Here is a 72,089-nt window from a genome sequence, read left to right on the forward strand (position 1 = left end):
CCCCATTGCGTTCCCATTCTTTTCCCGAGGGTTTGTGCTGCCTGGGATAGGTCGGCATTTCCCGAAAAATGCATTCAACATTGCATCATGTCCGGCCCTTTTCCCACAGCCCCTGACACCACCACCACAGCCCATCACATCATAGCTCATCATTTAACATCGCCATCACAGCCCATCACATCATAACTAGACCCTGAAGTTTTCGGGTTTTATATTTTTCCAAATTCGGGGGGTAGAAATCGGGTCAATAAATTGATGTCGAAAATTCACGCAAATTCGGGCAGAAAAATTACCATCAGACTGAGTTCGGGAAGAAATCTGGCATTATTGTAGAATAAACGTTCACCGTACCGTTTATTCAGAGTGCCAGAAGTAAGAGGCAGTCGCATATTTTGTGAGAAACTAGTACGTCGATGCCTTGAGGTGCCTAGCCTAGGTGCAGTTTTGCAGGTAGAAATCGGGTTTAACCCTAGATAGGTGAACCTCAATTCGGGGTGCAAATTCGGGGAAAAATCGGGTTTAACCCTAAAACATCAGGGTCTAATCATAACCCATCGATCAAAATTAGCGCCACAGCTCAACATGCGACAATTGATTGACAATTTCGTCACAGCTGATCACCTCATTACCCCTCATTCAACATCATAGCCCATCATTCAACATCACAGTCCAACACATCATTACCCATCATTTGTCATCATAGCCCATAACATCATTACTCATGATTTGAAACCACAACCCATCATATCATAGCTCAGGATTACACCTCACAACTCCGTCTGAATCCAACTTCATTTTGAAGAAGGACCTCGAAGCTGAACACCAGGGACCGATTATGAGAGTGAAGGATTTGTATACTGAACAACATGCCTGCGACCGGCAACGACTTGGCTTCGGCGACCGTGCTTGCCTGGCACCTGGGTAGATTTCATCTTTGAAACTTTGCGTGGCAGCCATCAACGGTTCCTAAATTGAACGCGTGTTGTGTTGTGGTGGTGTCGCAATGGTGGGCGGGGCGCCCGCCCACTGCTTCGAGTAAGCCTTGACGGGGTACGGGGGTGGCGATAGACTTCGCCTTCAGGAGAGGAAAATGAGTTGCGCTGCGCATGTGCCAGCAAAGATGTCACGTGTCGCTCTTTGCCACCGCCTTGTCGTCTGCTCGCTTCTGTGCGCATGCGCTAGGAGACAGCGGTCTTGCTTGAGGATGAATTTGCGGTAGGGACGTGAAGCCAGTGAAGCAGTTTTACTGAATATTCCGTTCAAGCTCCTCGGACGTCCGTCGATGTTCACCAAGTGAGGGAACGTTTCAGTAACGCCTGCGAGTGGCATCTTCGGTTCAAAAGGTGAGGACATCTGTGCAAAATTGTTCCGCCCTGTCACTGCAGATTGCAACAAATGCAAGTCCACTTTTTCTCACCCAGGCAACAGCAGCACCAGGAAAATGTACACAACTTCCAAGCGAATTAAGGGTCGATTCATACGATGCAACTTTTTGCTGCAACTCTGTTCCCGCTACAGTTGCGCGCAACCGAAGTTGCACCAAACAAGTCCCTTTCATACGGCGAGCAACTCGGAATGCCGTAGTTGTCACCGAGCTCCCCAGATGGTGCGAAAAAGCATCATTGTCATAATTTTCGTCCAATCGCACCGCGACTTCTGCTCGTTACGACTTCAATCCGTTGCGAGTTTGATGATTTTGCATAATTTCCACTGGGCGCTTGCAAGGCGAAGCTGTGTGACTGACAGGTTGCAGCTAGAGTTGCAGGAGAAATCGCTCGTGAAGCGATCGGCTGTGCAACTCCTGCAACTCGAGTTGCGCAACCAGAGCTTCGCGTTCACACGGTACAACTTGGTGGCGCAACCTGGTTGCGCGCAACTAAAGTTGCATCGTGTGAATCGACCCTAAGACGCGCGAGTGCAATTCTGAAGCAGGTATAAGCCCAATAAACCATAAAAAGTCCATGGACGTCCACATCTGGTCCAGACGTCCTCGTCCAATTTAAACATCATTAGGACATCCATAGGTAGTGTCGCAAAGGCTGTCAATTGCATGACATCCTGAGGACTGTATTTTGACATTCTGCTGTGGACGTAATGTGGGGTGAGTGTCACTTCAGTGGAATTAGATATGCATGACACCAGGCAAGTGCCCGATACAATATTTTTTCAGTTTAAATTGACGAAAAATATTGTGTACAATTTCCTATTTTTGCTTCTTGGGCCGCGATGGCTGCATTGGCTGCATGCCAACACGAACTCCCGCGTCCTTGTCTGTTCACCATGCCACCAGCCAGCGCTGTCAGTCGCGCATGCGCAGTTTTGTTCGCTTGACGCTGGTTCGTTTTGCTTTGGCTCTAACGGACGTTTCTCATCGTGGCGAGTGCTACGCACGATCTCAAGCGTATTATTGTTCCGCTAAGTCTGCAGCTATGAGAGGGTTTGTACTGTCGTTCCCAGTTTATGCTCTCGTTCTAGCAACCCGTCTGAGAAACAGCCCGTAGGGGAAATGTTTCTGCCAACCCACAGCAGACCAGTCAGGCTCGTTTGAAATGTCAAGTGAGGACGCGGCCCTGTATCTGAAGCCAAAATCGCTCTTCGCCATGAGGATTTTCGCCGTGTAAGGTGTGTAATCAATATAACTGTGAAATAATGTGTTCGGCTGTGCCATGCATTGTCATTGTAGATTTCACTCCATTTGCAGGCGACCAACGACAGGGAGATGGAACGCAAGATGAAACTGCATGTGAGCGACTTTGTGCAGACGGTGTGTATATGTCTTGACACCTACTGCACGTGGCTATGCTGTCCTCGTGTTTTTTAAAAAGATATTTCTTGCAGATTAGGCGTGTATGGCGCAATGTGCACCAGGAAGAAAGACGCAAGCATTGTGTTTAATGTGGCGGAGGCTCATGTACGTCATTACAAGATTTCCAAATGCTTTGAGAAAGACAAGTTAGACCGGAAGTGAGAATCTATGTGCTTTTTTTTATCGTTGTTCATCGTCCGGTCATTGCGCATTTTGTGCCTGCGTGAGACGAATGCTCAGGTGTGTTGATGATGAATGGGGATGCTTTCAGAGGTACGTACTCGTGAGTGGTGAATAAAGTGATTTCTTGCTGCTATATCTACTGTTTCGCGTGGGTTTTTGCGGATTCTCATCTCCTCCAGACATGAGCGGCTTACTTCGCAGAACATTTCAGAAAGCATGTAGAGAGCGACGGGGAGGGGCGGTGAATAGCTTGCCGTTGCTGACCACACAGCAGCATTTTCAAGATTGCCATAACCAGCATCAATGCAACTCAGCCACATGCTGCCTTAATGCCACATCAGCATTAAGGCAGCCCTCATGTTAGCATCAGCGTCAGAGAGGTTCTAGTGTTAACATGAGCCTGAACAGCTCTGTTAATATTAATATCAGAGCAGCTCCACGTGTTAACATGAGCGTCAAGACAGTGTCCCCAATCACATCAAACCTGATATCACTCGTCAATAGGGAACACACCCATAAACGTGTGTTACCACGGCTGTGCCTCTGCTACTCTGGTTATATGGTATGTAGTACAATGTGGCTTAACCTTGTTCTCTACACATCCTGCATATTCTTGTCTGCATTCTGCTAAAAATGCTTATAAGCCCAGCATATGTATAAGCTCCTCGCTGCTGTGGTACAATTGTAGTTTCCTATCTTACTTTTGATTCATTCTAGTCGAGAGTATTTTTATGTCTCTAAGCTGTCTCACTGTACTCAGTCAGTGCACCAATAAACGTTGAAGACGAACCACATATTTGCATCGTGGTATTGCTCAAAGTATATACACCTAGCATAACATAAAAAACGTCCCAACAACGTACCAAATCATGTCTCTGAAAGACATCCCAGTGACATGATATGGATGCTTGCTTTAACATCCATGGGATGTCCACTCTGACATCATCGGGATGATTGTGGACGTCCACAGGTAGTCCACATATCCTGGTAAGGATGTCTTGCAGTCATCCCAGGGACATTTATGGTTTACTGGGAGTACGTCTTCTGCTCTGTTTCCCTAATACACACATACCATTCGCGTTCAACGCACTTATTTTGCAGGTGTTGCAATAAATGATGCAGTAGCATAAACCAGCAGTCTGGCGTGTTCGAGTTCGAGTTCGTGTGGCGTGTTCGGACTATCTAATTGGATCACCTGGTCCATCTCAACACCGAAATCGGAAAGAGATATCCTGGTTCCGACAATTAATTATCAGTAATCTTTAGTTGTGCTTAATTCCAATTACTTTGCACTAGCGTTTTTACTCAGAGCTCTCATGCTGAATTTTTAACTGGGCCAACGAAATTACAGAACACGCATGCCAATTGTATTAAAGCTGAGGACATTGCATTATTTTTGCTGATTTCGTATTTCAGGCATGGAGAGAAGAAATGCAGAAGGCAGCCAAGAGTCATTTTACTAAAGGCACAGGGGCAAAAAGATTGAAAGGTGGAGGTTTAAAGTGTTATTATATTTGTGACTGATCAGGTGCTTTTACAAAGAGGACACATCAAAGGAAATGTTCCATAAAATCACAAGGTTCTGTCAGGCATGGAGACACCTGCCTTGCTGATAAGTCTGCAACGTTCCAAAGTGGCAAGGTCTCATTTGTCTTCCAAGCTTGCTATTATGCACGTGACTTTGGGCTGTGCCGCACCCCACTGACAAAAACAGAGGAACATGCAATAGAGACAGCCCGTGCATGCCCCTATAAAACACTATGTTGTACTGGAATGTCTTTTTTCCTCTTACGCCTTCAAGAAAGTATTTGTTTATATTAGGGAAACTACATGACTGTGTAGCACTTGGCTTTCTATGCCGCTCAGTATTCGAGGTGTGCTGGATGGCACATTGCAAAGGATTCAGTTCACCTCACTACAAGGCAGTACTTGTACACCACCATGAGGGACTATAATATATATTACAATGAGAGGAAAGACGATGACAATCAAAGCAGTGTTGCCCCGTTGGTCAGAGCTCAAACGAGCAGTTCAGTGTTTTCCCTCACACACAAAGGCAAGAAGGATGACGCTATCCTATTTCAATGAGGAAATACTGACTTGTTGCAAGGTCTTGTTGAGGATTTCTTGCCAGTTCTGATGACAGGCAAAAACAGCGGTTAAAACAATACCATCAGTCAGGGGCAGTTGTCTCTTTACATTGCAGGAGAGTACTCAGTACTGGAGAGACATATAAACACACAGAATAAAGCATAAACTGATTAGAATGGCAGAGTGAGCCTGTTGGTACATAGCTAATATGAAAAAATTGGAGATGTAAGGACAAGGGACATAAAGAACACACATACACAGGACTGGTCCCTTGTCCTTACAGCTCCAACTTCTTCGTATAGCTATATACCAACATGCTCACTCAGCCATTCTAATCCTTTCCCTTCTCTTTTTTTACTTTGCATTAAACATACCCCCCCCCCCCATTCTAATCGGTTAATGCTTTATTCTGTGTGCTTATATCTCTCCAGTACTGAGTACTCTCCTACAATATAACGAGACAACTTCCCGCGTGACTGCGCCCCTGACTGATGGTATTGTTTTCTTAAGCTGCAACAGGTACTTTCTACCATGAAAGTATAACATCAGTTGGCATTGCACGCATAAAGCCTTGGTGAGCTGAAAGCCGTTGTGTGTAGTCTTGTGAATGATTTATCTTAGGAAATGTACACCCTTACAACAAGCATTAGCAAACTTTTTATGGCTATACATAATGCATAATCATTTAATTAGATTTAAGGAAAAATATGTTGCCATCACACCAGCTCAATTGTCTTCTTTTGTTATTTTTAGATTTGTCATGCACATTAGTACACCTTGTCCATTCAAGTTGGCTTCTATCTTGTCTCGTGCTAGTGCTGGCCATAAGTGTGGGGGTTCTATGGGGACTGTACATGCGGAAGGAGGATTCTGCCTTTGTTTCTCTCTCCCAAATACACTACCAAACGTACGACTCCTGGGGGGTCAAACCCGTTAACCCCCCGTGGCTACATCCCTGTTGACTATACTATGCTATGCTATACCTGCTGTGACACCAGTGAACAAAGATGCCAAACAACTCTGCTTTGTCTCAAGAAAGATGCAGGGAGTTAAGACAGGTGCAGCCATGTCAGAGCCAACCACTGCAGAAATGCAAATAAGAGCAACATTTCTGGAACCTGATGTTTGAACAGCTACTGGGAATTCAGAAGATCATACTGTGCGTGAAAGTAACTGGCACAATCACAAATGTTTGGACGTTCGTGTGCCTTGCCTCAGCAACTTAGTTCCAATGTATGTTTGATTACACTTATTTAGCATTTGTGACATCAAAGGCAAAAGTCCTGAAGATACTGCAAATCTATATTGTAGATCTACTCAGTATACGCTAGTTAGGTCACACAACTTGATTGATTCATTTTATAAAGCTTTGTTTCATACCTCAAGGAAGCATAGCTCTTCAGTAACCTCACTGAGCCAAAAATGCAGTTCAGGTCCAGTTTTGGATATTTTTACTGGTCTTGTTGATCGTTAGCAATACATTGTTCCAAAATACAACATAAATTCCAGCTGGACACCATATCAATGAGCCTATTGGCTTGCACTTCATCGGAGCAGCCCTCTGCTGGCTAGCAGGAAGATACTGAACAAGAAACGGGTGACTGGCTGTTCTATGCACCTCTCAATGTGCGTGCCTGCTTCTGTTTGCTGCTAGGGTGTCGCACCAATGAAGAAATGCGACACCCTGGTGTTTCGTAGACTTTTGTCCCAAGCTGTACAAATACTGATGCACAGATAGTGTGAAGAAAACAATAACAGCAGGGCAGTTTTCAGAAGCAGCTTTGCAACCAGGTTCCAAGAGCCTGCAAGGGAGCAGGAAGTACACCCAGACAGAGTATTTCTATTGAATTCATATTAAAGACACCTACATCATTTACTCATGAATGCAGCATTGTCATGTGACAACACATGACAGTCCATTAATGCTTTGAACATGCATTGAGCTTGATGCCTCTGGTTGGGCGTGAAACAATGAATCTTTCAGCGAACATACCGTTTTCCAAATTGCAAAACATCAGAAACAGTTTATTAACGTGGCTCATGTCTTGTGCCATCTCGAACTGATAGGAGAGTATTACCAGGCTTGTATCCATGAATCAGTCTTAACAATAACACTATTTTCACGATATCCCAAAAAACTCTTAACCTCGCTAACAATGTTCTTAGGCTAGGGCCACATGAACTCACTCGGTTATGATCCGTATGGGTTGTGCGCATTGTGCTCCATGAAAATATCGAGTAGCAACACCATATTCACTTTGTTAAAAGGTGAACTACGTCTGGTGTCTTCACAATTGCTAAGCTCAGATGCTGTTAACGTTCTGTGTGCTGTCGTTTATCCAGAATCACAAGCACGGTTGAAAAAAAAAAGGGCGGTATCCTATCACGGACTTTCCCACAGGGCGAAGTAACTGTTTTTATTGTTTCCAAGACAGATGGCGACATGTTCTGTAATCTTTACCAATTTATGCTTTGTCGAGTAAACTTGCAGTATTCAATTTTCAACAAAGGCAATCGAATGGTACACTTTATGGGAAGGGCAGGGGGTACGAGACCGTCCGTTTAATAGGTAACGGCTCCATGTTTCTGCGTTGAGGTATTCCAGGAGCCATTTTTTCCGATACCAGTACTTTGATTGTGCTCCGTTTTGAACCGCGGCTTTGGAATTTGCGTAGTGCAAGCATATAATAGTTAGGCTGTGAATTTTCATGCAAATGCATGTTTTTGCTGAAAACCGTGCACTTTTCGAGCTTTATCGTGCTTAAAGGTCAGCTACGCCGATTTCCCGATGTGTTAAGACGGATGTGATATTCAGAACGAGCACATCCAACTGCCCCCGAAACGCACCTTCGTTTCGCAATCTTGTCTTCCTATTACGAAAATTAATTAATCAAAGAAACCAAAACAAGCCATGGGCGCAGCAAATTTTGTGACGTAGATGGGGAAAACCTCCTCCATCCACGTAGATAGAGAATCGTGCTTCTGATTGGATGAAAGCTGAGGCTTTCTCCGACTTTCCTGGCGTCTTCTCCCGTTTGCGAGGAAATCCAGTTATGACCGCCGTCTACGATGAGCGTTTCGTCTGAGGTAATCCCGAGAACTATTGAACGATGAAAACAACAACTGCGAACTCACCTCAACAACATTTTCGGCGTGAAATTGTGATTATGTGCTCGAGAACTTCACAGTTCAACTGTTCAGCTGCCATTCACGTCAACCCGTTTGCTGCTTTTACTACAAGTTCAGGAATGGGAGCGATTGAGCAACAACGTGAGCCTTGGTGGTCGTTTGAGCATATACCTGCAGAGGACTGGTCTTCAAAGAAAGAAGACCGTATTTCTGCCCATGCACATCGTGCGATTGCCAGGCTTGTTACACGAGATACATATATTGTGCAGCATCATAGCGTGACCGCAATGAACGGCGTAGGAATGTATCGTGACCATTCGAACTGCATTCGTTCAACCATTCGTCGGTTATATGAAAGTGGTCATTAGAGTTGCCCCGCACAAAAAGTGTTGGATGCAGTTTTGTAGTGTGTTGTTTATCTCGTAGAGCGCATCGCGGCATGTCGATCGAGAGCCCTTATACGTACTTTTTGCATGTTTACTTGAGTGTGCGCATTGTTCTATACCACACGGGCCATATTTCATTCATAATAGTTTCGCAAATAAACACGTACGGGTCGATCTCATACTGCTTTTGAGTTAGGCATAGTGTCTTCAGATCAGGGTATATGTATCCTGTTTGCTAGGCCCAGCAGATGTTATTAGGGGTAGTGCAGCATTTCCCACTTCTTGAACCATGCTAACATTGCCAGAATAAGGAACATTACAGTGTGCTGTGTATTCCACACTCAGTTGTCTCGTGACATAAACACCCAATTATTGTATTGTGTACTACACATGTTAAACCAAGCAGCACTTCCCATACCCTAATTTTTTTTTGAACATGTGCTTAAAATTGCACAACTGCCACTCAAATAACTTTACCACCAAATTAGTCAGTGACAAAAGGTATATGTACTTTATCACAAATTTAATAACCTTGGTGGAAATGGTTGATGCTGTCCTCTGCCTTGTACGGTGCACTTCGTAGCAAAATACACAGAGTACAAATGTTTTCATTGTCCACAAATGCCCTGTCAAAGCTGAAAGACCCTTATCAAAATGGGGAAGCCCGGGCTTGCTTGTCCAGAGAAACAAATATGAAACTGCAGCGCTCAACGTAAATAACTGCATGCTCAGCTAACTAAGGCTGGTGATGCCGAAAACCTAATATTTCTAGGTTAAAAGGAACAAAGGAGAAGCGACCACTGCGGCGTATTAATGTTGTTTCAAAAGTATGACACCACAAAATTTGTGAGAGTCAGTTGGTGTATTTATTTATTTATTTATTGTCAATACCTCAAATGCCCTCCTGGGGCGATACATGAGGGGGGAATTTAGTTATGTTGCTCACCTCCTGCAGCAATTTTTAATAAGGTTCAGTTGCGTTGCCGCCTACCAGGATCTAAGCCTGACCTATGATGATATAATAATAATGGTATCCCTCTATGACCTATATGGACCTTCAACACTAGTTTGGTCTAGGTTTCACATGTAGCTTCTAGTGAAATTTGAAGCTGCTCTGTAGAGCTGACAGGAGACTTGCAGAGTAGAGAATTTTTTATATTTTTTTGCAAAGAACATGTAAAAAACAATGTGCTGTACCAACTGTATTCAAAGAAATACAAATATACTTTGTTTTAGCTATGTGCATGTTTGCAGATTACAGGAGACCGATGACACACAATGGGCGTCAAGGGTGAGAACACAATAATACTACCAATGCAAGCACTGTCCTGAAATTCTAAGTCAGCATTTGTCAGAAAGCAATGACCATGCAGAGCCTAAGGATCATATTGAGCTTCTTCCATTATCCTTTTTATTGACAGCATGTTGGCTGCCATCCAGTTCATGAAAGTGACCTTTATCGTTGAAAGAACGGTTCAACAGTAAGCGAGCTGGTGATGTGTCCATGATGGCGAGACCTGAAGAGGGTACAAAAAGGGACATACACACACTATGTTGAGACATTGTGATGTCCCTTTCTATCCCTCGTCTCAAGGTTTTTCGCAATGGACCTTCATGATGTTTCCTTCCGGATACTTTACGTATTTTTATGTAGAATTGTGAAGGTACAGCTAGGCGCTGTTACGAAAAGAAGCAGAGTTCAGGGTTGCGACCGTCTTTACTAGCCCGTATCTCAGATGTAACTGACCCGAGCGTGACCCGTTCTCCCCGTCCCGTGCCCCCATGCTCTCTTCGTCGTCGCTTCCGCTCAATCCCTAACACCATCCCCGGCGGGGGTTGGCTGGACGTCGACTTCCAGTCGGGAAAGACGCTAGACGGGGCGTGCCACGGATGATCCATTCGGTAGGCGCACAAAGCATGCGCGTACGACACCGTCTCTCCCACGTATGACTCGTGTCACTCGGCCGACCTTCTAAAAAGGCGGACGGACCCTATCATCTTGAACTAGAACCACGTCTCCTTCGCTGAGGAGGGTTTCTTGCGCCGTAGCTCTGTGGTGTGCGGAGCGTAGAAATAGCAAATACTCTCGCTTCCACTGTGCCCAAAACTTCCGCTTGGCCTTGCGGACGCTATCGAGGCTCTGGTACAGCTCGTGACGGCCGCCCGATGATGGGACAGCTTCCCAGGCTTGATCGTTGGGAAGGGAAGTGGCACGCTTACCCAGCAAAAAGTGTGAGGGCGTGAGAGGCTCCGGGTCCCCGGCGTCGGTGCCCACGTGCGTAAGTGGCCGGGAATTAACGACAGCTTCTACTTCGCACAAGGTTGTGGTCAGCTCTTCAAAGGTTAAACTGCCTCACCCCAGACATCGCCTCAGAGGCTCCTTCACCGTTCTTATCAGGCGCTCCCACCATCCGCCCCACCAAGGAGCACGCTCGATGATGAAGCGCCGACGTTGGGCGGCGAAGTCCTGAACGTCGGCGTCAGCGACCAACGAGAGAACGGCGGAGCATTTGTGGAAGGTCCGTGCGTTGTCGGAGTAGACGCACGAGGGCATGCCTCGTCGAGATATGTACCGCCGAAAGGCGAGTAGAAAGTCTGGCACGTTCATGGACGAGGAGAGTTCCAAATGAACCGCTCTGGTCACGCCACACGAAAAAATTACGATGTAGGCCTTAGAGCTTGAAGATGAGCCTCTCAGGTACAGGGGTCCCGCGAAGTCCACACCAACAGCGAACGGCTCCGACTCCGTGACTCTCTCGAGTGGTAGCGGAGCGGTGGGGGCGGTTGTAGATCATGTTTGCGGCAGGTGAGGCAGGTGTGAAGCACACGTCATGTTGATTGACGGCCGCGCAGTATCCAAAACTTGCTTCTGACTTGGCTTAGCGTGTCCTGCACGCCAGCGTGAAGAACGCGATGGTGGGCGTCCACTACGACGAGGCCCGTAAAACGATGCGTCGCTGGTAGCAGGACCGGGTGCTTCACTTGTTCGCAGTCGGGGAGTTGATGGAGACGTCCGCCGACGCGCATGATGCCGAAATCATCGAGGAAGGGCCTGAGATCCCGTACGGAGGGGGATCTCAGGCATCAAGAAATCTCGCTCGGTAAGGCTTCCTGCTGTGTGCGATGCAACCAATCCCGCTCGGCACGAGTGATTTCTGCACCCGTTAGTGGCCCTGACGTGGACGCCAGGGAGCGGCGGCAAGTGTCACAAAATCCAATGATCCAAGCAGTCACACGCAGCAGCGTGGTGAGAGTGCTGTAGCTGCAGAGGCTCATCCTTTTCGTTGTGCCTACTACTGGATGGGCCGACGAAGGCTGTGTGGCCGCATCAGATTCAGCTGTCTGAGTACTGCCGGACTCGAGAAGTTTAGCGTCACGGCAGGCCTCGCTGGCGTCGAAATCTGACGACGACAGGCGTTCTGGCCCTGCCCACCACAGGGAACTGTTTTCCTGGGCAGTGACTGATATTCCTCGCGTCAGGAGATCAGCCGGATTATCCTTTCCACTGCAATGCAGCCATTGCTCTGCTCGTGTGCTAGAAGTGATCCCGACTACCCTGGATCGGACGAAAGTTGGCCACTGAAGAGCGACGCACGAATCCGTCCAGAAATACGCTGGTGCCATCGCGAGAACATTCACTGACGAGATATGCCGGTAAAGGCGTGTTGCCAACAAATAGGCAAGCAATTCAAGGCGAGGCAGCGTCACTTGCTTCAGCGGTGCAAGACGAGCCCTGGCTAGAAGAAAGTGAGCAAAGGGATGCCCGTTCCTGGGACTCATGCGCACGTACACGGCTGTGCCGTACGCCTTCGGACTAGCGTTGGCGAAGCAATGAACCTCCAAACGGTGGTCTTCTTGGTGAGATTAAAGGACACAACGTCGAAGCTGCAGTTGAGTTATGTGGGGCTAATCGGCCTTCCAGGCCGGGCCTCATCCTCGCTGAGAGGGGCGTCCCAAGGGCAGGCCTTGCGCCATAGGTCTTGGAATAACAACCTCGCTGTGACGACAAGGGGCGAGAGGTAACCTAGCGGGTCGTAAGTTATGGAAAACGTCTTCAGCAATACGCGCTTAGTGGGGCACCTCGGGCCCGCAAAGCTTCGAGCGTGGTCAACGTTGAACTGGATATGGTCAGTGCTTCTATTCCAACGGATGCCCAAAACCTTGACCTCCGGGTCGCCGCTCGACGCATCGTCATAAGAAATACCGTCTTCAAGGAAAGCTTCGCGAAGTGTTTCGGAGTTCGACGTCCACTTGCGAATTTCCATACCGGCCTCCTTGAGTATTTGGCAGGCGTCATCGTAGACCTTCATAGCATCTCTTTGGGACATGCATCCCACCACCATGTCGTCGACGTAGAAGCAAGTCTTCAGTCGGGGGACTGTGGACCGGTACACAGAGCTGAGGGAATCGAAGTGGTGCTGCAACGTTGCGGCCAGGAGAAAGGGGTTGAAAGTCGCCCCGAACGGAACCCGTGTCATTCGCCATTCCTCTATGCGCAGTTCTTCACTAGCCGCAGGCGTGGCGCTCACCCACAGAAACCGCAGAAGGTCCCTATCTTGCGGGCGGATCAGGATCTGTAAGTACGCCTTGCGAATGTCAGCGGTTAACACGACGGGGTAGCATCGAAAAGTGAGAAGAAGGTGAAGCAAATCGGCGTTGATCTTGGGCCCTTTCATTAAAGGACAACGGAAGCGAAATTTGTCCATTGCAAAAGAAGGTCCGAACAAGGTGGAAATATTACGTAGAATTATGGTGCCACTAGCATTTTGCGAGTACGCTGTACGGATGGGCACATTTTTGACGATTACGAGCGCGTTGGGCCGCCCACCCGACACGATCGCCCATGGAGTGCGCCCGCTGCCGTAAAGCATTGCGGGAAAAGCTGAGGAGCGCGTGACGTCAACTATCTCTCGTGCTCCATGTGCGGCTGCCCGGTGAACGGGATAAACACGTCACAATTCCGAATAACGCCTGAAGATGTTCGATTCAGGGATCTCGTGGAAGTCTTATGGCGATATGTCCTATGAGAGATGGGTTCGTACCTATGGTTCTTCGTCTCCGTTTTTTCCCCGTAGAATCAGACGTACGCCGAGATGACAAGTGGAGGTAAAGATTTGTGCCTTCCGTTTTCGTGAAAACGCAGAAGGGGCCGCTCCTTCGTTCAGCCTTATGTACTTCGTTGACAAGCCAATGCTAATGAGCACCTCTGGATTTGTTTTGAACCATTCGTCAACAATATGTCTGCGCAGTGCTTGTCTTGTTTCACCTGTTTGCAAAGAGGCATAGACGAATTCGCGGCGAGAACAAGATTCCTGTCTTTCGGAAACAATTGAAATATGACAGTCATCAAAAAAGTCAGACATCGGCGGAATTTGAACTTCGCATCTCTCGATTGCCAGTCGAGCGCCTGACGCCAATACGGCGACGGAAACAACCACAGACAGGTAGAGCGTGTTTGTTCTGAAACATATCCTGGCCGAACGCAAGGTAGGACAGCCAGCAATGTAAGCAGCAAGACTCTCACCCCTAGAGAGTATGAGATCACCTTCCGTAGGATGGATTTTGGGGGCCAGCCTCGGTAGTGTTGTCTTTGTAATAAACGTCAGTAGATGTTTGACGCTATGTTTCTGCTGTTTTTCCGTATGTCGTTCGTGCAAGGAATACTATGTCCTCTCGTTGCTGAAAGGAAGTCGGCAACATGCTGTAGCACAGCCAGAAAAGACTTCACGAGCATATACAAATTTTCTTGTCGCGAAAATCAATCTCCGATCGCAAAATAACCGCGAAATCAAAGTCAGGAGCTCCAACAGAAGAGACAACGTGCGTCACTTCCGTGGTCTGCTACCGTGGCGCGGCGACGCTCACCAGGGGCTCAGAGCGCCCTGCGGCCGAATTTTATATCGCGATTGTGGCGGCATTTCAACTATTATACGTTAATCTAAGTCAAATTCTGGATTGTTTTGGTACACATCGCAATATGAGGCAAACAGCTTTGCAGCTTATTTTCGCTTCCGTCGTCCTTTAAGATGCTATTGAGGGATGGTTGACCGGCACAGTGCGACGATGCATCAAAAACGACACGCAGCTTGGTGGTGACAGCGTCTTGACGGATGACCGCATGGTGCGGCATATAATAGACATTCTTCTCCTGGTCGCTCGCTTGCTCCACCCGCTCTGCATGATGTTCGGAAAAGTACTCCCGGATGACGGTATCGTATTCTCGTAATAGATGCGGGGCAGAACGAAAACGCCGAAGTAGAGAAAGGAGCCGGTGCTTCGCAGTCTCGTGGTTGTTGGCCTCTGGGGGCAGTCCTTCGCCGTTCTTATCAGGCGCTCCCACCATCCGTCGCAACCCTGTGCTCAAAGTGTTACGAAAAGAAGCAGACTTCAGGGTTGCGACCGTCTTTACTAGCCCGTATCTAACATGTAACTGCCCCGAGCGTGACCCGTTCTCCCCCGTCCCATGCCCCCATGCTCTCTTAGTCGTCGCTTCCGCTCAATCCCTAACACCATCCCCGGTGGGGGCTGTCTGGACGTCGACTTCCAGCCGGGAAAGACGCTGGACGGGGCGTGTCATGGATGATCCATTCGGTAGGCGCATAAAGCATGCGCGTATGACTCTCTCTCCCACGTAGCTTACGAAGGAGCCCACGGAAATCGTGCAGGCGGTTACGTCTTGGGACTGCCGCTCTACCCCCTGCGCGACCCACCCGAAGACAGTCTCCACTGCTGTCAGGGTGTCGGACAGACGCTCCACTCGACCGGTGGCAGCTTTCCAATAGTGGTCGGAACCTATAAGAACTCCTATCTCATTCGTGCAACTCGTGTCCGCTAAGTCCAGCCCATGCTGCCACATAGCTTGAGTGGTTGTCTCATCCAGGGGTGGCGTAAACACCTTACACACGCCTTCCATGCCGAGAGCCTCGACGTCGACGAAGGATGAAACATTTGACAACGCGTGCAGGCGGACCCGGACACGCTCACAGCGGAATGACTTCGGATGATGGCTTGACGCGAACGAGCAGATGGACATCTCCTCTTCCCCGTCAATCTCGCAACGAAGGTCTCTTAAAAGGTCACGGCGAATGAGCGTCCGCTGGCTCCCCGTGTCAAGCTGAGCCCGTATCTGCTTTTCCCCTGCAGGTCCCGATGTCCATACAGTTGCCGTCTGCAGGTGGGCGACTCCGGATCTTCGCGGACAGACGTTCGTGGTTAAGGTTGACACAACGGTTTTAAGGGAGATGTGGCTGTCGGGCTGCATCGAGGCGTCATCAGCGTACTGGGTCGAGACTAATGCGCTCTCTGTACTGGAAGAGGTTGACGCTTGCGGTTGATTCGACGGATTCTGAACGTCAGACAAGATCGTGAGGTGACGACCACGGAGCAACACAGCTGCGCGGCAGAGCCGGATCGTCTGGATATATGGCCGGGCTTGCCACATTTGAAACATCGGCCAGTGCGAGAGATGCGGTTCCTCTTCTCCGCCGGTGGGACGCTAGCCGAGCAGGACTCCAGGCGATGCTCGGTCGAAAAACATAACGGGTATAAAAGCTGCGATGCTCCGTAGTGGTTTTCTGCGTCTAGCCGTGTGGCTGACAAAGCAGACGCGGTTGCCGGTCGCAGAGGAACGGGTCTGCACGGACTGGTGAGTCTGCGAGGTACGTGGGGCGCCTTGTCGTGACTTAGGGCTACCTCCTCTCGCGTTCCAACTTCCACCTTCAGAAAAGAAAGCAGGTCGTCGATCTCTTCGGTGGTTCCGTCGCCGTCTTCACGACGTTGAAGACTGGTTTCTGTCCTCCGTTGTTGGCGAAAAGAGACGCAGAGTTTCTCGGGGAGGCATCGCACCAGCACCCTACACAAGATGACCGCGTACTTCTCCCGACCGATGCCCAATGCGTCAAGAGCAGCAACGCGCATCGTTACTTCATCGTAGAGGTGTCTCAGCTGCTCGACATGCTGCGCGGTCGGAATGGGGCGCAGCTCCAAGAGCCGATTGATGTGCTCAGCACTAAGCAAGTCAGATCTCCCGAATCTGTTCTTTAGTATCTTGATGGCAGACGGATAGGTATCGCCGCTGATGCGAAGCCCCTCAACCGCCCGTTTTGCGGCGTCGGTAAGGTAGGTCGGTTTAAACTTCTCCACGGGCGACAAGGCTTCGTTCGAATGGATAGTGACATCAAAGTGCTCCCAAAACTGGTGCCATTCTGAGAGCTTCCCGGAAAACGACGGGATCTGAAGCTTCGGAAGATGGACAGTGCGGAAGTGTCCTGCAGAAGACTGCGAGCGATCGGGCATCACATTCTGGCGCGGCGTCAGAAACAGCCGTGCACGAGAGATAGCTTCTTCAATGCCCTATTCATATTCCATGGCGGCGGAGACCTCTGCCTCCATAGCGTCTTCGGGAGTTTCGTCCAAGATTCTCCGGTCCAAGTCGGAGAGCGCTTGACGCTTGGATATGGGGTAGTCCATTGCGACTTGAACATCAGCGGCGGAGGGCTGAGGTCGAGCCAAAAGCTTGGTCAGACGAGACTTAGTTCGGGTGAGACCGCTGCGAACTCCGGCACGAGCGCGACGTAGGCGGTCCATACTGACGTGTCTAGACGACGTACGGGTGTAGACAGGCTTCAACGGGATCCGGCTTCAACTTTGGAGGTTCCTGGTGCGGCGGGGTATTTCCGTAGTAAAGGACATCACAAATACCTTAAAATTCTTCCAAAGATTATAGAGGATTATAACAATTCTTACCATAGAACTATTAAAATGGCACTGAATGAAGCGAATGAAAGTAACGAGGTTGAACTCTTCAATAGACTCAATAGTAAAAAAGATGATGATGACATCACAATACCATTCAAAACATTGGCCAGCAAGTTCGTGTTCTATTGAATCGATCAGTCGTTGACAAGGGATACACAGGACACTGGTCTCACGTTATCTACACAATTGCGAGGTATAAGAAAACAGATCCCCCTGTCTTTTACATTGCAGGCGCAGGTGGTGTAGAAGAAGAGGGCACATATTATGCAAATGAATTGCAATGCGTTATCAAAGAGGCTGATGACCCATATCCAATTGAAAAAATTATATCCAGTAAGAAAATTGATGGAGTCATTCATTATAAAGTGAAATGGGCTGGTTATGACGATTCATTTAACTCGTGGGTTCCAGTGCAAGATGTTGCCAGGCTCTGAGTTTTATATGTACCTCCCATCCAATGGCTGTACTGAATTATATCCAACAAATACACTGGACAACTTTACAGTTGCTTTGAATGCACCCCTACAACTGAGTGGAAGGTATGAAGTTGAATTACAAGAACAATCCATCTGTAATCTATTCTACAATATACTGCGGAGTGATGACGATGTCATGCAGGTTGATTACAAAGACTTTGCAGAGGTTCGCAAGACTATCGTCGTTAAAAGAACCCTAGAAATGGCTCTTCTAGAGCTTTTTGAAGACTTGAACAGTTCTTTCAATTATATTGACGGGAGATATGTATTCCGTTTGCCACATTCTATTCGGTCAATTAAATTTATAGATGAAAACTTACAAGACGCTATTGGAGTGTCATCCATTCAAGGCAATACTATAATAGGTTCTAAGGTGCCTCATCAGGACACATTCCTTCGAGAGGAATTCGCTTCACAGCTATGCATACTAGAAGAAATTTCTATTCTTACTTCAATTGGCTTGATCGCATTCATTCCAGGTTGTTCTATCAAGACCACATTAAATCGTTTTTTTAGAACACACAAAATGGAAGCAAGTGTAACATTCCGAGAGAATAGTTATAGATTGTCACAGTCATTACACAGTCTCTTTGCTATTCCAGAACAGCTCAAGAATCTCCTCAGATTAAATAATTTTAATATAAAAGATGATACAGCCTACTACATTGGAGGTCCATTTGAACGCACTTATGACTTGATTATAGAGAAAGAAGTACATGTTACAAAAAGAATAACTATTCCACCAGATCATTATGAAACTCCAAAATTACTGCTACATACAATCAACAATCAATTAGAAGGCAAAGACTCACATATAGTAATGACACAAGGCTCTGCACTATCAACCCAATTGATATTGTTACCATTCATCTATCAGAATACCTCTCTAATATGTTGGATTTTGCACCACTTACAACTTTTGCAAGGAGTACAAGTGGAAAGATGCACCTCAGACTTACATCATCATTCCATCATTTTATAGTTTATTGCGACATTATCGAATCATCACACTTGGGTGAAAAGAAGTTTTCAATATTAAAATTAGTCCCATACTCTGCAAAGGACGACAATATCATTCATTACGCTTTCCAGAACATGCAATATTTTAAGCTATTGCATAATGAAATAAATTTCATTTCAATTAAGTTGTGTGATGACTCTGGTCGACCTCTCCACTTCAAAGGACCAGGCAAAACAGCTCTAGCTCTACACTTTAGACATGTATCTTAAAGAAATCCCGGAAATCCACTACGGTCACTACGGTCAACCTTACACCATGCTCGGGACCAATGTTTCAGAGGGGCAGTGGATTCTTTAAATCATTGCACAAGTTTGCATTACCACTCCTGCGACGAGCACATCCATACGTTACTAAGACCGCAATGAATGCAGCAAAAAACCTTGCACGAAAACTATCAGATGGACAACATTTGAAAGAAGCCATTGGAAGCAGTGCATGCGAGCTTAAGGCGCAGGTCTTGAAAGATTTCGCTGGCGGCGGCGGCAGACGGAGGAAAAGAAGAAGAAAAGACGTCTTTGACAAGCAACCCAATTGGAGCGAGGAATAAATATTTTCGACAACGCTGGCGTCCGTTTGTCTGACTGGATAGGAAAAATGAGCAGCCCAAGATAAGGCAAAACGTGACATAAGGCAAGATAACTGATTGCAGCAGGGATAAGTCAAAGCGTTCGCGACACAGGACCGTCCACTTAAAAAAGCCATTAGAACCGGCGCATCGACGCGGAAGGTCGCAACACGGAGTTGTCCAATTTGAAAGAAAACCATTGGAAGCTGTGCATCGGTGCCGGAGGTCGCGACACGGGGTCGGATTTTGTACTCGTTACCATAGGTCATGGGAAGATGCGATAAAAAACTGCTTCGAAAAGGAAGAGCCGCGAAACGATTCCATTTCTCCTTAGAACCAGTGCATCGACGCCGAAGGTCGCGACACACTGTCTTCCACCCTGAAAGAAGTGCCGGTGGGAGGGAGAAAAGCGGAAATAAGTGGCGACAGATAAATGGCCTGTCAAGTCCTAAAAATAAAACAAGGAAGAGGGTGATACTTGTATTCAGTCGCAAACATTTCACTGGTCAACGTAGTCCACGCCCAGTCCGAATTGGTTTTGAAGGGGGAGTGTGAGCTTTTTCAAATCCCACCCACTCAAATTTCTATAGAATCATGCGAGAATCAATTGTTCTATCCGTGTTTCGACAATTACAGGCGGCGAATCTACGATTAAATGGAATATAAGCAACTTATCTGATCTCTGTCTTGATGTTTCTAGTATATACATTAAACTAACTATGCAGATATTGAGAAGCGATGGGAGTGATCCGTATACAAGAAAGGCAGATGGTGTAGTCGACGATATTGTATTCCCTGTGAATAACTTGGGAGCTGCAATGTTTAAGTATATTAACATGTGTATCAATCAGCGATTAGTATCGTCAAATTCTCTGAATTCCTACCGATGTATGCTTGATACTTTGCTCCACACCAACACGCATCTTCAGAAAACAGTAGATGATTGTGGTATGTATATTTATGATTCAGGTGAACATGCCGGAAATGATCCAAATTCGAATGTTGCTAAAGCACTCATTTCTAGAACGAGGGGTGGCCAACTATTTGAAGTTGTCATGCGTGTTAATACGGATTTGACAGATCAAATTAAGCTATTATTACCGGGATTGGATGTTAAAGTGTCTGCTGTGCACGCCAGCGACATGCGTCGCTTATTGACTGGTCCAGGCGAAACGCATCAACATAAAATCAAGATACACAGTTCAGTATTGTCATTACGTAAAGTCAAAGTCAGTAACTCAACTTTGCTCTCTCACCAGTCTATACTGAAGAAACATCCAGCATGTTATACTATGCGAGGTTTAGAGAGCAAAATTAAGACATTAACTGCTGGCTCAGTGGATGGAACTTTCGACAATCTATGCACCGATCGCATTCCAGATCGGATCTATATGGTTATGACACGGACCGACGCCTATCAGGGTGACTTCAAACTGAGTCCATTCAATTTTGAGCATTTCAATGTGAGTATCAGTAACACTAACAATTGACGGACATCGAAAACCACTCTCATACGATTGGTACAATGACCTATGCAGAGGAAGCTATTATGATTTCCTACCTCAACTGAATGATAGAAGCGTTGAGCTTCGTTATCAGAATTATAAAACTTATTCATTCATATTGCATTGGAACCTCAGTGCAGACGAGTCCGTTGGTGGCTACTTTAATCCAATACGTAAGGGAAATTGTAGAATTGAACTTAAATTTGCAAAACCATTGCCTCACGCCGTGTCGGTTATACTTACCCAGTCAACCACATCTGTCCTACGGATGTCCGGTTATTATCCCAGAACAAACTGCCTGAATTGATGTCCTATAGATCTCCGTAGGATACCCTTAAAGGATATCTAATGTCCCAAAATTATACTATGAACTACGGACGTCGGATGGACAGAGGACGTCGTGTGGGCATTCGTGTCAGAAGACTCCGCAGTGAAATTTGATTAGAATTAGTGCTGCGACTTCAATAAGCATTAATCTAGTGTACCTGGCTCACAAGTTGGCTTTATTGGTACTTGTGATCCCAAAATGCAGTTCATTACCGCGACGTATTTTTGACTGGGGTAGGAGATCATGCACGAAATCGAGAGCAGCTCACGGCTGGCAACAGTGGGCAGGCGGCCGTGGCGGTTGGTTTTGACCAGTTTGCCCGTCGATGCCCGTCGATGAGTGTGTCAGCTACACAAGTTGGTACTTGTGCACGCTTCAGGTAAAGTATCGCTGAAGCAGCAACGTGTACGACAGGTAAGCTATGCAAAAACAGAACTGCGAGCAGACGCTGCTCATAGTCGTCTTCCACAACAGGTCAGGCAGCAGGGAGCAATTGAGCCGGCCGCCATGTTGCTGCCTCCAGGTTAGCACAACAGCTGAGGACATCAGCTACGGATATGTCAAACAACAAATGGTGTTCGCTCAAGCGGTGGCATCGCTGATCGAGGTGGGTACTGGGTACACCTATCCTGTCAGAGTGCAATATATTTCGGATAGCGAAGTGTTTTCAGGTAGTACTTCTGATTTGGGTTCAGAGGTTCATTTTGCATTGTGACATATGTATCTGCGTAGGTCTAGAACGACGCATGGAATTAACTGACGGTGACAAAATAAAGCTATGCTCAGTGTTGTAAAAGCTACAGCTAGGATGCTCCAGAAAAATCTTAAACCTGTTCTTTTGCAGTGAAGAAGTGGGAGCTGACTTACACGCCAACTACATTCCTCCAGTCTAAGGGACTGTAGCACTCGCAGATGTGCCGCTTTGAAGTTTCTTATTGTGTAATAAACGTTCTTTGTTCTGTATATGCTGTCTTTACTGTGTAACCACCACAAGTAAATAAAATAAAGAAATAAAATAAAATCATATACTACCAGTAGAACCCAATAGAAACCTGCCACAGCGTCCACAGGATAACCACAGAACAGCCCCCTACATGCCTCAAATTATCCAAAATGTGTCCTCTGTCCGTCGGCCAGGATGTCCTGTAGACCGGTTCGGGCGGTAACATTGAACAAACTATGTTAGTACAATTTCCATCCGTGGAGAAGTTTCCCGACGTCCTGCGGACGTCTGGTTATCCGAGTTCGTTACTCCATGGGACATCCTAAGGTTGATATGGCTGACTGGGTATAAGTGAGAGCCCCAAAATATTGACAGTCAATGCTGACCTTGCAGTTCATTTGGATTAAATCATGGACGTTCTAGATCTTGAATTATTGTTTTCAATGAATCCTCAAACTGTGAGAATGAATCGAGGAACCTACGCTGTCGACAGAGTTTCGCCACTTCAAGAAGAAGGCTTCATTGTCATTAATACGCATCCACACGACGGCCCCAAAGAGCATTAGTTGTTGTACATGATGGATCGAAATGATAGATTCACCTATGTGGACAGCTTTGGTCTACCACCAATTGAAGCGGAACTGCTAGATCTACCTGTTGACGAATATAGTGACAAGTGTATACAGAGCCTCTACAGCTCCCACTGCGGCCTCTTTGTTTCCGTATTTGCTTCTCGTCTTTGTAAGAATTATCCACTCAAAAGCATTATGTGATTATTTGACAATAACCTTCCCAGTCGAAAAAAACGGAATTGGTCCAATTGGACATTGTCCTATTCAAATCAATTGGTATTCCAGTTGTGTTTTTGTCACCCATTGGACTGAAACCAATTGAAATCAATTGGTCCCCCATTACAAAGAACTGGCAAGCTCAGGCTTACCAATTGGTCCCATACCAACCAACCAACCAACCAACCAACCAACTCAATCCAAATGGTTACACCAAATGGTCCAGGTGGACTCAGTATAGAGTATCCAATTGGAAACAAAGCCCTACCGGGTCTGCCACATAGGGCTACAGGTACGGTTTCATCAGTGAATATCACACACGAACATATGCAGGAGGTACCAACTTGTTGTTTATTGTACGTTCGGAGTAGTCTTGTTGACTAGAACTGCTCAGAACAAAGTACTTTACAATGGTAATTTCCAAACGAAAACAATACAACAGGTTTTTATTAAAAAGGTATTAGCTATCTGGCGCAAGACGATGACACGTCATAAGGGAGGTTCAGATAAACATACATAGCTATCGAGCTACCGGAGTTACTATCACCCACCTTAGTTCGGATTTGAGAGTTCAGGAAATTCACAACTGTCATACACGGGCCGCTTGTCCTTTCTCGTAACTCAGCTGGTGCACGGGTGCGAAGAGAAAATTCTACGCATAACACAGCAGCTCACGACACAGATACAATTATGTTCGCGTTCTTACACAGTTTGAAAAACCAGACGAAACGCTTCATTCACGGAGCTGCACAATCGACGCGACCGACGCCAACGGAAACTTGTTCAAACAGATTCTGGGGTGATGCCGATGCGCTGCGTCAGACATGACGATGAGAGCATCAAAGTTTCGATTTCAAACTGAAGTGAACACAGCGAAAGCTTTACTCGTGCGATGTAGAACCACGAACTTTCTTTGGCGCTATCATTTTATATTTTATCCAGCTGTGGCTATGAAACCTAATTTACGCATTTGCTGCTATTTGTATCGAAAAATCTCGCTCTCTGGGGGACGAACTAATCCTTAAAATATAAAATACTGTTAATATAAGTTACAGCTGTTTCTTATCGATAGCATGAATAGTTTAGGTATACACATGCACTGACTAATTGTATTGAGAATACTGAGTAACATCACTTACTTTACAATGCTACTTGCTAATTGTCTGCTAATTGGGCGGACCAGTTGGAGACCGAGAGACCAAATGGAACTGGAGTTCCCTATCAGAACGACCTATTGGACGCATTATGTCCAATTGAGTGTTCAGTTGGAGTGCATGAAACCAAATGGACCTTCCAATTGGTGCTCAACTACCAACTGGACAGTCCAATTGGAACTGAACGATCCAACAGGTTTTGACATGGGACCTGTTGGGTCCCATTGGAACCAATTAGAAATTCCAACTGGACCATTTCCTTTTTTTCGGCTGGGTTGTACACAACGATCTCATGGTAATAAAAATGACTGAAGAGGAATACCTCATTTCAAAAATTATCTCATTTATTCAAGTTACAAGCACTTTGAAGATAATCCTCCAGACTCACTATCTTGCGAGAGCCGTCTTCTTTTCGCTGGATGATGTAGTGCGAATGCTGAATGTAATAATTCCGAAGGATCGGTCTTCTCAAACCGGCATTGACAAGGGTCGGTGAAATCTGTTCACCATCACGATAACGTCTAACTAACGTCTTAACAAGTCACATTTCACGCCGACAAACTTTTGTAGTCTCTTCCTTAGTTGTCCGCGTCTTGTTTTGAGTTGATACGGTAAACTTCGCAAGATGAGTGTGAAGTCACTCTCAGGTCCGTTGCAATTCAAGTACGAGTTTAATTTCATCAGGTCCTTATACATCATCCACTGTATAGTCAAGTGAAATCTCTCAGCCGAGTTCATACTCAATCCGAGTTGGGATGGCATCCGAGATATGGCCTGATGTTATGATCTAGCCAGTCTGACGATTTCGTTGAAATCAATCCCCTGCAGCGACATTGTCTCAGATGGTCGCCATTTTGTATAAAGAAACTTCTGAGTGGTGTCTTCAATGTTTGCACAATGGGCAAGTCGCCTGTCAGAAGACACTCGTAATCTAAAACAAAAATCTCCTTAAAGTTACTGGAAAGAGAGGAGAAAATCTGTAAAACTCACAGTCCTCTAGGGAGAGTGAATAGCACTCGCCTGTTTCCATCGCTGATTTGGGAGAGAATGAGATGAAAAGGATGCCTATTGGTTTTCTTAGTATGCCATTGGTTAACGATTTTCTATATACAATTTTCAGGTCAGCCCACTTTTACTATAAAATAGTGACCCATGGGTTGTTGTTTCCACCAAGTTCTGTTGCCCTGGTTGCAGTGCTTGTTTCCTTTGCCAAAAATTTGTTTTGGTGTGCTGCCGAGATCTTTGAAGAGTAAGTCTGCTTCTTGCTTATTGTTCTTATTTTAATTTACAGAATGTCTGTTCTAGTGCCTCGCTGTGGAATCTGCGGGTACGATTGCGTTGAGGAGGTAATTCGTCGAATGGAGGAGGAAGCTAATGTTTGAAAGTTAGATCCTGCTTTGTTTGATGAAGAGTGGGGTTTAGAATTTGATCTGGTTTTGATGGATGGAGTTTTCGATGATAGTACGCCGGCAGATGCCGTGCAAAATCCAGATAGCCCAGAGCCTGTTGTGAACGATCTGGCGGAACATGTTACAGTGGTTCATCCTGGTGTTAGCGTACCATACTTTCCGTTCTTTGAATCCGCTGCGGCCTTTGAAGGGTACCTTGGACGTTACGTCCTGTTGGCGTCACCGTACGACGACTTTGTCGAGGATCCGTTCGAATACCTGGTACATTACCAGCACGATATAGTTTTCATATTACAACAGCACCCCATACCTTTTAAATTTTATATGCGTGTGAAAGTATTGATGGTGAAGCAAGTTGGCGATTCGATGAGTAGCCATTTTGCTTTTCTAAGTGCCGTGTCGCGAGAAATTCATAGTCTCGCAGATATAATGGTTGTGCTAAATGAAATGATTAGCGCGTTAGCGCGCAACTTGGAAAATTATCAGGGTGAAGGTAGCGGTTACGTCTCTCGGGACGTATCCAAAATCGAATTGAACATAAGCACGATTGAAAAAAAGAAGATTGACTGTGACACTGTAATTCCTGCCGAATTGAAAAAAATAAAGCAAACACTCACAAATGTAAAATGTGCCGACAATGAGTGTTTCAAATACCATACTTTAGCACTATTGCATCCTAAAAAAAATATGGAAATGATTGGAAAACATATCACAAATATCTCGTTGATCTCGAATCGAATCTCGCGGCTAGAGTCAAATGGTGGCCCGACGGTCCGGTATCGTATTCGAAGATTGCAGAATTTGAAGAATGGAATAAAATTGAAGTGTATGTGTACTCATATCAGGATGTGACTATCCACACTTGTCGTGTTCTACGTCTCACATCTAACGATAAAGTGCAGTTATTGGAATTTGATAATCACTTTGATGGGATAAAGAAATTCACTACCTTGTTGGGTTACAAAAATAGATTTTTTTGTGAAAAGTGTACGAGGGGATTTACAACAGAGGAAAACCTAGTGTCACATAGGAGAGTGTGCAAGAATTTTGAGGAGCTTTTATTTATTTTATTTGCAGATACTACTAACGTCTTCTGGACGTCATTGTAGGAGTGGATACATTGAGAAACAACATGTATCATCAAGAAAAAAAGAAAGATAGAAAAATCAACAACAACAACACACGACATCAAAATATATACATTATACTTGGCTAAGATGGCCATTCACAGATTACACAAATATGATTGAAGCTCTGAAACAAAAGCACATGCCGTTTGGGACGTGACAATACTGTCTGGTAATTCGTTCCATTCATTAATAACCCGTACAAAGTAAGAATACCTGAAGCAGTCATTGCGATAGCTTATGGGTGTAATATGCCTAAAATGTTTGTTTCTTTGAATTCTTGTTGAATGGTAAGATACATATTTGTGCACGTCAAGCTTACTGTTTTCTCCCAACAACACGAAAAAGAACTTTAACCTAGAAATTTTAGATCTCTCCGACAGAGGGTGAAGTTGCGAGCTTTTGTTGGAGTTCCCAGAGCCAGGTAAGAATGTTCTAAAATTTGACAAGTTTGGTCGCACGTTTGGATTTCCATATATTATCAGACTCGATACAGAGTCTGTCCTCGACCCTAATACGAACGTGAAAAGTGCCGTGCAGAAGCATGTTATGAGTTCCTTCTGCTGCATACTAATCAGAACCTATGATTCGAAAATACTTGCAAATGAAAAATTTTAGGCCCTGATGCCGCTTCCAGGTGCGTCGACTGCCTCTTACGTTTTCATAACAAGGTGGTCGATATCAGTCGTTGCCCTGTCCCTATTAAACTCACGGACGAAGAAACTCGTAAACATATCGCTGCAGCGCACCGTGAGTATTGTGGTGTGTTATTTAGTGTTCATAGGAAAAAGGTTCGTCATCACAATCACAGTAGTGAAAGCAGTGTTAGCAACTTTTTGGCTACCATTTGCAACGAATGTAACATCAGTTGCAGCAATCACAGCAAAATTCCAGTGCTCATCCACAACCTTCAGTACGACATCAGCCCCTTGTTGCATTGCTTCCATGCTTTGAAGTGGAAACGCCCACCCAAGCTCATCCCGACGAGCTCAGAGAAGATTCGCAATTTTGAATATGGCAACCTCATATTCAGGGACACCACAAATTTTTAAATAGTTCCCTTTCTTGCTTGGTGGATAGTTTGAAGGTGTCGGAAGGAATTGAGGCATTTAAGTGCCTACAGCAGGTGCATGGTAATGACTTTGCACGTTTAACTAGAAAAGGCGTGTACCCTTATTCTTAGTTAGTACCCTTAGTTAGTAGTATCAAAAGCTTTCAAGTCTACAATGAAGAATGCCTGTCGGTCAAGGAGGGTTTTTATGATGATTTGAATGGAACACACATAAGCGATTATGACTATGCTTTTGCTCGCAAAACATATGATCATTTTGGTTGCAAATTGCTGAAAGATTATACTTTGATCTATTTGGAATGTGATGTCCTGCTCCTGTTAGATGTCATGCAGCATTTTAGGCAGCTTTTTATGAAGACATATGAAGACGTATTTTATGAAGACGGAGAAACCACAGGGTTACATCTCCTATTGGGATGCAAACAGTCTGTATGCCAGTTGCCAAACATTACCATTGCCGATTGGAAGATTCGAGTGGGTGCCCGAATCTGAATTTTCGAGTTTGGATATCATTAACCATCCTCAGGATGCTGAGTATGGATACATTTACGTGTGCGACCTCGTCTACCCGCGATTCATTAGTACGAGCTACTGCTACTGTACTGTACGTACTGTACTGTACAAGCTATGAGCTACTGCGATTCATTAGTACGAGCTACACCAGAAGACCAGGTATTTCCCACTAGCTCCAATGAAGCAAAAGGTTGACGAGAGTTGGTTGTCAGAGTATCAGTTGGCTCTAAAAGACCGATTGAATTACAATCCTCCAGCACAGGGTAAGTTACTTCTCACTTGTAATGATAAAACAGAGTATGTTGTGCATTATCGTTTGTTGAGTCTATATTGCAAGTTAGGTATGCGGGTGAGCAAAATTCATAGAGTGTTGAAATTTCGTCAGGGCATGGTCTTTGGTCCGTACATTGAAATGAACATTCAGCGACGCACTGCAGCACAAACAGATTTTGAGGAGCAAATGTATAAAATGAACTGTAACTCTTTGTACGGTCGTTGTTTACTTTCCCCCAGGCGATTTAGATCAATTAAGATAGCATTCACCAAAGAAGAGGCCCAAAGATATAGCTCCTCGAACGACTGCATTCGATTTGAAATTTTGTCAGAGAATTGTGTGTTGTATCAGATGAAGAAAAGGAAGGTAAAATGTATCTTTCCATTGCAGATTGGTTTTTGTATTTTAGATTATAGTAAGTTGATAATGTATGAATTTGTCTATTGCACTCTCTTGGAAAAGTTGAACTGTCCCATTACCATCATGTATTTGGATACCGATTCTATCATTGGTGTGTTTCAAACGTCAGAGTATGAAGAGGAAATAAAAAAGGTTGCAGATGATCACCTCCATCTTTCATCCTATCCCACTGATCATCCACTCTATAGTAATAAAAATAAAGGTGCATTTTTCCGCTTCAAGGATGAGACTGGAGGTAGGATAATTGAAGAGGTGGTTGCTCTGAAAGCAAAAATGTATTCTTTCCGATTGAGTGACGATAGTCAAATTGCTAGAGCAAAAGGCGTTAAGAAAAGTATTGCTCGTAAGGAATTGCATCACAATGTATATAAAGATGTTTTGTTTAATAGTGTGAAGGCATACACAAAGGACCATATGTAGTAAGCGCTAATGCATTTATACAGTGGAAACAACTAAGCTTGCACTCATGCCCTATGATGATAAGAGATACCTGTTTAATGCAGTTGAGTCATACCCATATGGAAGCTGTGAAATTTGTAATAAGTAAGTATGTTCTTTATTATGTGTATTGTGTTTCTTCTGTTACAGGTCGTGAAGGTTTTTCAGCTGGGTTTTTCTCCTTCACCTGATTGGCATCACAATTGGCAAAATTCCCAGCACAATTGGCTTTAATAAATATATCTTAACTTGATTGGCATTACAATTGGCATTAATAAATATATTTTCACTTGTACTTTTTGTGTATGACCCTTCTTTGCATGTCTCTGCATGTTATATTCGCGCGGACAACCCTCCACACACGCGCCGCGCCCTCCGCACACGCGCCGCGCTGGGAAAAAATGCGCGAAGTCGGCCCAGGGACGCACTGGCATAGAACGAACTCGCCACCGGTCTCACTGGGCATGACTGAATACTACTAATATGTGCTTTTGCTCATGCTGCACAGCACAGGCGAAATGAGCTGCATGTGAGGATAACAACATGAAACCCGAGACGCGGAGGAAAGGGCATGACTTTACGACCTCTGTGTCACTTGTTTCATGTTGTAATTGCGTACCAGCTCGCCTGTACCTGAGAATAGGTTTGATGCATTGTACACGCACCTTAGACATGCAATGTGTGGTGTGTTGTGATAGTAATGCCACTGCCAATTGAAAACTAATGCTCCAGGTGGATTGTTTCGGTACAATCTTGAGCTAAGCATACCAAGGGGTAGGGCATCTGCGTGACAGGTTTACCTGGAAGTAAGAAAGTTAGCTGAAGTCATTGAATATTTAACATTATCAATATACTGCTGCAGATTATACCAACAATAACACACAATATGCTCCGATATGTTCTGCAGGAATGTCTCTGTACTCACAATATTAGTACAGCAGCTACAGAAAGGCATAAAACAAGTTTTTGTATACATGATACCACTTGAATGCAACACAAGCTTCTGCTGCATTGCCAGAACACAACAGCGGACAGATTTACCTTACTTCACCTGAGAAAAAGAATGTACTGTTGCACACATGATGCTGTTTGAATGTAATCCTGAAACGTCCCGAAAAACATAATTTATGACCGAAACACATCAACTGGAAGATTTTGATTTACCTTACTCAAGACTGATAAAAGGTATGTGCTGTTGGACACATGAAACTGCTTGAACTGCCCTTGAGCGCTCTGGAAGAACACCTTATTTGTGACCAAAATACAACAGAGCCAACATTTTAATTTACACCTTACTCAGAATACACAAGATGTGCTGCCGCGCATATGATACGATGATACTGCTTAAATGTACTGTGAAAGCGCTGGAGTAAGAAACACCTCAGGCATGGTTGCTCTAAGCTAGCGAGCAACAGCAAGGGTATACGAACAAAAGAAGTCGAGCACAAGTGATGCAATGCACTTGATTCATCAGAAAACGAAATGTATCAGTACCAGGCGTCACTGTTCCATCAACAAAAACAGATGAAATTTCAAGGGGCGTCTTGCTGGCAGTGGTGACAGCCTTCAGCTTGTAACCTTGACGGTGATAGTTGAGACGTGGAGTGCAAGCTTTTCGGTGGTGCCAGAATGCCTGCGAAATCAGTTAGCAAATAAGCCAATTCTAAATCTGTACTGAGAATACTCCCGCTGGGCCCCTTATAAAATTTTCTTCGGCCCTCCTTTTGAATTTCAAAAGAATAATGTCCAAAGAGGCAATTGAAAACCATTAGAAATGCTTTTGCTTTCTTTTTTTTTTTTTTTGGTTTTTACTTGGCTATTTGGGACGGACTTCCTTTTGACTTTCGTTAATTGAATCTCTTCTGGAATTTGTCTGTTGAAACTCTGAAGACTACTCTTTGAACTTTCTCTGGACGTCCTTTGGGCTTTCATCTGAATACCCGCAAGAGTTCATTTGAAATTATTTTGCCACCTGGTAGCTTTTTCATTTTCTGTGTTCTGAACCAGCCCTCTACACTGCTACCCCCAAAGCGAGGTACTGTGCTATTACACAGTCATATGAGAGCATGCGCATGCATATTCACAAATACAGTCGACCCCCGTTTATCCGGGTGGTGCTGTTCCCGGCGAAATCGTCCGGATACCGGGGCAACCAGATAAATGAAACGACCGAATAGAAACGTCCTACAGAGCAAGGTTTAATTAAAACACAGAAAGCTCGTCAATGACAGCTGCTTCATAGTAGTTTAGGCACTCAATTCCTGCCAACCTTTGCTAATCGCATAGACGTGAGCCACGTTGTTGCGCTGCTTGAAAAATGTCAGTGCAGTCCTTAATGCCGATCTCGCATGTTCAACTGTCACAACGGGGGCTTCTTCCTCAACGGGGCCTTCTTTCTCACTGGCGTCATCGGCACCGTCTTGCCGCAAATCACTGGAGGCAACAGCAGCAATCACATCGTCATCAGTCATAGCTGCACACGTCATCATCCTTATCAACGTCAACGTAGTCAGAAACCGCAGCATCATCTACGGCAGTCGGGTCAGCGTCTCCTCTTACTCACGGTAGTCCGGATATCTGAAGCTGGATTACAATAATTTTCGACTTTCGTTCCCTGTAATTCTTGTCCGAGTCCGGAAGCTGAAGTCCGGGTAAACGAGAACAAAATACATGGAGGAAAATCCGTTCCCGTGCCTTTTGTCAGGATACCGGGGGATCCGGATAAATGAAGTCCGGATAAACGGGGGTCGACTGTATAAGCCTTAGGATTGACAGACCATGTTTATTTCAGTTTTGACAGCATCGAAGAGAGACTTTCCTTAAAGGGACCAAAAAGTGAAAAATAACCCCCATATTTTTGCCCACTATCGTGCACAACATCGTTGTTTGATAACGCACTGAAAGCATTACTTCTCAATTCGGCATATCTTTTACGTATAAATATTTTGAAGATTGCCGTAACATGGACGGTGCTGCCAACAAACGACGAAAAAGAGCAACTTGGGTTTCGGGTCCAGGGCTCCCAGGGATTGGTCAACCCTTACCACATGAGAGTTAATTTTGTAGAGAACAAAGTTGACGTACATTATCTTACAGCTAAACGCCATTTTAAAAGTGACGCTCACTTCCATAGTTTCTACATTGATAAAGCATTAATAAATCATTCAGCTACTTCGCCGCTACGAGCTACGATCCGCCGCGCCATCTGCAAGGCCGTCTGTGTGTTATCGCGTTTATTGTCTACTTCGTGGGTGGTCGTGTTGGTCGCGCGAAGCAGAAAATGGAAGTGAATGACATGTCTGTGGCTCCTGTGTCACGTATTAGAGAGACCTACATATGCCTAGTGTAGTTTTGGTGTTCGGGGATGCAAAAATCATCTTCGTTCGTTCTTCATCTTCGTTCTTCATCTTTGACGACGGGCGTGTTCTAGCGCAAGATTCATTAGGACAGTGCGCGAAAACGAATGTGGTTCGAAGCACTCGACTATTAGATACAGCAGTCGTGCCGTGTGTGCTGAGCTCATTTTGCTGTCGATGACTACGAAGATGCAGTAGAAGGCGAACTGCGAAGACGTCCGAAGCAAACTGCCGTTCAGTAACCAGTGATTTTGCTTCACTGAGGTGACGAGTTCAACACAACGTCTTATGTACAGGTGTCACACGTGTATATATCATAATATAGCGATGACGTATTTTATTGAACTTATGTTATCCTACTTGTCCCGTGCTGAACATTGTCAACATCAACAAATTTAATTTTAGGGGCCTTCCAGTGTTGAAGTGGCGCCAGACTGCTTCGTGTGTGTGTGATCCAGACACTCAAGTTGACATGGCAGAAATAGCTGAAAACAGGTATGCAAAGTCCACAGATGGAAGCACTAGATCTTTTACGTGTTGCAGACTTTGTGACATTTTTGGGGTCTTTGGACAGGTGCAGAACATTAGTATAACGTCAACAGTACAAGAAGAAACCGATGAGAACTACTAGATTCTTTGAGGGGTAGAGGAATACTTCCTGTTGAGGTAGACTAAGGAACGCTAATTAATTTTCTAGAGATGCATCCTCTACACTTGAATTCCCAGTGAAACAGCGGAAGTTCATTGTCTTTGAAGCCCCACTACTGGAATTTTTTAAAGTGTGTCACAGCTGCAGTGAGCCACGCAAGGTTACCACATCATATTGGTCCTAAATTTGCAGAGTTCCCCTATTTCGGACACAACTGTCATTTCTCTTTATTGCTCTCCCGATCCTACCTTCTCAGAGATTAATGTGGTTCTCCATGCATTGCATTGGCACTGCCTTTTTCTACTCATGCTTTGAGTTTCTTGTTGTGTTGAATAAATCTTCAATTGAGAGTTTGCAGCCATCACGCTTGTCTACTGTGTTTGCCCCTCATCTATATTGATGTGCTATAACGGTATAGCACATCAACATGCCAACAACAACCAAACAACCTTGCCTAGTCCTACTTTTGGATGGAAACTACATGTGGCGACATCCACATATATAAAATTTTAGTCGACGTTGATTTGCTGTTTTTGTACAACCTTCATTGTACATTTCTTTTGTCTCACTTAGCACACGCGAAGAAAAGTTCTCATCTTCATCATGATGACAGGTCATTGTTGGATCTATCTGCAGCATTATTGTTCCTGTAATCTTTTCATCAACACAGAATACAAAAGTGTACAAATGGTAAAATACAACTTTCTTGTTAAAAGGGAAAGATAAAACTCTTTACACTTCTCTTGTTTATTTTGTTGCAGGTTTTACAACTCTCTCCAGCATGTCAAAACATCAGAGGGCAGGAAGTCCTGCTCTGTTTCCTAAATCCCTGGACAATAAAAATGTTGCTTCTGCTCTTGCATTATATTTCAATTAAACGTTACGATGCGTTTGTCGTGTACACTGAAGCCAGTTTCAATTTGCAGGGCTGTCAAAAGTACTTTACAAAAGTACATCTCAATTACAGTAACAGAGAACTTACACAATACATTATTTAGCCATTTGGAGCATTATTGCCCACACCAATGCTGCATGGTTAACTTTGAACCCAGATTAAGGGTTGCAATACTTGAAGTCAGTCCTGAAGTCGTTCTTTACGAATGTTAGTTGGTGATATGATTATGAATCAGTTACAAGTACTCCTTTTAGCAAAACAGAGTTAATTAAGTGTTAAATCCCAATCTCGGTTCAAATATTATATGGCATTTGGAAATCTGGTCAATAAGAAGTATATTAAAAGGTTATGAACACAGTTCAGCTGAGTGACACTGATGAAAATTATCTTATTTACTCCTCATATATAAAAGACATGAGTATAATCTACAAATACAGATATGCCCCCAGGTTACTTAACCCTCCAGGAACAAACTAATAATTATAATATGCTGTGACTGCAAAGAAAAAGCAATGAGAAAAACTTGCAGCAAGCAAGAAATGAAAATTTGCTGACATCAATATATACAGATGAAGGATGTTCAATGTGTCTCATGTTCTCATGTTCAATATATACATTTCTACAAGTCCGCACACTGATGGGTAAAGCATCCCTAATAGCATGCACGACGCAGGTAGGAAGAATACTTTCTATTGTACTTTCTCAGAGCACCCCCTATCCTCCTTGTGAATAGCCGACAGGTGATATGACAGAATTTCCTGCAGAAATAAAGGTTTTCCGTCCAGTTTGCCGTTCAAGTAGCGCGTAAAGACCACACGGCGCTTCCGCGTATGTTGCCATGCTCTTCAGCTCTTCGGTGTCCAGGCACAGCATTTCGAAATATTCGTTAGTTGTGATGCAATTGTCTCTGCTTTTCACACGCATTCTCTACTTCTCGGCAGCAAAAACACCGGTCCGTGGTATCCATCGGTTTGCATTTCCCACATGAACACCTGCACGACGAAAAAAACAGCGCTTGTTTCGGCTTTCACAAGTGTTTCTCCCTGATACATGTAAATTTCACAAACCAGTCCGTGTTCACGGCGCGGTGAGCTACTGGTGAGGATGAATCTGACTCCGGTAAATCTCTGGACGAGGAATCTTCTGCTGCGGAGAACACACTTTCCAGCACGCTATCGCACGAACAGAAGTTGTGTGAGCGATAGTTCTCGAATGCGGAATTCCAGCGCACTCATGTTCAAGAAGTTCGACATTCTCGACGTAGAAAGTGGTCACAAATGCTAAGGCCATTTTCGTTTTCGCCGGATTAGCGACCGGAAGCGCTTGTATTACATGCGTCCTCGACAGATGGCGCGGGGTGATGCAATTGTTGACAGACTGCTCGGTTTCCTACTAGGTCCCTGGACATGCAATCATGGAAAATTCGATTACAGAAAAACTACAGCGATTTCAACGGAGTTCTTTGATATTTGAACTTTTGAAGGTTCAAGCTTTTCGCTGAACATAAAGTTTCGATAGGTTTATATTCACTTTTCGGTCCCTTTAATGTCTCGAAGGCCAGTCGTGGTCTTCTTGCACACGCATATGCTGCAAAAAAAAAAATGAAAATAGAGCACAATTATATTATTATCTATTATATAATCGCAACCTTGAACCATGTATGGAGTGTTAACAAACAGCATTGTGCAAGGAGTGTAGTCGTCCCTGAGCAATGTCCGTGTCTTGCAGACACACCAGCATTGCCACCTGATGCCATCATTAAATGTCATTCACAGATGTCATACAGCAAACTCTAACACAATCCTGAAGAGAGCGATGTGCTGGGCTGGTTGATCAATCATAGGTAAGCAGGAAACCCAGTGCAGGGGAAAAAGTTGGGACACAGAACAAAAGATCGGGAATGACACAGTGCCTTTGTTGTTCGTCCCAATTTCCCCCCCCCCCCTGCACTTCGTTTCCTGCTTCGCTCTAACACCATGTGTACATGAGTATGGACTTGACCCAATCACCAGATTTCATACAACCGCAGTAACCCTCATTGTAACTGTTAGCCACAAACTGCCTCCAACGGTATAAATAGGCCATGAAGTTTTCGGGTTTTACGTTTATAAACCAATTCGGGTGTAAAAATTGTGCCAATAACTTCATGTCAGGAAATAATCATGAGAGAATAATCATGAGAGAGTGGTAGCCCACAGGTTACACACTTCTACTCTGGATTAAATACCAATGTATGAGGCACATACCGAGGACTGCTTCCCGCCTTGTTTCATCCAATGCAGGCTTTGGTGATGCACCTTTGTGTGCATTACATGGCTTACCATATAGGGTCCTCCTTACCATTTCTTCAGGGAGAAATACAGCTCTCATCACAGACCGTGCCAGCCTGCAGATTAAAGGAAGTGCATCAAATAATGTTACAGTTGAAACAAGCAAGATAATAACTAGCATAAGTCCATAGCTCGCAAGAACGTAAACATACTTTGTCCCATCTCCCTTTGCGCCCCTCTCGATCCTGTGGAGCACACCCGCATTGAAGCAAACGCCAAGGCCGATGTCCACCTAAAAAAAGCGCTTGTTTAAAGCCCTTGTTTAAACCCTTGTTTGTTTAAGCCCTTGTTTAAAGCGCTTGTTAAAACCCATGTCAGTTCCATTACCGATCCACAAGATGGTCCAGCAGCAGCGTACTGCGATATGTTGAACAGGGTTAAAATTTTGCCGGGGCAGTGCAACAGATGTGGTAAGACGACAATTTCTGGATTACAGTCACCGCACTAATCATTATAGCTGCTGACTTTTTTGTCATCTATATTTGGTACAAATGTTTTGAAGGTGCGTAGATAGCCGAAGTTCACAAAAAGATCAATGCGGAAAAGCACCATGCCGCCCTCGATCTCTACCGAAAACGTGGAACCCCACGTAAGGTGCACAGGGGGCGGGGGATTGCAGTCCTATACCCCTTGTGCTCGACACATTCTGACACCTCTGGTAAACATGCATTGAAGCATGGCACGTCACAGCAGTTGTCGCACATGAGAAGCTACTTTTCGAGAGTGCTCTGGACCGCATAAAGATTTTCTGAGAGGCAATTAAGTGCCTTGGTTTGACGCCCTCAGTGTATTTGCCATTGACATGCTCACTAAACAATTGATGTATAACATGACAATAGATGTGCAAATACAGCAGCCTGGAATTAGCCAGAAAAGCAAAATGCATGACCAAAAATGAGTAACATAGTTGCACTGTTTCCATTTCCAGTCAGAACTTTCCGCAAGACACTGTGGCTCATGGGCAATGATACGCTATGCAAGTGCCCGTCTACATATCAGAGGAAAGATATAGAGGGCAAGAGGAGAGGCTTCCTGATTGCATTAACCAGGAGAGGAGATATGCGCAGGTCCCTCAGTCACTTTCAGAACGTATTGCATGTGTCATGAACTCATGTGTTTGTGTTTCTGAACCAGACGCAGTTGCGTTACACGAACAGCTACACCAAACAATGTGTATGCACTGAAACATGAGAAAACTGTGATTGCGGGCTTTTCGGCGGAAAGGCCAGAAAGCGCTACAACTACAGAGAAAACATGAGAAAAAAAGGAAAAGAAAAAGAAACATGAGAAAGGAAGTTGCTTGCCTTTGTTGCTGTACACACAGGCGACTGCTGTTGATTTGACGCAGAGGCGATGATATCCTCCATCCTGCCAACCATCGTGACCATTTCTGGAACACTTCAGAAATTTAGACACAAGGCGGAACGAAATTATAAATGAAGAGTCACAAACTCACCGCACTTTTCCTTTGCATTGCGGAGCTTCTTTGCAAGCTTGTGATTTTGGTGCTCGAGCTGCTGTATCAGGCGTTTCTGGTCCTCGCTTCTTGTGCAAGCCTCTTCTTCCCCCTGAGCAATGTTCAAAGATAGATTCACTAAGTGAATTACACTGGCTCTACCAGCTTCATAGTACCTTAGCCATTCAAGAGCAGTGAAGTCGGCACACAGTGACTAGGGGTGTAGCCAGTGGGGGCTTTACCCCTTATACCGAAACTTACGAGATCAAGACACTCCACTCCAGGACCCACTATTTCATGCATGTCAGTCAGCATCAAACTATTCACCCACTTCAAAGGTCCGACCAACCGTCCCCCGCCCCACCACCGATGAAAAAAAATTAACCGTTGTGAGAGACAGTGACATCAATGTCTGGCTCATTCATTGAGGAAGTAGCTTACTCACGGTGCACCGCCAAAGACAGCACAGGCTCAAGTTACTTACACTAGCACCAGTGATGCTTGCCGCAACCTCTAGCACCCTCAGAATCTTCATCCTTTTTTTTTTCAAGAGTTTCAGCTGTCCCTAAAGGAATGAGAGAACACACCACCATTAGCATATGAACGCGACCTTAACAACAAGAACCGGAATTTTCATCATGCTAGCCACGAATTCGACAAATCAAGAACAACGGGATAGATAGCATGTTCACAACTTGCTCAGCACATTGACCGCGAAATAACATAACGTCTCAGCCATCCCACGGCAGTTAAGTTCTTTGGGCTTACGTGTGTCATATATACGTCGCAATAAATGTCGAACGTGAGCTGTTTATATCTCAGCTTTCTGAAAACGTGTATGCATTGTATAAGCAGTGACCACACTTTTTCGTGCCCATGTGTTACACATTCTCTATTTGAGATGCAAAGCATATTCAATGCATATGTAATTTACAGAAATTATGAAGTGAACACTTACCCGCCGCCACAATATATGCTTCAGAAGCATCGCAGTCCTCGCTCCACCTGATCTGGAATCCCCTTCCCTTCAAACTGACCACAGTTTCTGGATCATACAGAATGCTTAAGCCTAACTCAACGTCAACGAGGGTATCAATTGGGTAGACATCCAGCATATGTAGGTGGGGCCACTTGACCAGAATATGCATTGTAGTAGCTGGCCACAAAAACGTCACGGAATAAAAATACTGGGGTGACAGGCAGTCCTACCAACAACAAACAAACCACGCACGAAACAAATAGCAACCGGCAAAAAGACAGGGTTGCCAGATGGCGAAGGTCTTTTATAGCCCGTTTTCCGGCCACCTGTAGCCAAAATATAGCCAAGCACGCAAGTACCTTCTAGCAAAAAAAAAAAGAAAAAATCCAAGAGCGCCCGATGTGTTTGCGCATTCTAATACCTCCATGGATTCTACAGATGCGGCGGGAGAAGCTCCTTCCTTGTGATCCGTTTAGGTTTGACCGCTGGCGCAGAAACGACGCCTGTGCATTGAATGAATGATAATGAAGGACGTCTGTTCAAGGGTACTGCAAAACGTTTAATGGATATGAAGATGTCGGAAGAATCTGAAGTCACGAGATGCGTGCCATGATTTTACGCGATATGATGTCATCTTCTTTACACTCCCACCCCTGAATTGACGATGTCGATGAAGCAGATGAGAGACCCTAGCAATTAATCTTCGTCTGCCTCTAACTTGTGTACCAGTTGAATTGGTCTACAGATAACTTTGCCCCCCGATATCCTGACGTGACAAGATCGGATGCGGCCATCGGCGCTCTCTCGTGTACTTTCAACGCGGCCAAGGGGCCAAGACACCCGAGGCGCATTCTCCTTGGCTATGAGAACGATGTCTCCTGTCTTGACGCTGCACGATGAAAGTGGCCTGCGTATGTTCGCGGATCTCAGGTACAGGATATACTCCTTGGTCCATCTAGTCCAAAACGACTCCATCAAGCGCTCGCGGTACTTCCATCGTCGCCTCAGCTGGTTTGACGTCGAACGCAGCTCGACTGCAGGCTCGTAGGGAAGGGCTGTAATACGTTTACCAACCAGGAAGTGCCCAGGCGTGAGCACGGAGAGATCGTCTGGATCCTTGTAAACATAAGTCAAGGGCCGTGAATTCAGAACGGCTTCCACCTCCGTGACAACAGTGGCAAGCTCGTTGTACGTTAGGGTGCTTTTTCCCAGTATCTTCCGTAGACACACCTTGGCGCTTTTTATTAGGCGTTCCCAAAAGCCTCCCCACCAGGCAGCGCGCTCAACGATAAACTTCCAGCTGATCCGATGTACCGTAAGGAACCCGTTCACATCTGGATCCTGCGACAGCTGGCTTACGGAAAGTTCACGGGACACACTCTTGAAGGTGCGGAAATTATCAGAGTATACTGTTCCTGGCACACCTCTCCTCGATACAAATATCTTGAAGGCCTTCAAAAAGTATTCGGCAGTCATAGATTCTGTGAGCTCTAAATGAACTGCCCTAGTTACGGCGCAAGTGAAGATGAGGATGTAACACTTTCTTGAAACATTGCTCTCTGCATAGGGTGGTCTGTAAAAGAGTGGCCCAGCATAATCGGTTCCTGTCACATCAAATGGCGCTGCAGCTGATATTCGGTCCCGAGGCAGGAGACCAGCAATCTCAGTACACGCGCGGGCTTTCGCTCGCCGGCAAACGCGACATCCGTGCACCACCCTCTTTACCACTTGCCGTCCTCGAATGACCCAGCAGGCCTCCCTCAGTCAGTATACCTTGGACGCCAGCGTGCAACAACCGTAAGTGAGTCTGCCTGATAATCATGGCTGTGATAGGGTGGTCCGAGGGCAAGACTATAGGATGCTTGACTGCATCAGGAAAGACACCGTACTGGAGACGTCCTTGCATGCGGAGGATCCCTTCGTCGTCGTGAAACAAGGAGGCGTTCCGAAGAGAAGTGTGGGTGGTAGGCTGCAATCCAAAAGACTCACGCTGAGCATTTCTAATCCAATAGTGCTCTGCCGCATTAATCTCTTCTGAACTTGGCATACCCCTGTCCTTGAGAGAAGAGCTCCTGCTGTTGTGGACAAACCGTAGCACCCATGACGTAACCCGGAGCAGTCTGGAGAACGAGCTGTACTTTCGTACTTTCAGGATGGGCTCGTTGATCACTGTCATCACTGCGAGAACGTCGGGGGTCTTAGCCTCGGAATAGACATCTCCTGGAGCATTGGCTGTAGAGCGCCAACCTGGCGGCCAGGATTCAGGACTGCACAGCCAACTCGGGCCATTCCACCAACACGTAGTGTCCAGAAGGCGTCGGCATGACACACCCCTCGTCAAAAGGTCGGCAAGATTGTCGGGACCAGGACAGTGTCTCCATTGGCGGGTTTGCGTACAAGATTGAATCTCAGCAACGCGGTTCCGTACAAAAGGTTTCCACGCCGAGGGATATCCGTGGATCCAATGCAAAGCAACCTCGGAGTCTGTCCACAAGATGGCTTCCATATCTAAAAGGAATAACGGCTGCCGGACAAACTTAAGCAGTCGTGAGGCTAGAACGGCGCCCATCAACTCGAGGCGCGGGAGGGACATTGCTTTCACCGGGGCGACTCTGGTTTTGGCCAGCAAAAGACATGCTTCCAATAGGCCTTCGCCACGTTGAGAAACCAAGTAAACAGCTGCTCCGTAGGCCTTGGTGCTTGCATCGCCGAAAACATGCAGACTCCTCGCAACCTTCGTCAACGGAGCTGTGGCACCTGTTAGCTTTCGAGGTAGCCGGAAACGAGCCAGCGTTGGCACCTCTTGACACCAATTACTCCATGCAGACCTTATGTTGTCAGGAAGGAGATCGTCCCATTGAAGCTTAGCAAGCCAGATGCCTTGCAGTAGGATCTTGGCCGTAATGACGAACGGCGCCACGTAGCCCAGAGGATCAAAAATCCGAGAAACAACCTGAAGCACGTAACGCTTAGTGTCAACCGGACGTTCCAGAAAATCGGATAATGATTTCATGGAGAGCTGTATCTCATCAGAGTCGATATCCCAATTGAGTCTGAGCACATTTTTAAGCGAAGTGGTGGATGATGAAGCAGTGCCTTCCGCTTCAAATAACTTCCACAGGTGCTGTCGTTGCTGGTCTATTTGACGAGCTTCATCCCTGCTTCAATAAGGATGTCACGCGATTCACGGTAGAGCGTATTTCTTTCGTCAACGGAATCCACGCCGACAACCAGGTCATCCACATAAAAGTGACTTGATAGAAGAGAAGCCGTTCGAGGATATCGTGAAACCACAGATTGCAAATGATGTCGGATAGTGGCGGCCAACAAAAACGGGCTGGACTTTGCGCCGAACGGTACCCGCATCATTCTCCAAGTCTCAATAGGAGGCAAAGTCTCGTCTGCCTTCGGCGCAGTGGCGTACCAAAGAAAGCGCAAAGAATCGCGATCCTGTGGATCGAGTACGATCTGTAAAAATGCTTTTTCAACGTCAGCTGTAAGAGCTATTTGATATGCCCTGAACTGAAGGAGCAAGTCTAGAACATCGGGTTCAAGTTGGGTCCAGCGTGAAGAGCTTCATTTGAAGAGACTGCACCAGATGACTGAATACAATGCTTAATTTAGCCGTCACCCAATCTCTCCGTATGACAGCATGATGAGGCATGTAATATATAGGCCCTCCACCGGTGTTCTCCGTCTCAGGTACGCGCTCCGCATGTCCATTTAGCAGATAAAGACGAATCGTAGAGTCGTACTCTTCCATCAAACTGGGATCCGGTAGCAGCTTCTTGGTGGTGTAACTCAACCGCCGGAACGCGAGTACCTTGTTATCGCACAGCATGTGACGCTTCTCCAGGTTACAGGGGAGACGGACCATATATCGCCCGTTCTGTAGGCATGCTGAAGTGCTAAACTCTTGAACAATGGAGTCATTGTAGGAACTGGACGTTGAACAATGGTCCGTGATGCCTAGATGCTCGAGGCCCCAAAATGCCTGTAGTTGCGAATATATCCTGTCGGTATCAACCTTGACATCCGTTTCCACGCCAATCTTCATTACTTGAATATCATGTCGTCCCTTCCTGCCATCGGACGAAGAGACTCCTTGGATGGTCCACCCGAAAACAGTTTCAGCTGCAACCAGATGTTTCGAAAGTCGAACAGTTTGTCCAGTGACGACTTGCCAGTAATAATCTGAACCAATCAGGAGAGAAATCTCGACAGGCGCCGAAAACGGTTCATCAGCTAGCTGAAGGCCCATATCTTTTAGTTGTTTCGACATGTCAAAGGGTAAAGACGGGAGGCTGTCAGTGCAAATCTGGTCGTACTTGATTGCATCCATCACAAGTGTGTGAGAAGCGTCCTGGCTTCGCAATAAAAGTTGTACACAACGGTGTTGTGTTCGAGGGGATGTGACATTCCCAAGGGTGTGAATTCGTAGATCTTCTGACGGTACGTCTTTACATTCCATGCGTTTTGATATGTCGGCGCGAATGAAACTTCTTTGACTTCCCCCGTCAAACAAGACCCTGATGAGCTGTTTTCGTTCACGTGGTCCCACAAGGCAAACTTTAGCGGTTTGCAGAAGGACTTCTGAGCACTTTGGAGTCTTCGAAGCTTCTGATGAAGAAAATGAGGTAACTACGTCCTCAACAGCCGTTGTAACTGAAGTTTGATTCTGAGCAGGCACTGAAGGACCTGGACATAACTGCGTAAGATGTCGTCTGTTACACTTTCCACAACGAAGCCTCCAGCAGAGCCGGCAATCCTTGGACAGGTGGGACCTCTTTCCACAAAGAAAGCATCTGCTTCTCGACGAAGAATGATCCTTTTTTCCTCAGGAGTGAGTATGGCCGTACAACTTTCAAGCGCATGATCTTTTGACTTGCACAGGACACAGCTCTGCTGCGTAACAGTTGCCGCTAAAGATGACGCGGAAAACGACAGCGATGATTTTCGTTTGACACCACTTCGTCCTTCGGTTTTCGGTCGCGACCCAACGTTGTCTAATTCTGCGTCTCTGCGAAGGCGTTCACGGCATTCGATTTCTTTGTTCAAAAAATCCATAAGATCTGACAAGCTTAGAGGAGCGAGGGTCACATCTCTTCCGTGCATACGATAGTACTCGAGCTCAAGCTCATGAGGAATCTTGCGCACAATCGCTCGACGAACAGCGACGTCATATTGACTCGTCGGAATGCCTAAAGCTTGCAGATTTCGAACCCGAGCAGTTACAGTCCCATGTAAGTCTCGTAACCCTCGGAGATCCTGAAAGTCCGTAACGGGCTTAAGATCGAATAATGAGTCCAGATGATCGTTGATAAGAAGCTCGTCCTTGCCGAAGCGTGCCTTTAGGATGTCAACAGCAGTGACATAATTTTGATCAGTGATGGTCAAACCTTCGATGGCCGTAGCAGCAGATCCTGACACAAGCGACACGAGATATTTAAGCTTGTTGACTTGCGAAAGCCGTGAGTTGTCGTGTATGCTTGCTCTGAACTGGTCCCAAAACCCTTGCCATTTTGAAAGCTCACCATTGAAAGTGCCAATATGAAGCTTGGGCAAACTGACTCCATCACTAGCACCGTGCCCATGTTGCGGTGAAGCATGATGACTGTCACGGTGGTTGATTGAAACTGGACATGCAGATATCGACAACGCACTGCGGACCTGTACTGTGATAGTCGTGATAGATTCAAGATATCGATCGCAGGCTGTGCATTCGTCTTCTAAAAGGTTTTCGTCGATGATACCCTGTATTCGGCCATCCAGCTGTGCCAAGGTCGCTGCTTTAGATTCTAGGAATGTCAGCTTTGATGTGAGCTGATCGTGGGGCAAAGGAGTCGTAGCCAAAAGAGCTGTGAGGTCCAAAGTAGTGCGTGTCACAGTTCCCCGACAAGCAATGCGTAGCTTCTTCAACCTCTCCAAGTCCTCCATAACGATTCCGACGATGACGCTCTGCTCCGCCCTATAGTCCAGTCAGTACTTCCTGATCAGGTAAGACCCGCTTCCCGGGTTTCGGCACCAAATTGTAACAAGAAGAGAGGACGTCTGTTCAAGGGTACTGCAAAACGTTTAATGGATATGAAGATGGCGGAAGAATTTCAAGTCACGAGATCCGTGCCATGATTTTACGCGATATGATGTCATCTTTCAGTACAATAAAGATTTATTATTCGTGAAATGATGCGACTAGAACGAAGGATAAATTCAAACTCCAGTCAGTTGTAGAGTGCTAATGACATTCGTTGGAGTTGCTTCCCGGGTCTTCAGGATCCTCGTCCCCCCCCCCCCCCCCCTGGTTCCTTCCCAGCATTAACTTTCTCCATAAAGCACGTCGCTCGTGTACTTCTTAGGGAAGTCGTCTGATGGCTTCAAATCGGCACAGCCACACAAACAGTCTTTGAGGAGGTTGAACTTCATGAACACGAGGTCCTCCAGAGTGGTCGAAGACAAAGGGTTCCTCAGGTCTGTTTTCATAACAGTAACCTGACTAAATACTCTTTCTACGGCAGCATTGGTGATCGGGACGCTGAGCGAACTCCGACAGCTTCGGGAACATCTTTTGCCCAATGCTGTTTTCCCTGCCTCGCACTTTTATCCAGAACTTGTTTAACTAACTTTATCCAGAACTTAAAAGTATCAATCGCCGTCTGTTGTGCATATTCCGGGGCTAAGCTGAGTATGGCTGGCTACGCTACGTTACGCCGCTGCGCTTGCACATGAAAGTTCTCTTGTGTTATCAACAAATCGCCTTTAGTACATCGGGCAATTCGGGGATCGCCGTGGTAAAATGTGTAAAGTGCCGTGAACTCCAAAACATGGCGAAAAGAGGATACCGTGAATGGGCATTAAGCGTGGACAATCCCGTGTCGAGAAGTACTTTATGGAACTGGAAAAAAACGGGGCATAGATTTGGCAGAGCACTCAGCAACTGATACGAATGCATCTTCTTTATCTGCAACGAGCCTGGCAAGCCGAGCCTGCGGAGAGAAGTGTAGGGAGGAGTCTTGGGAGGGCAGTAGAGCCCAAAAATGCGCATGCAGTACGGGTAGTGTCAGCAATGCCGGTGCCCCAGAAGCGAACATGTCACTCACTAATCTTGGTGCCGAGGATGTGGATATGGACTCCAACGGCGATGATGTTAATTCAACGTCCATCACGGCAAAACATGCATGTAGTGACACCCCGGCTGCACTGCCTTCGAGCAGGAGCTCCTGCACCACCGAAACTGAGACACAAAATGCAGACGACACCTCTGTGCCTGTAGGTTCGCATTTACTGTTTCTTTAGTACTCCAATCAATGTCAAGCTGCAATTGACAAAGTACCAACTGGTAACGGGCGCCCTACTTCAGCATTTATGTTTTGTCTGCTAGTATTTTGATAAGTGTCACATCGAAGAAACACAGAGAATGTTCGTGGAGCTCTCCTTTCATCCCTTATCCATGATTTGTCCTTATACCAATGCCCACCAGTTGATCCACAACCCCTCTCTATTGATCTCATAGATTTTCGAGTATGTACAACCGGGTAGCCAGAATCCCTTTGCCGACATAACATCCACATTGCTTTTGTCTGTTCTGTGTAATCTGGTTATTTTCCTATCAGCTGACTGTCTCATTTGGTATTAAGTAGCTTCATCGACGTTCATTTGATCTTCCTTGCAAAAATGTTTTGCATTGTGACACATAGCTTCAACACTTCTGACATTAGAGCACTTATTTGCTTTTGCAGGATGACCAGCTTTATCAGGGTTCCCGCATCACCAAATCTGAAAGCCTTCTTCTTATCATGGGTCACGCCCTCAAATACCATACGTCAAAGGAAGCCACTGAGAACCTCTTGAAGATAGTAGAAGCACACCTGCCTGAAAATACAGACATCCTATCTACGAAGTACATGTTTTTCAAGCACTTCTCTTCCGCAAGACAGTCTATACGTGTTCACGTTTACTGCACCAGCTGCTTAGAGTTGTTTTATGAAGACTCCTCGGATATCTCTTCTATAGTGTATGAGAAGTGTAACAACAGCAGCAATAGGGATGAGTTTTTTTTTCAATGGGAAACTACTTTCTTTCCCTTGATATTGAGGACCGTTTCGTAACCTGCTAGAGAGGCATGAAACACTGATTTCGAAACATCCACCACCTTCATATAATGTCGGAGATATAACTAGGAGCCCAGCATATCGTAGCCTTCCTCTCACTAATGATGACGTATCATTCACTTGGAGCACTGATGGTGTGCCAGTCTTTGAGTCATTGCAATACAGTATCTTGCCACTGTTCCTCCAAGTGAATGAGTTGCCATATCGTGAGAGGACGCAAAATCAAGTCCTTGCTGGTCTGTGGTTTGGGGTACAGAAACCCTTCATGAACACTTTCCTCAGACCACTCGTTGACAAGATTAATGCATTGTCCACAAATGGTTTCACCTGGGTATCAAAATGTGGTAAAGAAAAGTGTTCAAGAGTGTTTCCAGGCCCTTGTACTGTTGATAGCGTAGCAAGATGTAAGGTCCTAAATATGGCCCAATTCAACGGGAAACACGGTTCCCCATGGTGTCTGCATGAGGAGGAAGTGGTAGAAGTAGGACGTGGCCACTGTAGAGTGTATCCAGTGTCTAAAAAGCTGCCTGAGCAGAGGACTGGTGACAGCTTCATGACTAATGCTATGAACGCAGAGAGTACTGGAGGGCCCAGTGATGGAATAAAAGGGTTCACCGTGCTCCTTCTTATTTCGTACTTCAGTATCACAAAAGGGTTTGTGGTTGACTATATGCAGGCTGTGTGTCTTGGCTTTGTGCAAGCAACAGCATGCATGTGGTTCAATCACAAGGGGCCACGCAAGTACCAAATTGGCGAGAAGATTTCCAAAATAGACTTCAAACTTCAGAGTTTGAAGTCTATTTCGGAAATCTCGAGGCTTGCACGGTCCATCAAACAGTGGAAGTACTGGAAGGCGTCGGAGTGGCGGAATTTCCTGCTTTTCTTTTCCCCAGTCATTCTAAAGGACATGCTACCGAGAAAGTATTATTACAACTGGCTGACGTTTGTTCAGATTATGCATGTCCTCTTGTCAGAAACAGTTCCACTGCAAAACATATCAATCCTCCATCATGAACTAGTTGAGTTGTTGATTGAGTATCAGCGTCTATACGGCAAAGAAAAAAATGACCTATGACGCACAACTGCTTTTGCACATGCTGGATAGCGTAAAGAACTGGGGTCCACTCTGGGGTTACTCAGCCTTCCCATTCGAAAGTATGAATGGGAAGCTACTAAAATTCTTTCAGGGCACACGTTATGTTGGACAACAAATATGTAAAAAGTACTTCATGTCTGTGCAAATCCACAAGCTCTCGTCTGCATCTAAACCAGAGAGATTCAAAGAGCTCTTTGGAGACATCATAAGGGGCCACCGACAACATAAGTTTGCCCAAAACTTTGGAAATGTTCTAGTGTATGGGAAGGGAATGCAAAAAGGCAGTGAGTGGCTGTTCAGCAACAACAACAACATATATATTGTGATGATGAAGTGGGGAGGTTTTCCACTCTAGGAGTGGAACGCTACCCCATAGCTAGGGGTCTAATATGAGTGATGAGTGGTGACAATGATCAGTGATGACGATGAGAGATGACGGGAATGATCGAAGTGGCGATGACGATGCAGGACGTGATCGAGGTGGTGGGAGTGTCCGAGGGCGCTGCTGGGGTCATAGTGAGTCCTTTAGGCCTGTCGCCTCAAAGAAGTCAACCACGTGACGTATAAGGTAGCCCTGGAGTCGGCCGCGGTGTCCCAAGGGCCGATGATGGTCGACAAGTTGAAGGGGCGGCAGCCAAGGGTGGCAAGCTGCGACTGCAGTGTACGCCTCTCGTTGACATAGGTCCGGCAGCGGAGGAGTATGTGCTCAACGTTGGCAAGTACGCCACACTGGTTGCACATAGGGCTCGCCTCACAGCCTAGCTGGTATCGATAGGACGGAGTGAAGGCCACATTCAGACGTAGCCTGTGGATGAGTGACTTCAGAGGACGAGGAAGCTTTGCAGGCAGTCGGTATGACAGCGTTGGGTCTACATTTCCCAAAGAGGACATAGTTGGAATGTCGTGTTGCCACTGTAGGGTAGACCAGGAATCGGACAAATGCCTGAGGAGGGATCTTCTGTCTCCTCTCGAGAGTATAATGGGCATAGAAGGTCGTTGTTGGTGTGCAGCGGCAGCGGCAGCGTCGGCCTCGTGGTTCCCAGTTATTCCGCAATGCCCTGGAACCCACTGAAAGGCAACGTAGTGGGAGCGATCTTGTAGGGACTTCAGGACGCACAGGATGTCTATCACCACTGAGGCAAGGGAACCGCGGATGCCCATGTTTTTAATGCACAGGACAGCTGCTTTGGAGTCTGTGTAAATTACCCAGTGCCGCGGTTCACAGTCTTCCGCATATGTCAAAAATAACAAGATAGCATAAAGTTCAGCGGATGTCGATGAGGTACGGTGAGATAGACGACACCCACGTGTAACAGACTGTGATGGAATGGCAAAGGCTGAAGATGAAGTGTCCCTGGTCGACGATCCATCCGTGTATACAACGGTACTGTTGCAGTATTGAGCCTCGACGAAGTCAAGGGTAAGTTGCCTAAGAATAAAATCAGGATAGTTATTTTTGTTGTTCTTGAGACCGGGGATGGAGACAGTGACAGACGGCGATGGCAACGTCCATGGAGGCACTTTGGGTGCCGTCTGGTCGACTATGAATTTGGGGATATGAGGTCTGAATGATGTCACAGCAGCATGAACCGTCGCGTTCCGTCTAGCGTGAAGCTTGCGAATCAGAGTGTGACGGTTATGACGGGCACGTAGACGCAGATAGTGGCGTGCAGTTTCCCGAGTACGGAGAACCTCAATGGGGATGTCCCTGGCCTCAGCCACTACTAGACGGGTTTCAGCGCCTCGTGGGACCCCAAGGCATACCCGAAGGCTGCGCGCTAGCATGGCTCGAATCCTTTCAATCAGTGTCTGAGGAAGTCCGTGTAGGACGGAAAGGCTGTACATCACTGAGCCACGAACCAGGGCATTGTGCAGCATGAGGAGATCCTTCTCGTCTCGCCCCCATCTCATACCTGCGAAGTGACGAATCACGTTGACCCAGCGTTGAGCTTTCTGTTCAATGACGTCTATGTGGCGCTTCCACGACAAATTCCATGATAGAGTCACGCCTAGGAACTTGTGATGTGTCACCTGCTCCAGTGGGCTTCCACCAATATACAGGCGATATCTATGCATGTCTTTGCGCGTGAAGGCTAGAACTGCGCTTTTCTCTACGGATATCTCCATTCCTGCCTGGAGTAAGTAGAGGCGAATGGCATCTAACGTGCACTGAAGACGCTGACGGAGTGCTGGACGGGAAGTGCCTGTAGTCCAAACACAGATGTCATCGGCTGTTCAGCAAGATATCTGTTGGCTCCCTTAGTTTTTGTGTCAAGGAGCTGGACAAGTCCCGGCGGAGTAACTCGTACATGGTCAATGGAGAAGCCCTTGGGTGTGTCAATAAGATAGCCGTCATGTGTAAAGGTCACGATGATCCTCAGAGCTGCAGTTGCCAAAAGAACGTTTCCATGCAAATTAACCCGTTTCGGGTGACGCGGAATGTTCTGTCCTTACTGAACAAGAAGATAGAAACACGTACACTTATCCAGGTAGAGAAAACAGAAACAGTGGAATGCATTGAACACATTGATCCTAAGAAGTGCATGTTTTTTGTGTGTGGTGGAGTACATTATATGTGTATTGTTCATGAGAGCCTTGTTCTTGAAGCAAAGTAGAAAAGTGTTGTACATTGAGTACTGATGTGTGTGAACAGTGTATCCTATAGTCATAGCGTGCCATTTGTGTGAAGATGTTTCAGTTGTAGAGGTTGCAGCAAGCAAGTGTGACATGTTGCGACAGCGTCAGAAAAATAGAAGACGAGCATTACCGTTCCCCAGACCTTTTGAATCGACAGCATTTCCTCTCAAGTGTTCTTGGCATTTTTTCCTGTATGTCCGTCATGCACGTAGAAACAAAAAAATCACAATGCATGTCAATTTCATTTCACGTATTTTTGATGGCTTACCCTGCCCAAAACCAGTCATTCTGAGCCACGTCTGCTTCAACTTTGTGTCCTCACAAATTAGCAGTGCAGCACACGAAGCCCTCATACAACAAGAATTCCACCAAAATCTGCTGCGAGGAGGTTTCAGTTTTCTGTGTGTCCCGTGCCACCAATATGCGGTGACTTCGTCATTGCGTATTGGCTTCAGAACGGATAGTTTTGCTCGAGATAGCCCATTGAAAATACACGAAATGAATTTTTTCTATTTGTTTCTGCGTGACTGGCACAGAAGAAAATACCAATAAAACTTGAGACAAAACGCTGTCTCAGTTGCTCAGTGTTCCATTCAAAGTGCACTACTGATTAATTTCAAATGCTGCAAATGTTCAAGGAATGTCAGACTTTGCCTTGCATTTTGCTGATGCCATCAAATTGTTGCACATTTGCTCAGTACCCCCTGTTGAAATACTGTAAATACATGTGTGTCTATGGGGACCAAGTCTTATAAAGTGCGACAAAGAAATAAAATGTTCAGTTCACTTGGCTCCCACCGTGATGCAAATGGTGCTTTCCGATAATAGTGCACACGCATAGTAGTTCCCATTATGGGCTTTGTCTCCGTGCAAAAGGAGCAATTAACAAGTTCTTTGGCCTTGCATCAGTCTTATTTGTAAGTAAACACGCATGTGATGAGGCAAATCTGCAGAAACCAGTCCGCAAACGTAGCAAGAATGGGAGCTACAAGTTGACCGGGCGTTCTATGGTCATTTTCAAATTTGTCATCTTACAGCGGGCAATAATGTCTGCTACACAGATTACGTCACAGTACTTGCAGGGCAAAATGAGTGTCTAGCCCCCAGTCTGCTGATGTCGAAAGAAAATTGGCCTTCTAGATAGCAAATTCCATTGGGAAGTGCAATTAACAGGTCCTTCGGCCTTGCATCAGTCTTATTTGTAAGTGAACACGCATGTGATGAGGCAAATCTGCAGAAATCAGTCTGCAAACGTAGCCAGAATGGGAGCTACAAGTTGACCGGGCGTTCTATTGCCATTTTCAAATTTGTCATCTTACAGCGGGCAATAATGTCTGCTACACATGCAGATTACGTCACACCACCAGCAGGGCAAATTTCATTGGTTGTCATGCTCAGCCGGTTTTTTATAGGAAGAGTCTTACACATATGCATCACCTCCGCTCACAGCCACAGTTGCTTCGCGGCGTCTACCACTGAATTAAAAAAAATCACCTGTTTCTTTTAGTTTTGTTGTCTTTTTACCTCATCTGAAAATTCCTGTGGCTTTCCGCTGGAAAAAGCAGGTCAAAGTATGTCTTTGGATTTTGCTTGGGCAGCAGTCTACTGGAAGTCAGTCCAAATAAATGCCAAAGGTTGTCTCCAGATTTGGTTTGGGCAGCAGTCTAAAGGAAATCGAACCAAAGGAAATCCGAAGGTTGTCTCCAGATTTTGTTTGGGCGGCAGTCAAAGGATACCAAACCAAAGGAAATCCAAAGGTTGTCTCCAGACTTTGTTTGGCCAAAAGTCTAAAGAGTGTCAAAGTCAAAAGGAAGGGAAAAGAAGCCAAAGGATGTCCAAACAATGTCAATTGACAGGCAAAGTTCATTTTCACAAGGAGGGCCTAATCTCTAAAGGATGAAGCATTAACTGACAGATAGCGTATTTGTCTTTTCTGTTTGATGGCATTTGCACCGCATGACTGACTTGTCTAACATTACGCGTCTTACCTTTATCTGCTGCCTATTCCTGCCCCCGCAATCTCCTGTTGCAGATAAGGTTGGCACAGCATCCCAGACGAGACATCTTCGGCTTCTTGTGAAACAAGTTGCGCATTGCTTCCGTAACATTCGTATGAGCCAAATGAACAGATCAAATCACTGCTTTCGAAGGTGGCACCCAGTCGGAGTTGTAACGGATTGTTGCAGTCAATAGCTTTTTCTTTCGCCTTTCGGAAAGTTGTGGTTTGAAACATTGGAGCTGCATGCTGAAGTGTTCTTGCAGACGGAAGCAAAACGCTCACGCATTCTCGGCACGCAGCACAGAACACGAAACACACCAGGAAGCCTAGCAAATGCTTTGCAGTCGAAGGAAGCAAAACTCGCGTTCCTCGTGGGTTCAGTGAAGTCTAGAACTATACTGGCTCCCTAATAGCGAACTATGTATCACTTCCCCAGTGTCAATCTGCGCAGCAGACGGCTCGGCAGAAGAAACTGGCCGGCTTTGCGGAAGGAACCAAGCCAAAAGTCATGCAAAGCCGGAGCACGGACAGACCACGAATGTGTCGTCGACACAGGGTTTGCGGGCCACAAGACGGAATGTCAGTGAAACTAAAAATTCACGTTTTCGAAAAACCGCGAGGAGTTTGGGATAACTATTTTGCACACATAATCAGTGTTCCCTTATGAACACATCGTGTGAGTACCATTCCATTCTGTAACACTTGAAAATCGGCGTAGCTTTAAAGGGACTGTCGCATCCGGAACCGTGGTTACGAATCCAATACCAATGTGTTCGGTACACTACCACCGAGCTATTTGCCAAATTTTCTCCTTCCAAAACGGACCGGGTGATGAGGAATCGAATTTAAAAGACCCGGTTTCGTTTTGATCCTCGAAAGCGCCAGCGCCAACAACATCGCGTGACGCAAGGTCGAATCTGGCTAATCCGCTGTGAAGGACGCTGTCGTCTGCCGCCAAGTCTGGGGCTGCTTTGTTTTTTTCCGGCACGTCGCCCGTATTCACATGTGACACTTTCTAGTGACTCGGATACTATCGCTACGCTTGCATCCTTCGCGTGGGATGTCGTTTGGAAACCGACGCAGCGTTCCCGACTCCAGGAAAACTTCCTTCGAAAACCTCGATGTTTGATTTCGCACGCCAAGGATACAGCTACAGCCAGACCCCAGACGAAGCGAAAGTTGGAAGCAACTACATCACTAGCGGGTATCCAGATGAAGCAAGGAGTGTTCATGCTGTCCGTGTATGCTCCTCGCATTTCACCGATAATGTGTACCTGGACGAGAACATCATGTAAGTGCAACTTGGATTGACACAAAAAAGGAACGAATTGAAACTTGACGCCGTTCCGACAGTGTTCCACGAACAAAGCGAGCCAGCAACTTCGACAGTAAGTCACAATGTCTATGTAGTTTCCCAATCGGGTCTGTCACTCTTGCGCGTGAGTAACTTAGCAGCAAAAGACGAAATCGGTACAACGTAAGGTATCCCCTAACCTATGATTTAATAACTAGATAAATAAAATACAATAAACAAGTTCAAGTGATGTCATTCATATGAACGTGATTGACTTTTCTCGTTGTCGGACGCGTTATCATGAAACTTTCACTGTTACTGAACCTGTAACTTTTGTGGAATGTGGTAGACATGATTGGTTTTCATGTGTATTACAGCTGCAGGCAGTTCGACAGGGTCAAGCGCAAGTGGTACGTATATTACTTAAATACATATAATGTGTTTACAATTTTTGGACACAGAACAATTCGCAAACTATGAACCCCGATCACTAAAAGGAAGAACTGACGCTGTTTGTGTGCTGGTGTTAGAAACAGGCACTATACAAACAGTACCTCTGTCCGTAACATAAGCGCCATAACCCACTTCCCAGTTACCTTTTATATCTCTGTTTGTGAACTGTTTGTGTGCTGTAGGGCGGCGGTTTTTGCGGTTGTCGTAGCCAACTTGAGGTGCACTTTTGACGTTCTGTGTTATAGAAGGACCAGGTGCTGCTGATCAAGTCCCATCCATCCATGAAACGGCATCAAACAGTGTACGTGTGTGCACGGCAATTTTGCTGAGAGACCTGGTTTTTACACTAATGCCTTTACGACGACTCTGACAAATTAGGATCTTCCAGAACAGTGCTTTCTTCATCCAAGTTCAAGAAGTAAAGAGAATGACTTCATGGCTTCTACTGACATCTCAAAGCTACATGCCAAGACAAAATAACTTGACAGCAGGAAATGAAAAGAAAAAAAAAAGGTCCATTTCAGGTCCACCCAAATCTTTGTGCAGAGGCTGACAACAACGGTATTGTGAGATGATGAATGATGCTGATGCAGCGTTGAGATTAAGCCCTTGTTTCCTTTTTTGCAATGCTATACATTACTGCTGGTTAAATGTAAAATGATGCACCTACCTCCAGACATTAAAGGGGCTACCAGAGATGTAGTGTGAATTCAACAGAAAACCTGCATGTTCTACGAGGCACTGTCACATAAGCATTGGCCAAATTTGCTGTCCTGTGAGCTTTGATAGGATATGCCGTAGATAGTAAGAGGCCTCTTACTGTACAAGGGAGGTGCATTAATCGAGTAGTGGGGTCTGAGGCATGAGGGCCATTTCAGGATGTACTAACCCTTCTAAAATTTTACACTTGGTTATGCCCAGAGATCGATCCAGATCCCCCCCAACACCCCGAGTTTTTTTCCTGTGTACCACTGTTATAATGAAACCGTCGAATTTACTGTCCAATCGTCCCGTTTTCATTGCAATTGAAGTACTTACAAAACTGTTTATTTTTTATTTTTGTGAGTCCCCGCTTCAGATCCCAAGGGACATTGCCAGTGTGGTGCACGCTGATAACTGTCTGTGCATAGCAAATAATAAATATCTGTGCGTGAAGAGTTGGATGTGGACTTGTGCAATGGCTCTTGAATGGACAACACTCAGTCAACACAAAGATTTATTCACATTTGCATAACTTATTGCCTGTCATTATAATAATTATTATAATACATAGACAAGAGGTAATGCTCTGCCAAGGATCTCTGAAGTTACAGTCTTGAAAGCTGTTTTCAAGACAGTGGTGCTAAAAAAATTGGATCAATGGCAGGTATCAAAATTTGTTTTGCTGTATCAAGGCAGAACAATCTTCCGTGGGAATGACAAATTTTGGACATTCCCAGACAGATGTATCACTTACTATGATAATGAGGTGTAACTGTACCATTAGTGAGTTATGAAACGTTACCTGAAATTATTTGACGTGTTATATCCCTCACATGCTATAATACTGCCAACGATAAGAAGCATTACACTATCATTAAAAGTATAACTGTCACTTATGGCCAGGTAGTTTATTGCTCCTGCCTATTCCTTTGCACTTCTCGGGATTACTGTGGTAACACAGATTCTGTTTCACACTTCTCAATTGGAAACTACGCAAGTCTATTATGGTGTAGGTGTGAACAGGAATGAGGCACACTAAAGATGATAGTCCTGATAGGACCAGGATGGAAAAACGTTGGCGAATCATGCGGACGACACACCCAGGTATCTGTCGTCTGTTTTTCGGTCCAAGGAATCTCCAAACTCAGCTTGTAAACACACAATAAGCAGTGAACCTGACGTAGCTGTAAAAAGAAAGGACACTTTCCTAAACACGTAGGATAGCTAATTTCCTGACAATCATTCTAATTCTAACCCGGCCCTTGAGTTGCACAGTTGGTTAGAGCCTTCGTAACTTTCATGGGGCATCCGTCGTGTGTGCAAACAACGACGACAACTACGAAAATAAGGATTGCTCGACGTGCCTATCTATCGTGGGCACAGTAGGCGAAGACTGTGATCGTCGCTGCAATACTGCGGTAGATACACCACTAGAAGTTCTGGCCGATGACAGGGAGCTGGGAACAAAGTGTGATGCGTGCGTGTGGTGCGTGCCTTCATTGCACAACTCTACCACTTCACCAGCACTGCAGCATATAGGTACTCATCCAGTTCCTGAGGAACACAGACGCCGCACAAACACTTGGATTGTTTCCTGCGTCGTAGTGTGAATGTCACGGGATTAAGTATTGAGCACTCCGATCATGAACGTACCTAAAGCAGTGGTCCTGAGGCTCGTTCTGTTGCGCTAACGCAGCTGCGGCACGTACATCACCAGCGACTTGCAGAATAAGCGGATCCGTCGAATATGGGCCGTCATCAAACATGTATATTCGTCACGGGAGCTATTACTAAAGGCATTTGAACAGCACGATTCGCCACTTCCGCGTTCCGAGTCCGCCATCTCCGTATGTGCCTTCGCCTTCGTCTCCCTGACCTTGCTCATGCAAGCTGCAAGCCGCGGGGACTCCTCTGGCTCGCCGCGTTCTTATTGGTCAGATTCCATGTGACGTTGCTAAAGATTCTCAGCAGGGAGTTCCGCTTGACGCCCGCTTCCGTCGTCTGCTGTAGCGCCGCTTACACACGAATTATGCAAAAAGTATTCCGTCGATCGGAACGGGACTTTCGGAGTCATGGTCAGTGAAGGACGGGGAATCTCATTTCACTGTCGTTTCGGAATCGATCTGTGGTCGATGCGACTGTCCCTTTAAAGGTCAGCTTCGAAGGTGCCTTCATTTTTTTAAGTTGTCTGCAAGCGCATTTCGAACTGTGTGAGAAACCACCCTTCCTATGCAGAAAAAGGCCCCATATTTAAAAAGAATAATGAATGAGCCATTCCGAAAGAGACATGGGGCCACCATTTTTACGGTGGCAGTGATTCAGGCGGTCTGTACTGTTGACGTAAGCGATATTCGTGCTCCTGCGTGAGTTCCCCCTCTGTCTCTACAAAGCATACCGAAATACAGACTGAGGATGGTGGCAGATAGCTCTGTTCGACTGACGTAGGCTTCATCATTGCAGTGTTTGTGTGTGTGTTTGTGCATACCACCTGTGTATTTGTGCAATTGTAGTTGCGCGTTGCCCGCTGCGGCTAACTGACGAAGAGCACCATGAACATTACGTATTGTCGAACCAGCTGTGCTACGCCTGCTTCCGGAAGATATATCTTTGTTGGAAGTGTAGTAACCCTTGATAAAGCAAGTCGACTAGTAGAGTAGTTCTCCACGCCGCCAATCGCTCTAAAAACGCTATTTAGCACTGTTTTCATGATCTAACCGTTTTCAGCTTGATTTTTCCTTTTCCGTCGCATGTTTGAATGTACGAATTCGCCACGTCGCTAATTGCTCTAAAAACGCTATTTAGCACTGTGTTCACAATCTAAGACGTTTTAAGCTTGATTTTTTCTTTTGCGGCGCATGTTTGAATATACGAATTCTCCACGCCGCCAATCGCTCTAAAAACGCTATTTAGCACTGTTTTCACGATCTAGACGTTTTCAGCTTGATTTTTTTCATTCCGGCGCATATTTGAATATTCGTATTTTCGACGTCGCCAATCACTCTAAAAAACGCTATTTAGCATGTTTTCACGATCCAAGACGATTTGAGCTTGATTTTTTTCATTTCCGGCGCATGTTTGAATATACGAATTCTCCACGTCGCCAATCGCTCTAAAAACGCTATTAGCGCAGTTTTCACGATCTATCCGTTTTCAGGTTGATTGTTCCATTTCCGGCGCATGTTTGAATATACGAATTCTCCACGTCGCCAATCGCTCTAAAAACGCTATTTAGCACTGTTTTCACGATCTAACCGTTTTCAGGTTGATTTTTCCTTTCCCGGCGCATGTTTGAATATTCGCATTTTCGACATCGCCAATCACTCTAAAAACGCTATTTAGCCCTGGTTTCACGATCTAACCGTTTTCAGCTTGATTTTTCCTTTTCTGGCGCATGTTTGAATATACGAATTCTCCACGCCGCCAATCGCTCTAAAAACGCTATTTAGCACTGTTTTCACGATCTAACCGTTTTCAGGTTGATTTTTTCATTTCCGGCGCATGTTTGAATATACCAATTCTCCACGTCGCAAACCGCTCTAAAAACGCTATTTAGCACTGTTCTCACGGTCTAAGCGTTTTTAGCTTGTATTTTCCATTTCCGGCGCATGTTTGAATTTACTACAAATTCTCCACGTCGCAAATCACTCTAAAAACGCTATTGAGCACTGTTTTCACGATCTAAGACGTTTTCAGCTTGATTTTTTCTTTTGCGGCGCATGTTTGAATATACGAATTCTCCACGCCGCCAATCGCTCTAAAAACGCTATTTAGCACTGTTTTCATGATCTAGACGTTTTCAGCTTGATTTTTTTCATTCCGGCGCATATTTGAATATTCGTATTTTCGGCGTGGAGAATTCGTATATTCAAACATGCGCCGCAAAAGAAAAAATCAAGCTGAAAACGTCTTAGATCGTGAAAACAGTGCTGAATAGCGTTTTTAGAGTGATTTGCGACGTGGAGAATTCGTAGTAAATTCAAACATGCGCCGGAAATGGAAAATACAAGCTGAAAACGCTTAGACCGTGAAAACAGTGCTAAATAGCGTTTTTAGAGCGGTTTGCGACGTGGAGAATTGGTATATTCAAACATGCGCCGGAAATGAAAAAATCAACCTGAAAACGGTTAGATCGTGAAAACAGTGCTAAATAGCGTTTTTAGAGCGATTGGCGGCGTGGAGAATTCGTATATTCAAACATGCGCCGGAAAAGGAAAAATCAAGCTGAAAACGGTTAGATCGTGAAACCAGGGCTAAATAGCGTTTTTAGAGTGATTGGCGATGTCGAAAATGCGAATATTCAAACATGCGCCGGGAAAGAAAAAATCAACCTGAAAACGGTTAGATCGTGAAAACAGTGCTAGATAGCGTTTTTAGAGCGATTGGCGACGTGGAGAATTCGTATATTCAAACATGCGCCGGAAATGGAACAATCAACCTGTTTCTACTTGCTTAATTGCAAGTCGCCGTCGCATTGTTGCGGCTCACCCAATGGGAATCTGCCAACTCCCGATGATCGGCCGGCCACCGGCAGTTGGTCGGCAAACGACTTCATCAGCCAAGAATGATTGAAACAAGCCAATGTCACTAACAGAGTATGTTGGTCAACGGACGCTGGCCCTAAGCACGCCCTGACACCTTGTTGACGTGTCGTAAATGCCTTGGCATGCATCGTCCGACCAACATCGGGTGGTCATCGCGAAGAGATTCACCGAAAAGAACGCACAGCCGCTCTTTTTTCGGTAATGAAAATGCATATCACAACACTTAAACCGGATCCTGTCTCCACCCAACTCGAAAGTGCCGACTGCCAACCATCGGCCAGTGGTATTTGGTCGTCATGCGACTAAAACCATGGTTCACGATAACGACGGTTTGAAAGCGTAACAGTCGGTAAGCGTAACTGCGGTTACTACTGCCCGTGTGACAAGGTATAAGTCAGCCACTACACCTTGGACCAACGTCGGTATGGTGTCGCTCATAGTTGTTGGCGAACGACGTTCTGCAGCGATTTGCGTGCGAGCTATTGACAGTTTTGCATAATATAGGCGGGCCAATGTCGCCCCTGCACCACAAACAAACCCGAAAATAATTCAGCTGGTACTCGAAAAAAAAAAAAAAAAGACGGAAAGAAAATGCTAAAGACGCTTTCACGGTTGGTCAACGACTCTTTCCGCAAGCCAGCGTTGGCTAACCCAAGCCAAGCCAAGAACGCAACCAAAAAGGGAGCAAGTTTATTATCAAACCCTGTTTAAATAGGTACACCTGAGGAACGCAACGCCCCCTAACCGACGTGATGCTATCACTTGATTTGTTAATGCTGGCAACGCTGTTTCTTCTGCACAACTTTCAGTGTCTTCGTCAGAGTCATCGGTGTCCGAAGGGCTTGAGTTGTGGTTGTCATCGGTCGCGTAGTCATTTGGGCGGTATCTTGCTCGACTGTGCTACACCGGTTGATGAACTTCCTGTTGTGTAGCGGGTGCGTAGATGATCAGCATGGACTAATCGCACTTCACCTTGTACTCGTGCTAAATAGGTAACTGCACTGAACACGCGGATGACATTTCCCTTCACCCAGCTAACAAGTTCACGTCTGACTTTCTTTACCCACACGAAGTCTCTGTCGAATCCATGGCTAAAGACGGTAATGAGTCATCACCTGCCTCCCTCTCACGTGACGAGAATCTCGTTCATATCATTTTGATCTCATTCGCGATAATAAATACATCGTCAACCTGCCTCGCTGTCTCATCTTCCACAAATTGGTGCCAAAACTCGCCCGGAATCGAACCGCCGCCGATCGCATACATTGACTGGGAGGACTGCAGCGAGACACGATCGATATCCAATCGAACGTCATGGGGCTCAATCTTGATGTGCACATAGCGATCGTTATAGCTATTTTTCAAAATTTGCGCGCTCATTCCGTCACGCGCATTGGCCGTCAACCGGGGAGCACGAGCGTTTAGCAAGCGTTACGGGATAGTGAAAAGTTCAAAATGTAGCCCATGGAAAGGCCGCAACTGCGGAAAGTGCTCCGCACACAGGTAACTAGCATATTGAATGAACTTGATCAACGCCTAACGACTGCGCTCCTGCTGATTTAGAGGAGCGAATAGAACGTCTTGATCGAATCAACGCTGCGCTTATGGATGTAGACTCTATGAATGGTTGCTCTCAAAACCACTGTGCTTGTGTCACCTCAGCACACGCACACTTCAAACGGCAACTGCTTGGGCACGAGGTACTCAAAATTGAAAATTTTGCCAGAGTCATATTCGACGGCTGTACCCAACGCACTTTTATTACTAAACATTTGGCTGAAGCTCTAGCATGCAGACGAGTTCGTGTCGAAAAGGTTTTCATTTGGTCGTTTGGGCTTCACCCAGGTTGTCCAGTCTCACGAAGCGGTAGAGGTTAACTTACGATCTCAAGCGGGACACACCGACCAGACCATCGGATATATATAGATATATAGATAACGGATATGCGCGCAAACTCTCGAAGTACCGACGGGAGAGCTGCGAGAAGAAATGAAAGAACATGGGCTTATGATCGCATACTCATGCAGAGCAGATGATAGCGAATCGTTACCATCGCAGCACCCGGTACTAGAACACTTCGAGAGCACAATCACATGTGAACATGACAGATACGTCGTTGCTCTACCATGGTAGCATAAAGGCTCGATGGAAAATAACAAAAAGATAGAGCAAAGACGACTTGCCCAAGTGAAAAAGAGGCTTTTGAGTTCTTCCAATCAGTTGATGCAGAATTATGATGCTGCCATTCGTGAATATCTTCTCTCGGGTGTGGCAGAAAAGGTCACGGAGCTCATGGACACAGTTGAGAGCCCGAGACATATGTACTATACGCCGCACCACGCAGTGATAAGGGAGGATCGCGTAACAACCAAGATAAGGATAGTGTTCGATGCCTCGTCGCATGAAGTTCACACCAAATCCTTGAATGACAATTTGGACTCTGGTCCAAACCTAAATCCGGACATTATGACTGTTCTACTTAAGTTCCGTTTGTATCCAGTGGCATTGGTAACTGATGCACAAAAGGCGTTTCTCCAGATAATGATCCGCGAAGAAGATCGCGACGCCTTGAGATTTCTTTGGTACGAAACAGAACCAGAAGAAGGGAAGCCATTGCCAAAAATAGTAGCCTGGAGAATGAATAGGGTGACATTCGAAACGGCTCCAAGTACCTTTCTTCTTGCAGCCACGTTACACCATCATCTTCGGCTGACAGCGAAAGAGTACCCGGAGACTGTGGGCATACTCGGCCAATCCGTGTACGTGGATGATGTAATACTAGGAGCACAGAATGTTGAGGAAGCAGAGAAGAGATACATGGAGACAAAACAAATCTTCAGCAAGGCTTCAATGAAGTTACAGAAATGGGGATCCAACTGCAACAAAATGCGTCGACATATTCCGTAACGAAAAGGACGCCATAACAATCGACACGACAACAAAGGAACTTGGCATGATATGGGATCAAGAGGCTGACACTCTCTCCTTGCCACTCAAAGGCGCAGAGGGTAGTAGCACGACAAAGGAGGTTACGTAACGGCATGTTTTGCGCTCGATCGCGGAAATTTGTGATCCTCTGGGATTCATCCTATCTTACACGGTGTCCGGAAAGATAGTCTTATGGAACGAGGAACTGGACTGCGACACAGTGCTGCCGAAAGACCTGCATGATAGATGGCGAGCATTGTGTTGTGGAATGCCACGCCTAAAAACTGTACAAATTCCATGTCACTACGGCACTCACCTCCAAGATAACGAACAAGCAAAGCTACGCTTTTTCTCCGATGCCAGCCCCACTGCCTATGGCACAGACACATATTTACGTCTCGGCCGCAAATCATCCCAACAACGAGTACAACTGATAACAGCCAAATCAAGAGTTGCTCCCATCAAGAAGATGACTCTGGCTCGGTTGGAGCTAATGGTAGCACTGATGTATTCGAGGCACTCTAACTACGTGAAGAGTAACTTCAAGTTACGGGCTGTGCACCACTTTTGGACCGACTCCACCATCATTCTCCAGTGGATACGAGGAGATTCAACGCGCTGGATACCGTTCGTGCGTAATAGAGTGGAAGATACAAAAGAACGTTGGCACTGAACACTGGCATAACGTACCTACACACTGCAACCCGGCCGATCTTCTCACGAGAGGGATTTCAGCGCAACAGCTATTAGCATCGCAGTTGTGGTGGAAGAGACTCATCTGGCTACAAGGTCCCACAAACACTTGGCCAACTGACGATATCCATCTTACGACAGTCCTGAGCCATTCCTCAGAAAAACCAACTGAAATGCACACTGTGTTGCAAATGACTAACGAACGTGTTAGACATGGACACTGCTAGACATGGAACGCTTTAGTAGCATAACGCAACTTCATCAAGTGACAGCGTGTGTGATCCGTTTCTCAAAAAACACTAGACGAGTGAGACAGGAAGGTCCGCTGTCAACAGAAGAAATTTAGACTGCCGAACTGTAATGGATCAAGGAAGCACAACGCTCAGCATTCATACATGAAATAACGTGTTTGAGCGATCAAAAACCGCTACCTACGACTTCCAAAATACGGCATTTGAGGCCATTTCTGAATGAGGACGATGTTTTCAGAGTTGGTAGACGCATGCGGGCAAGTCAACAGTCCTTAGCCGAGCGTCACCCCATCCTCATCCCGGCCAACTCACACTCAGACAACGCGAACTTTCAAGCGCGTGGCGAGGGGACTTCAAGCACCGCGGATCCGAGGGGACTTCAAGCCGTCACAGATCCGTTAACACAAGGCTTCTCCTCACAGAATGGAATTCAATGAAACTTCATAGCAGAGAGAGCCCTATGGTGGGGCGGATTCTATGAACGATTGGTAAGATCAGTAAAATCTGCCATCTGAAAAACTCTCTCGAAGAACGTACTCTACTTCACCGACGATTTTTTGCAGCATCTTGTCCTTCTTTGTCTCTTCCTAGACCACCGTGCAACTTAATGGACAAACTTCCACGGGCTTGTACGCTACTCTCCTTCAGTCGTCTGCACAGGGAGCCTCGACAGTGCATCCGCATTGCCGATACACGATCATTTTTGGTACTTGATCTTGAATTTGTACTCGGCTAGTCAAAGCCTCCATCTGTGAATTCGGCCCGTCGCGATACCCGAAAACGAGTGTTTGGAGCCAAATAAGGACGTCAGCGGAGAATGGTCAGTGATTAGCGTAAATTCGCGTCCATACGCGAACTTATGAAATTTCTTTACGCTGAAAACCAGCGCAAGGCCTTCCTTTTTGAACTGCGAATACTTGCTCGAATACTGCTCGGCTTCTGTCATAGTGCGAGACGCGTACGCCACTGGCCTAAGAACGCTCGGTTCCATTTCTTGGGATAACACGGCACCTAATCCATAACCGGAGGCAAATCGCGCCAGCACTTGCTTAACCCTGGCCATGCACTCGTCATGGTGCTTTCCACCAATCAACACATCATCAAGATAGCATGATACCCCACTTAACTCATTCAGCACATTATCAATAACAGCCTGGAATATAGCAGGCGCGCTACTAACTCCAAAGGCAGAAGAGTGAACTGAAATAGCCCACGGTGTGTGTTGACAGTAAGGATGTGACGTGACTCAGCGTCCATCAACAACTAAAAGTATGCCGGCTTTAATTCCAACACAGTGAAAACGCTACATCCGGCAGAGGCAGCGGATAATGCTCTGTGACTAGGTTTGGATTCACGGTCATGCGATAATCCCCACAAATACCCCCTCCTAGTTTTGGCACAACAACCAAGGGCGTGGCCCACTGACTGGTTTCTACTGTCGTCAAAATGTCCGCTTTCACCATACGATTTAACTCTTGTTCCACTTTGTCACGTGAAGAGTACGGGACCGTTCGATGTCTACAAAACACAGGTTGAATGTCCGGTTTCAAAACAAGGTTCGCTTCGTACCCTAACACAGTCTTCGGTTCTTCAAACACCGTAGGGTACAACACTTTAAGCCTCTAAACATCAGCATCGGTACCACCGATTTTGTTTACAAGATTCCCATTTAATTTCAACTCTTAACCAGTCTCGTCCCAGTAACGTGGGCATGCAGTCTACACTTCCCTCCACGAACAATAAGCAGTGGCAACATTTTTCTTTGTTCTTCATATAGTACCTCTACATGTATGATGCCCTTTACATCCACATTTTGACCAGTGTACGGCCTAGGGACTTCTTCCGTTGGTTCACATTGCTTGCTAGGAAACAGCTTCTTACACTGTTGCTCCGACATGAGGCTCATGGCCGCGCCCGTGTCAATTTCCATTCTATGACCTTCTATATTAACCTCTACCTTCCAAGGCTCCGAACCTGACCCTGTCACTGTGGTTATCACGGAACTAACTTTTTTAGCTAGCGAAACAACAGAACGAGACTTACACATTCACCTTGTGTGTCCTCTTTTTCCACAGCGAAAACACTGCTCATTCGCGAAGCTGCAGTTTTGGATAGCATGTCCGGTTCCACCACAACGCGAACACTCACGTCCTTGACCCGGGTTCCTTTGTCTAGGATGTTCCCCTTGTTGTCTTGTTGCGACAGAACCACTTCGGCTTGCAGCGCTGCCAACTCGATGAGCGTCTGTATTGGGTTCCCCTGTACATGGACCAAGCTCTTCCGACTTCGCCATTATTGCCAATTCTTTGGCTGTGGCAGTTTTAGAACATGTGTCGAAGTTGTCGTCATCCAATTCGAGTAGGGCTTTCTTCATTTCAGTGTCGCGACATCCCACGACCAGCATGTCGCGTAGTGCTTCATCAAGGAAAGTCCCGAACCTGCACGTCATGGCAAGACCCTTGATAGCGACTACGAATTCCGTCAAAGACTCGCCTTCTCGTTGGTATCGTCCATAAAATTTGGCGCGTTCTGCTATTAACAAGCGTTTTGGTGCGAAGTGGTCTAAAAGCTTCTGTTTGGGTGCGTCATACATCTGAGACGTTGGAAGGGCGGGTAGGAAAATGCTCTTCAGCACGTGGTAGATGTCTTTTCCGATGTAGTTGAGGAGTGACACAGTCTTGTTTTCCGATTTCACTCCATTGGCCGACAAGAATATTTGAAATCTTTCTAGGTAATCCTCTATTGTCTCCTCCGTTGGATGGAATTCCGTGGGTAGCTGTCAACCTTCGTCGCCAAATGTTGTACCTGGGGAATGCCTAGCCCGCGACATAGCACACGACTACAAGACAAGAACGCACACTTTAAAATGGCGTGTTCACTGGAAATGGGAGCAACGAATCAACAGTGATCAATGGTTACCCTACGCCGCAAGACAATTGAGTATGAATAACGTCCATCCAACATGGGGCCTACTGCTCTATGACTGTGGGGCCCATGGTCGGCCCATCAATAAAAATAGATTGCTGGTTGGGATGAAGCCAGGGAGACCCTGAGCTGTAACCAATCTCGGTTTTATGGTGGCACTACCTTGGCCCTATGCAGACTTGTGCCTGTTACTCGAAAAAAGTAATTGATTACCGTTACCGTTGCTTCTACGCAAAAAGTAATTGCTTACCGTTACCAATTACTCGAGTCCAAATGTAACTGACTAACGAGTAGAAAAGTAACGCGTTACTCCGGTCGTTACTCTGCATTCACACAAATTATACCCGTTTTTGTGTGCCTCAGAAAAGAAGAAACATAGAAAGTGTTATAAGACGAAAAAAAAAAAAAAACCTAGGACAGGTAGATCTGTACGTCTATTGTATTTATCGCACGGGAAGACGTTGACCCCATTGTGGAAGAGCATTGCATGGAACTTCCCCATGACTTACTAAACCTCCAAAGCTTCAGGTATCACCACACTAGTGTAGGAAGAGATTAGGGAGAGAGATCCTGAAATTCCATAACGTTATTACAATGACTTCGGCTTACTATAGTAGAACGGCACAACAAACGCCGACGGCACGAGGGGCTTGACTTGGGACAGAATATCTGGAAGACAAGAAATCAACTACTGAGTAATCGACCACTCCGAGAAGTAATTGATTACACGAAAAATTACTTGACAGTAAATAAATGATTACTCGAAAAATTACTCAAAAAGTAATTGATTACAAGTAACGCAATTACTAGGAAAGCATTACGCACAAGTCTGGCCCTATGTCGTATAGGTCGGCCATGTACATTGGCCCAACCTCAAGCAGATTAAGCCGGGCCGCGTTCGGCCAATGTCAGTCACCGACCTTGGCCCGATCACTTTTACGTAGGTCGGGCCGACAACTTTTAGTTTGAATGTACACCGTACGTGCAGACGTTGTGCCGGCGTTGTTTTTCACCTTGGGCACTACCACTGCATCACTTGCTGCTTGCTAAGTTTATCTATCGAGTGCGTAAGTGACATGGTGTTTGACGTTCCAAGAACAGTAATCACACTTCTTTAACGGCATTACAATCGCCTGAACGATTTTGCAACACCATGCCACAATGTAGAACGCACTTATACACGCACTTCAGTACGCACGCACGAAACACGATTGGCAACTTTAGCGGCTCAGATTCGTGATGAACGCGTTTGCCGAAATATATTAGTACATTCTGTTCTGAAAGTAGACATAGCGATAGAGCACCACAAGCACACAGCGAAGCATCGTTTTAGAAGAAGCAAGGTATACATAAGGGCAAAGAGCTTATGACAACTCAAGAGTTGGACAAAAAGAAAGAGAAATAAGTACAATACAATTCGCATATTACACATGCACAGCGAAAGTGTTATTATGTAAGATCTCTTTGCACCTCACTTCCGCTGATTCAGACCAATGCAGTAATGCCACAACAAATAAAAAAGGAGAGAAAAGGTGAGTTCCTTGCATACGTCATGTGCTTTGACCATCATAACATCTGCATGTTGGTTTCTGCAGTCAGCTTACATCCAGTTTCCGCACATTTCCGCACATTTCACAGGTACTGTAATTTTATGTGTAACATTGAACAGACCATAATTTCATTGCATACACAGGACTGGCACATCACTACACAGAAGTCTTGACTGGCCTGCATAGTGCTCGCCACAGGTGAACAGGTACACTCTAAGATGGACGACATCCTGGTCCAGTTGACGAATTCAGTGGTCGGTCTCATGACTACTGCCCTTGTAGTAGTGACACTTTTGACCAACAGTTAGCTCCTTAGGATTACTGATGGCACATGTCGATTCAGACTCGTTTCAGCTCTATTCAGAGTTTGAGGGGTGATTATTCAAGGTTCCTTCTTTATGGCACTAGTCAAGAGAGTGTGTACTTGGTCGCCCAGTCAGAATAGGTACTTCTGAATGTCTTAACCAAAGAGCGGATGTACAGGCATGGCAGCTGAAGCAACCCAGCAAGTGAATCTGCATCGGACATAAGCAGAGCCATTCTACTATCAAGTGATTGTCACGTTGCCCGAGATCATCATCCTTAGAGCAAGCTGCTGAACAAGAAGGTCGTACTCTAGTACAGGACCTCAACATTCAGAGTATTTATCAACGTAACTGAGTTACAGATACAAGTAACTACAGATAAATGTATCTCATATCTGTTTCGCAAAGAGTATCTAAATACCAGCACTCACATACCTTCGCTCACTAACTGAACAATCCTGCATTCGTTTAGGATAACCTGCCACACCACCTTACTTTCCTGGTAGTATGCACATCCAGCGGAACCATCTCAGTGAGAAGTTGACAGAATTCAAGATGAGGAAATGCAACGAATCCATTTTGCATTACAGAATTTCTTTCCTTTCGGCTATCTGCTTCTGGTACCGCCATGGATGGTTTTTATGAAGTTTTGAATAGACATGACCAACCATGTAGTTGTTGGGCAACCTCTGTTCGCTGTCCCGATAGTGAAATTTAATTAGCATCGCAGTGCCGAATGTGAATTTTACGTTGTTGGAAGCAATGTTGCAAGTCGCAACCACTTGAGTTGATCCCGAGTCTGGGAGGGTTGACTCTACCCACATTTGTAGTTTGCAAATCTGTCCCTTTCGATGCACTTTTGAGTTCACTGAAACAATAACTAAATTAATTACGATGGAGTGCGGGTTGCATCGCATAAACAGAAAAACTGCCTCGTTAGTCATATCAGATAGCTGAGAAACGCCGGCACGCCCACTAGGGCTGCGCTACCGTCGCGTCTGGGCCGACTTCACTCGCGAATTTGTTTCCTGAGCGCCGTGGGCGAGCGCGTGCGCTTTACCGTCGAGCATTTTTCAACCAGGGCCGACTTCCTTGCCGATTTTTATGCCTGGGCTGACTTCGTTCGCAATTTTTTTCCGATGTCGTGTGGGCAGGTTACATGCAAGTAGGGACATGCGCGCTGGCAACCGGGCCAAGCGATGACACCATCGCATCTGGGCCGACCTCACTCACAATTTTGTCGCCTGGGCCGATTTTGTTCGCAATTTCTTTCCTCTGGCGCGTGAGTGGTTCACATGAAGCTATAGACATGCACACTGCCAACCCAGCCAAGCGATGGTACCGTCACACCTGGGCCGACTTCATTCACAACTTTTCCGCAAGGGCCGACTTCATTCGCACTTTCCCCCGCTACAACAGCTGTGTGGTGGGCGATTTACATGCAAGTAGAGACATGCGCGCTGGCAACCCGGCCATGCGATGACACCATCGCACCGGGGCCGACCTCACTCACAATTTTTCCACCCGGGCCGACTTCGTTCGTAATTTTTTTCCGCTACAACAGCTGTGTGGTGGGCGGTTTACATGGAAGTATAGACGTGCACGCTAGCAACACCGCCAAGTGATGCCACCATCGCACATCGGCCGACTTCACTCGCATTTTTTTCTCGTTACAACAGCTGTGCGGTGGACGGTGGTCATGCAAGTATAGACATGCAAAGGACACTAATACACAAAAGTACAAGTTGAAATATATTTATTCAAGCCATTATTGCCGGGAATTATATTGCGACTCTGCGTGAAGGAGAAAAACCTAGCAAAAAGACCTCAAACAGAAGAAACACAATACAATACAATACAAGAACATACTTACTTATTAGAGGTATGAAGCAGTTGCATGGAAAAGGTATCACACACACAGAATCGAACAATATTTTTATTAACGGTAATCATACACACAAGGTTTTAATGAATCAGACTTAAAATGGAATAGCACATTTAATCAAAGAAGATATTCTTAATCAATACGAATACAATCAAAATTACAATAATTTTTATTATAAAATACTCTCTAATGTTCCTATACGTGAGCACCATCATTACAATAGTAGAGTTTCAATTTCAATTACAAGTTCTGATAGATGTAAGTAATTTCAAGTACAATAGGGAAGCTAAGTTGAATATACCTTATTGCAACACGACACAAATTTAATTAATCAGTTTCTTATGAAGTGAATAGCACAGACATAAGGAAAAAATTCGAATCAACACAACACAATCAACAGCTAGCACTAATAGAGAACGAAACCGACGTACCCTCCAACACGCAAACAACAGTTACATGTAAGGAGGTAATAGCGATACAATACTATATCGAAACGAGAAGGACACAAATAAGATATTCTTAATCAATATGATAGCAATCAAAATTCCAAGTTTTATTATAAACAGTCTGAGACGTCACCACGATAATGGCGATCGCGAGTTTTAATTTCACTTACAAGTAGTTATAGATATCAGTAATTAATTGTGCACAACAGAGACCATGGAAGACTATGGGACTCAGAGGGACGACACGAACACAAGAGGAAATAAAATCTATAACAAAGGACACTACGCTTAGTTGAAGAAGACAATTCTAATCATTACGATTACAATCAAAATTGTGTTATTATAAAAAGTCTGAGACGTGATCGCCATTATTGCGACACTAATAATTTCATCATTATCATGTAGCGGGACTTTCTTATTAAGTGTAGTATGGAATTCCGAGCACAATAGGGAAGCTAAGATGAGAAACAACACAACACGATCAACAGCTAGCACTAACAGAAAGCTAAACCTGCGCATCATCGAACACTCAAACAACAGACACACGTAGGAAAATAATAGCAAAACAATCTATCAAAACGAGGAACATTACAAAATTGAAGAACTTCCAACCGTGACTACCACAGGCTTAAGGCTGAAGAACAGAGGAACACAAACAATAGCCAGCGTCAATAGCTAAAAGACAACGATATCAGAGCGAACTAAATTCTCAGAGCGAACCAATTTCTCAGAGCGATATCGCATTCTCCAATACATAAACCACACAGGAAAATAATCTATCATTTTACCCACAATAAATCATCCTCGTGATCTAATCGAATCGAACACAATACAATTTTCATTCTAACAGACACTACAAACCTTACATCGATGGAGGTATTCAACACACAGAAAATAGACATGCTACAATGAGAAAACAAAACAAGCTAGCGACCTTTCGCTTTTCCCTCCTTTTCCACAAAGCGGGGAGACATTCTCCCTCTCTCTATAGAGCCAAAGCCAAGAAACTGCGCATGCTTTGTCACTCCACGGTGGGGGACTCACTCTCTTACACATTCCATTTCTTTCTTCCCAACCGGGATTTTCTCATGGCCAGCCGGGTTTGTATAGTGGCCATGTCCTGGTATGCGGACGTTACGGTACAGGACGTTTCGGTACAGGACGTTTCGGTACATGGACATTTCGGTGCACGGACATTTCGGTGCACGGACATTTCGGTGCACGAA

General features: G+C 45.6%; 4 protein-coding genes and 1 long non-coding RNA gene across 6 annotated transcripts; 2 read left to right on the forward strand and 3 right to left on the reverse strand.

Moving 5' to 3' along the window:
* Positions 1-35,343: 35,343 nt before the first annotated feature.
* LOC135387158 (uncharacterized) lies at positions 35,344-39,617 on the reverse strand. 2 transcript variants are annotated; one of them, XM_064616515.1, is made up of 8 exons: positions 39,030-39,617; positions 38,556-38,636; positions 38,072-38,183; positions 37,920-38,005; positions 36,768-36,847; positions 36,532-36,671; positions 35,816-35,872; positions 35,344-35,685 (listed from the first exon to the last, which is right to left on the reverse strand). In XM_064616515.1, exons 1-8 carry the CDS (start codon positions 39,057-39,059, stop codon positions 35,678-35,680), a joined length of 594 nt encoding a protein of 197 aa, XP_064472585.1. In that variant the 5' UTR covers positions 39,060-39,617; the 3' UTR covers positions 35,344-35,677. The 2 variants fall into 2 exon arrangements, with proteins under 2 accessions (XP_064472585.1, XP_064472584.1); XM_064616514.1 differs by having other exon boundaries at positions 35,344-35,872.
* A 129-nt stretch (positions 39,618-39,746) lies between these two features.
* Positions 39,747-40,526, reverse strand: LOC135389531 (uncharacterized). Its single transcript, XM_064619567.1, has one exon. The coding sequence runs from the start codon at positions 40,524-40,526 to the stop codon at positions 39,747-39,749; it is 780 nt and encodes a 259-aa protein (XP_064475637.1).
* Positions 40,527-40,713: 187 nt separating this feature from the next.
* Positions 40,714-42,063, reverse strand: LOC135389532 (uncharacterized). The gene has a single exon (XM_064619568.1). The coding sequence runs from the start codon at positions 42,061-42,063 to the stop codon at positions 40,714-40,716; it is 1,350 nt and encodes a 449-aa protein (XP_064475638.1).
* Positions 42,064-54,192: 12,129 nt separating this feature from the next.
* LOC135387159 (uncharacterized) lies at positions 54,193-54,925 on the forward strand. Its single transcript, XR_010420900.1, has 3 exons — positions 54,193-54,278; positions 54,562-54,594; positions 54,883-54,925. It is a non-coding gene; the product is annotated as an uncharacterized LOC135387159 (long non-coding RNA).
* A 7,100-nt stretch (positions 54,926-62,025) lies between these two features.
* On the forward strand, positions 62,026-62,787 carry LOC135389533 (uncharacterized). Its single transcript, XM_064619569.1, has one exon. The coding sequence runs from the start codon at positions 62,026-62,028 to the stop codon at positions 62,785-62,787; it is 762 nt and encodes a 253-aa protein (XP_064475639.1).
* Positions 62,788-72,089: the final 9,302 nt, after the last annotated feature.

Source organism: Ornithodoros turicata, chromosome 3 (assembly GCF_037126465.1).
Source record: "Ornithodoros turicata isolate Travis chromosome 3, ASM3712646v1, whole genome shotgun sequence".
Classification (NCBI taxonomy): domain Eukaryota; kingdom Metazoa; phylum Arthropoda; class Arachnida; order Ixodida; family Argasidae; genus Ornithodoros; species Ornithodoros turicata.

Bases quoted from the DNA above. Each gene is read 5' to 3' on its own strand.
- LOC135387158 (XM_064616514.1), bottom strand. From the start codon at position 39,059: ATGCTTCTGAAGCATATATTGTGGCGGCGG. The intron at 38,184-38,555 runs GTAAGTAACTTG...AACATTGCTCAG, and splicing joins CAAGCATCACTGGTGCTAGT to GGGGAAGAAGAGGCTTGCAC. The intron at 36,672-36,767 runs GTATGTTTACGT...TTTAATCTGCAG, and splicing joins GCAAAGGGAGATGGGACAAA to GCTGGCACGGTCTGTGATGA.
- LOC135389531 (XM_064619567.1), bottom strand. From the start codon at position 40,526: ATGACTGCCGAATACTTTTTGAAGGCCTTCAAGATATTTGTATCGAGG.
- LOC135389532 (XM_064619568.1), bottom strand. From the start codon at position 42,063: ATGAAATCATTATCCGATTTTCTGGAACGTCCGGTTGACACTAAGCGT.
- LOC135389533 (XM_064619569.1), top strand. From the start codon at position 62,026: ATGGAAAATAACAAAAAGATAGAGCAAAGACGACTTGCCCAAGTGAAA.